Source organism: Rhipicephalus sanguineus, chromosome 8, assembly GCF_013339695.2.
Source record: "Rhipicephalus sanguineus isolate Rsan-2018 chromosome 8, BIME_Rsan_1.4, whole genome shotgun sequence".
Classification (NCBI taxonomy): domain Eukaryota; kingdom Metazoa; phylum Arthropoda; class Arachnida; order Ixodida; family Ixodidae; genus Rhipicephalus; species Rhipicephalus sanguineus.
This window is the reverse complement of record NC_051183.1, coordinates 67547917-67620005: the sequence shown is the minus strand read 5'-3', so window position 1 is coordinate 67620005 and position 72089 is coordinate 67547917. Positions and strand designations below refer to the sequence as shown.

The 72089-nt window shown below is 45.2% G+C and overlaps 2 long non-coding RNA genes and 1 other non-coding gene across 3 annotated transcripts; 1 reads left to right on the top strand and 2 right to left on the bottom strand.

The window, feature by feature from the left end:
* The first annotated feature begins 3779 nt into the window (after nucleotides 1-3779).
* Trnas-gcu (transfer RNA serine (anticodon GCU)) lies at nucleotides 3780-3852 on the top strand. Its single transcript has one exon. It is a non-coding gene; the product is annotated as a tRNA-Ser (tRNA).
* Nucleotides 3853-14386: 10534 nt separating this feature from the next.
* On the bottom strand, nucleotides 14387-25189 carry LOC119402795 (uncharacterized). The gene is made up of 4 exons (XR_005185932.1): nucleotides 25079-25189; nucleotides 19478-19695; nucleotides 16122-16181; nucleotides 14387-14599 (listed from the first exon to the last, which is right to left on the bottom strand). It is a non-coding gene; the product is annotated as an uncharacterized LOC119402795 (long non-coding RNA).
* A 16775-nt stretch (nucleotides 25190-41964) lies between these two features.
* Nucleotides 41965-66995, bottom strand: LOC119402793 (uncharacterized). The gene is made up of 6 exons (XR_005185931.2): nucleotides 66782-66995; nucleotides 65330-65383; nucleotides 63206-63295; nucleotides 55908-56131; nucleotides 48577-48630; nucleotides 41965-42166 (listed from the first exon to the last, which is right to left on the bottom strand). It is a non-coding gene; the product is annotated as an uncharacterized LOC119402793 (long non-coding RNA).
* Between the last annotated feature and the right edge of the window lie 5094 nt (nucleotides 66996-72089).

The following is a 72089-nucleotide window of genomic DNA, read 5'->3' as shown; positions in this document are numbered from 1 at the left end:
TTGCTCTGCGCTTCCCTCACTTCAAAGCCTGTCCATCCCATATCACCCTTTACCGCCTCATTTGTCGTCTTCCCGTGAGCGCCCAACGCGAGGCGGCCCACCGTCCTTTGATTTACATCCATTCCTGATTGCACCTCTGACTTCATGCACACCACTGAGTTCCCAAATGTAAGCCCCGGAACCATCACACCCTTCCACAGCCCTCGAAGCACCTCGTACCTATTGTATCCCCATAAAGCTCTGTGCTTCATAATTGCAGCATTCCTCTTTCCCTTTGCTACCGATGCTTTCTCTTGTACCTCCATATATCTATCCCCCTCATTTACCCATACTCCGAGGTACTTGTACTCGCTTACCCTCGGTATTTTTTGGCCCTGTATTAATACCGTATGGTCTCCGTGATCATTGAATACCATCAATCCACATTTTGTTGCACTAAATCCTAGTCCTAGAGCCTCACACTCCCTTCCGCATATATCTGCCAGTCGCTGTATATCATCTTGACTGTCCGCAAATAAGACAATATCATCAGCATAAAATAGACCTGGAAGCTTCTGCTCAACCATCGCTCCGACCTGTTTGTGTGACAAATTAAATCCAATGTTGCTACTTTCTAGCGCTTTTTCCATCCTCGCCATGTACAGCATGAATAACAGCGGGGACAAAGGGCATCCCTGTCTCAGCCCCTTGCTAATTTCAACGCTGTCCTTGCTACTTATTCCTTCCCATTCTATACAAACTGTATTTCCTCGGTATATTTCCCTCAAAAGCTGTACACAGTCGTCACCTATGCCCACTTCCTTCAATATATCCCACAAAATTTCCTGATTAACGTTGTCATACGCCCCGGTGATATCTAGATAAGCTACGTATAAGGGCCTGTTTTCTATTTTAGATATTTCTATACACTGGGTAAGAACAAACAGATTATCGTCTAACCGCCTGTCGATTCGAAATCCATTCTGAAGTTCTCAGTAAAGTAAGTAAAGCCAATACGCCACCTAGCGGAGAGAGCGCGAAACAGGTTATTGAGGTCTATGTAGCAGACGACATTCGCTTTTGCACGTGCGGTAGCGGTTCTGGCAGATGGATTCGTGGTGAGGAAAGCAAAATAAACACATTCCAAAGCATTTTTTCAGCGTTTCGCTGTGCAAGTGGCGAGGATAACGATGCAGTATCTCTTCAGGAGTTTCCGTTTTCTGAGTGAATGGCGTAGAACGGCGTAAATAACCAACCTTCGCATCGGCCAAGTTATTCCGACGATGGTTGTTTGTTCTCGGCGCTTCAGGAACAGGTAATATGCGGCTGTACTAAGCCGTTTGTAGCACTCTTCGAATGACTGCGATGAATCCTAAGGATGACGCAGCTGGAATGAATCGGAATCGGTTTATGGGAACGTCACGAAGCGACACAAGCTAGAGACGCTGCAGTGGACGGCTCAGAAATATTTCGACAAGCTGGGGTTCTGAAATTGCACGGTACGCGTGCATCTAGCATTACACCCCCATCGAAATGCGATCGCCGCAACTGGAATCGACCCCTCGCTTTTCGGATTCGCATCCAAGCACCGTAACCACTGTTCCACAGAGGCGGGTAAACTGTAAATCTTCATAGTGTTGATGTCAGAATGCTTGCTGCGTGGCGTCAAGGCAGGCCTGAGATGCCTGCTATATAATGACGTACAGCAGCTTCGAGCCTTGCTCTTTAGACGTTGCGCGCTTGAATTCCTTGATTTGTGGGCACGCATAAGTGGTATAGCTCAACCTAATCTAGTAACCTTAGGATAGCTTGCCTGACATCTCATCCTAGGGTTCAGGGAGCTAGTAAACGGCCAATTTACACCTACCTACAACTATACACTGCTGAAGCAGCAGGTAAGCAGAATAATTTGCGGGCACCGCAATGCCGCTCATGTATGCGGATCAGCTGACACACCCAGGCGCAGGGAGACAGATCAATTAGGCCATGCGCATTGCAAAAAATGGTGAAGTTTCCTGCGATCATTTCATCAACAGTTAGTAGTCATCGTTTTTCTCCGCCTGTTCTTGTACATGAAACCTTATTTCTCTAGGTGTCCGCCTCATTCTTTGGATTTGATCACACTTATACTAGGACGCGGCGAACTAACCGGCTGACAAAGTCGCTACTGATGTGTCGCCGCGATGCTCAAGGCAATCAGCATCTGATAAAAGATACCCACCAGCAACTACCAAGTGCGTCAACCACCTACCCTCAAAACACTGCCGAACGGTTTGTCGACCTTGCTGATTGACATGACCAGTGCGCGGCACTTACCTAGCAGTATATCACAAGGGCCGATATGCGTTTGTATTTCGCTAAAAAGCCAGCAGTGCAGGAGTATTGGCCATCAGAAATCACAGGCTCAACAAAAACGCTTCGCAGCCGCACTGTGATTTGATGTGCGTCCGAATTCACGCCAGACGTCTACACGAACAGTGCAACATCATTTATTTTATCGTCGATCTTGCCCTTCGCGACAACCAAAATGAGGTACTGGGCAGCAAGTGCACTCTCACCTTTGTCAAGACACCGCGTTTTCACATTGCAATCTAGGAAAGAGAGTATTTAAAACAGCAACGATCCGTACGTGGACCTCCTTACCACCGCCATATTGAGTAGTGTTGCCTGATTCACAGCGCCCCCTGGATTTCGTTTAACGTGGGAATATCGGTGTGTCGCGGCCGTGTTTTCATGCAGGTTAATATATATATATATATATATATATATATATATATATATATATATATATATATATATATATATATATATATATATATATATATATATATGTATATATATATATATGTATATAATGGTAGAACGGCTGCGAGGTCGACCTCAATATTCTGACCTGAAACCAGCGTGGTGTCGTAGACTGGGTATTATTAAGAGAGAGAGAAGGAATGTATGCAAGGCAGGGAGGTTACAGAACAGAGATAGTATTTATTATGAGGATTAAGCTGGCGTTGGAACAAAAACTTGAATGTCCGAATAAACTTCGGAGCCTGTATTCTAGTTCACATGCACGCAAAATTTGCACGCAGACTTTCACCCATTCGACATTCAACCATCATTCGCCAATTACCCGCAAAACTTTCACCTTTGTGAAGGGTAATACCGCAACACTGACAGCATCTAAATCACCTCATTCAGTGCCGCGGAAGAGCACAGTACTCACCGCCCATATGCAGTATTGAAGCTATTTCTAACACTCGCGTCATCGACGCACATCCCATTGTGTGACTGTCATTGATGGAGCGATCTCTTGTTGAAGCCAGCTTTACTAAATGTCGCAGGGTGCCTTGGTAGGCTGCTTCTTTGTTAAACGAAGGATGGACATATAGGCTGCAACTCTAATAAATTTAGAAATACTGAGAAGTATTTTCTGCATTGTGTCAATACTCGATTTTCGGCCATTGTACACACCGTTTAGTTACAAGTATCGCCGATGTAACACATTAATAGAAAAAAAATGCCCAACGAGGCACTACGCTCACACCTAATGTATAGAACTTGTGCTAACACTTGCTCTACAGTTAAGGCCTGACCATATTAGACTACTATGTTATAAAAGAAGAGTACTTCTAATATAAATACCGAAAATAGTGAGGCCCCTCTACCTTTTGAAGGCAGAGGTATTTTTGCACATAAGGGTTTGCTCATAGAGTTTTATAATAGTGCACAAGAGGAAAAACTGGCGCTAGTGTCTATGGGAGCTGCAATACATGACGTTTTAGCAAGCTTGGAATGATGGCCGCGCCACGGTGGTCTAGTGGTTATGGCGCTGGACTGCTGACCCGAAGGTCGCGGGATCGAATCCCGGCCGTGGCGGCTACATTTTCGATGGAGGCGAGAATGTTTGGGGCCCGTGTACCTAGATTTAGGTGCACGTTAAAGAACCCCAGGTGGTCGAAATTTCCGGAGCCTTCCACTACGGCGTCTCTCATAATCGTATCGTGGTTTTGGGACGCTAAACCCCAGATATCATTATTATTAAGCATGGAATGATCGGTAATTCATGGATTCGTTTGAGCTTTGTTCTTTCGGCTCCGTGTGGCTCCATATGGCTTGCACCCGCTTTGTCGTAAGACGGAGTACACTGATCAACACACATATCTAGAATGCATAGCTCAAAAAAAAAAGAGTGCAACCGCCTGGATACTTTTGTACTCTGAATTTATTCTTGGTTTCTTGTATCATATCATACCGACAGCGGTTCGCTTTGTTTCTTTTTTTTTACTTTTTTTTGCTGTTGCGCTAAACTGTTCAAAACGGTTTCCGTGTGACCGAGTTCCCGGTGGAACTGTGTCCTTCCCACGTCACCGCGGAACAAGAAGACAGTGGCAAAGCATCAAAAAGTGAAGCTGATTGGAAATGTGACTTTGGAGGAACGGGTTCGGAAGACGTTGGAACTAGGACGAAAGTTTTATTTCCATCCACAGTTGAAGGCTGCTCAAGCCCTGGCGATGGGTAGGGCTGTTGCGGATCGTGGGCCGGAAACTGAGAAGCCTCGATGCATAGCAGAGTGCGCTTGTGTTATTTCAGCTGCGTGTAGGAAGGTACGTGTGCAAAAACATGGTATATTACCCACTCGCCCAGCAAGACGTCCTTCGGAAAAACGCTTTCGATGGCCAAAGCGATTGTTGCATCCGCGGTTAAAAATAAGGATCAAACATGCAAGGCAGGCGCGTCCCTGGCACCGCGCATGCTCAGGGGTGGCTTATTAACGACTGCAGGTGTCGCTTATGCAGTTCCGAGTACGACGCACCGCCGTTCTAGATATGAGAGTTGACCACTGTACAGCAGTCCCACTTCATCACCTTGACCCTTTTAGGCTGATCAATCGAAATATATCCCGAGGTTCCTTTATCCGAAACAAAAGCCTCATTCATTCCTTATCATAAATGGTCGTTGGGCGTTGAAATCGCGAACTGGACGAAATCTCGTCTGGTCGGGATGTAATAGCATTGTTCAAAGAAAAGACAGGGCGCAGAACAAAAAGGTGTCAAAAATACAATAAAATCACGTTTCGTTTTGTGAACAAGGCTTCCGTGTCGAACCCGAAACGTCATTTTATTGTATTTTTGACACATTCTTGGTCGGCGTCCTGTCTTTTCTTTTTTACAATGCTGGGCGTTCCGCCGAGCCACTGGACGTAGTCCGTGAAGGCACTATTCTCTTTCTTTCTTGCATTACGCGCGGGAAAAGCGTGAAAGAACTAGTTTCTCTACAACTGCAAGGAGTTAGCCGCAAAGATATCGCTCCATCGAGCAAGGTTTGCTTCAGCAGGGATTTCTCGAAGTGTGCCGGGCAAGCTCTCGAACCACTGAACAGCTAACCTGTTCGGTTCACTCGGCTAAGTGCTGTGGAAATAATCCTGGTACCTTTCAAGTTCGCTCGGCTCTCTACGCCAGCTGAACGCTGTCGAAAAGATTTTGCACCTATTTTAGGTGAACCTGTGACGCATGAGAGAAAAGTGTAAGGTCTGTTGAATTATTCAGTGTTTGCAAAGAGACCTTAACGGTAGCTGAGACTGACAATGGGAGCAAATGAAACGCGGCTTCTAACTTGCGCATAATGTAATTATGAGAGACATGCGCTTTGCAATCTGAATAGGCGTAGAGACATCCCCAAAACTATACTATTACTTTGCAGAGTGCGGAGTGCAACTTTATAATACTGTGGTCCCTGAGAAACGGTCTCTGGATAAGCGGTGTCATGCCTGTTTGCCTGTCATTTGCTGTCGTTTTCGGCTAGTCGGCAAGGTAAAAAGTGAGATTAAATAAAACGATGAATTTCAAGGAAAGATCGTTTTAAGTGTGGTGCACTTAAAGGGGCCAGGTCCATGCTATGCTCTCTTATGCCATCGTATGCTCTCATCTCACATCGTCGCGTGGCATTACTTAGTAAAAATGAAGTATAGCGTCGCCATATATTGCATTGCCACGTGTAGTGTAACATGGCAAGGGGGTGGGAAAGAGAAGCGAAGATGAGGAGGAGTGATGTGAGGAGGAGGGAAAGGCGGAATGGAGCGGGTAGCAGAGCATAGTCATGTGTAGCATCACGCTGGCAAAACAATGTATAGCATAGCCATGTGTTGTATGGTATAATAAGGATGCGGAAAAGGCAAGTGAGGGTAAGGAGGAGAAAGAAATGAGGGGAGATGATAAAGCATAGCATAGCCCGCATAGTATAGCATATTCCTGCGTAGGGATATGCTATACTATACTATACTATACCATACTATACTATACTATACCAACCGATACTATACTATACTAAACTATACTATACTATACTATACTATAATATACTATACTATAGCAAGGGATGCAAAAGGGAGCTGTGGGTGAAGAGGACGGAAAGGATGAGGGGGTGCAGGGCATAGCGTAGCCGTGTATAGTAACGTATAGCAAGAGGGAAGGAAAGGGAAGTGAGGGTTAGAATAAAAGGTGTGAGTGGGAGGAGGATGGAAAGGAGGAGGGTAGGGTAAATGATAGCACAGTCATTTGCAATACAACGCACCATGGGGAAAGAGAAATGACGGTTAGGAGTGATCTGATGGTGAGGAGGATGGGAAGGAGGAGGGGGAGTGTCGAGCATAACACAGCCGTGTGTAGTACAGTATCCCAAGCGTAGGGAGAGGGAACTGAGAAGTAGGGAAAGGCGGAGGGGAGAGGGCGCCGCTCCATCAGAAATCAATGTTGCATTTCCCGCCGTGGACGCCGAGCAGGCTGTACATTTGGAACGCCAGGGCTTGCGTACCCGTGAACGCGAGCGCCTCCGGAGGGCAGGCGAATCACCACTCCGCCCCTCCTACAGTTTCACGATGAGTGCAACTGCATAATTGTTTGTTGTTGTTTTTTTTTTACTTTTCGTTCGAACGTAGTAGCTTTCACCCGTTCATGATCTCATTAGATGTGCACAAAGAGAAAATACAGACGGCTTCTGTGTACGCATTTTAACTGATTGCCAGCGTACGTTTAAAACAGTATATGTGCATTAAAATTTCCGAATTATGTCATTTGGCATCAAAAGCATAATAAACACTCTGCGGACGCAGCTTTAGTAAGAGTCGTTTTTCAGCACGAACAATAAAAGCAGTTCATTCATTTTGGATTATTTCTCGGGGCCAGGAAATGATGATGACATCAATGTGGAAATCGAAGGCACTGCGGAACTCTTCACGCACTGAAAGCATCAACGAGAAAGCAGCTCTCGCAACACGGTAACATATCTGCAAATGAACTGCAACTTTCGGAATATATAAATTGAGCATAATTGAGGAAATTAGACGACCCCATTATAACAAACACATATTTATGCGTGACCCCTCGCAAGAATACGCCGTATCTCGTGTCAATTAGCCGCTATTCGAATGCCTTATTCGTCGAGGAATGACAAAGCATTCACAGATATTGTACGCTAGTAGCCACCACACACCGATGTGCTGGCATGATCGGCTACCGGCATTCCAACTCGGGACGTGAATGCACGGCGCATGGCTACCAATAACAGCATGTGCTCGTGTTACTCCGAACCCGCAGATCAGCTATGTAAACAAGTAGCAATGTACGCAACCAAGGTGTGCTACGACGATCAGCCGAATGACGTAATCGAGCACTATGACGACAACTTGAGCACCGTCTCGCCGTCTAATATTCAATGCAAGACGGTGCACAAGACTCAAGACTGAAGGATCGCATTCAAGACTGAAGGATCACCTAGCTTTCTAGTAAATTATGTCTCGTAAGAAGTCACTCTGCGCATACAACTATGCTAAAAGCTCCGTACCTTGCGAAGACACGCATGACACGAAACAAGATGGATGGTGCCATGGAGACCGGACCTAGCAAACATACATGGGGCATTCCATGCCAAACGTCCCACTCATTTTGGCGACCATCTCAACTGTATTCTAAAAAAAGTTGAGCTGGTTTAGTACATCGAAAACAGGTAATTCCTAGAATATTCAGGAGAGAAAAAAAGATTGGGTCACGTGGGAGCCTTTCGAATTTTTAAGAATGTCGCCTAGTGTTGGATATAAGAAAATTTATTCGAAAGGTATCGTTTCTTGTTTCGATACCAAATTTGGTTTGTATGTTAAGCAAATGTGTTTCGTTTGAAGGTAAAGCATATTACTGCATTTTTTTGCAATATACGCCTCCCGGAATCTAGCCAAAATGCTCTATGTTCGCATTTTCTGTCCATTGCAAAATTACACCATGTATGAATGTCTGAGTAATCAATACTAACTTTACAAAAGATACATCTTGCGTTGAAAATATTTTCAGACCACTCTTATTCCTAAACTTTACTAGAAAAAAATCGCGCATCTAAAAAAATCGTCTATTTGGTCCACATTGAGACGCAATTTACACCAGGTGGTGCAACAGTTAAAGCCGACTTTATTCCTCAATCTAAAGCAAATAAACAGTTCTTATATAAAACGCTTTATCATTACACTTTTTGTTTTAAGGATGAAAATAATCTTTTAAGTTCCACATTGATGACAATGGGAAGTTCATTGAGGAATTTGCCACATGACAAAAGAAGAAAGCTATCAATAGATTTTGAAAAATTATTTGCTTCCCGAAAACGAAAATTGTAATGATAAAACTCGGCATATAAGAACTGTTTATTTGCATTCAATTTAGGTATAAAGCTGATTTTTAATTCGAGCACCATGTAGTGTAACTTCCGTCTTAATGTGGACCAAATGAGAATTTCCTGAAGTTTGTGATTTGTTCTCGTAAAGTTTAGAAACGTCAGTGGTCTGAAGATATATTTGACACAAAATATACCTGCTGTGCAGTAAGCGTACATTACGTAGATGTTCATACTTGACGCAATATTTCAATTTCTGAAGTGAATGGACTACAGCCATCGTCACTGCCATCAGCCCGCTTCCCTCCGCATACGACGACCACTTCATGCGCATCCGATCGTGTCGGCAGGCTCCCTCTGAACACGTCCGTCACTACGTCTACTATAAGCTCAGACTTTTAGAAAACTGTGGCATTACATGGATCTCTCCAGCTGCCCGCCAGTACGTCGTTGATGGATTGTTTCACTCTACCCATGCTGCCATCTTATCTTCCCAGTCACCTGAAGCGGCACCCCAAGTATTCGCTCACAAGGCAGCCGAATTGCAGCAGAATACTCGTCGTCGCTTCGACACATTAATGACCGAACGTTCACCGCTCCCGTCGACACGGCGTGGATGCTTTAAGTGCGGTAGCATAGGCCACAACGCCAAGAAGTGCCGTGAACCTTCACAGACCAGAATGCATTACCAGGCCTGTCGAATTCCTCGGATCCATGCACGTCGAGGGAATAGGTGACGCGTCTGCACTGGTTGATACTGGTGCGTAATGGACAGCACTACGCCATCGTCATGCTCCAGACACTATCCGGCCGTGGACGCAACCCCTACTCTGCGGACTTCTAGGAACTGCTGTGCCAGTGGGCATGCTCGACATTTCAGTCCGGACGTCAGCGGGGACAAATATTGTTCCAGCTGTTCCTGTTGTTGAAGACTTCCCTGCCGACATGATCCTGGGAGCGGATTTCTTGTTGTCTGGCGAGATCCAGCTGACCATAGACCACGGCAACGTCGAACTCCGGCTTTCAACACAGACTCCGGCCACGACACGTCCACGACCGACAGGTGAGCAGTCCATTTCACCTAGCCTATCCTCCATACTGGCTCACCATGAACCAGATTTCGCTAACAATACGGCAGAACTCCCCGGCACTAATTTGCTGCACCATGGTATACCAATCGGCGACCATCCGCCAATATGCGTACCACTGCGAAGGTACGCTGATCGAGAGCGTGCAGTGATCGCAGAAGAAGTAGACGAAATGCTCGCCGCGGGCATTATATGAACATCATCGAGCCGGTGGGCAGCGCCAGTCGTCCTTGTTAGGAAGAAAAGTGGCTCGTTGCGCTTTCGCGTAGATTACAGGCAGTTCAACAAGTGTACAACGCCTGACTCGTACCATTTACCCCACATTGACGTTGTGCCGGCTTCACTGGCAAGAGGACCGATGTGAGGAATGTTACGTGCCGGTCGTTCCTAAATCGTATCATCTTACCATATCAGAAATATTACGAGCCACTCAGGACTGCCCAGAAGGCGGTTGCACCGGCCAACGAGCCACGCTCCGCAAACTACAAGAAAGCTTCTGGTGGCCGAATATGCAAAGTACTGTCCATTCGTACGTCGCCAGTTGTGAAATCTGTCAGCAGTTTGAGCGTCAGCCGGGGCGCCAGCCTGCATTACTACCACCTATCCGGGTACCTGAAGCAATTTTCCACACGGTTTGCATCAATTTTATAGGACCTCCCCCCACCACCACTGAGGGAAACCGCTATATCATTGACTCCCTGTCGAAATACGGGGATGTGCACGCCGTTCCATCTCTTGCGACCACTTATATAATCGATTTCTTGAAGCACCGATATGAATGACAGCATGGCGTGCCAAAAAATATAATATTGGATCGTGCTACAACGTTTCGCAGAGGCGAACTAAAACAAATCCCCACTATATCCACGAAGTGAATCATGTTAGAGGAGCTTGCTCGGAGATAATCGGGTAAACCGTGAACGCTCCGTACAATTCCTCTACTGTCATATAAAGATGTGACACGTTGTCAAAGTAGCGATTGTGGTCAGGTTGTTGTCGAACCACTAGCGGTCGCAGACCATGCAGCTGTGGGCTAACGTGTGGTCAAGGAAGTCGCGCTTGAAGCGCGCGTTGGCGCCGCCAACTTCAGGTAGCGACCGCTTTCGGCGCTTGGTCGCTGCATCCCGCGCCCGCACATCTTCAAGGTTCTCTTGCCACCGCTTCCGCGCAGCTTCTGCTTCGCAGGCTTGTTTTTCGTGGTCCACACGACGCTGATGTCTCTCTGCGGCCTCGCGAGCTCTCACCGCAGGGTCTTGGCGGCGAAGCCCACGCTGCTGCTCCCGTGCGAGCCCTCCGATCTGCCGCCTTGTCTTCTTCGTTCATGTTGTCAGTACCGAAGCGCACTGCCGGAGTGGAGCTTGCGCGGTATGCTACAGTTGGCTATGTTGTATGTGGTTTTGCCTGCATTATTATCATCATCAAGGCTCTCGAAGAAGAAGAGAAAGAAGACTTCTCGTTCGCGCGAACGTGCGCATGCTACAGTTGGCTATGCTCTATGTGGTTTTGCTTGCGTTAATATCATCATCAAGGCGCTCGAAGAACAAGAGAAAGACTTCTTTTTCGCGAGAGCATACGCTGAGCCCAGCTAGCGGGAGCAATGAGAACTAGCGGCTACTACGGCCAAGGACAAGCCCTCAGTATAAGGCGCAAGCTCCTAAAAGTACCTCTGCACGGCAGGTGTACAGCACCACTACGCATGCGCGTTTGCCCCCAGGCAAACAGCCGTGCGGAGCGAACCAACCAGAGCATCAATGCACTATTCGCTCCATAATTGAGAGTGGAGAAAAAGAGGGAGGCCGATTGGAACGTCCACCTTCAGCCAGCCGCTTTCGCGGTTAATACGGCACTGCAAACGTATACCGGAGAAACACCGTATGAAATTGTGTACGCAAAATTGCGCCAGCTGAGTGCGATCCTCAGTCTAGATGCTACCATTGTCGTCACACACTACGATGATCGCAAATCGGCCTGTCAGAAGATCAGAACTGCGACACTCATAAAAGCTACCTAAGCACAAGAAAAATCAAAACTGCTATTATGACAGCCGCCGTAGATTCGCTCCTGCTTACAGCAGTGGCGAGATGTTGGTGCAGAGGGGCGTCATCGGGCAGGGCAAGAAGCTACTCGCTAAGTTCGACGTGTCATTCACAATCACTGAGGGCTTAGGAGAAAATAAACGAGGTGTGAGCACCCCAAATGCTAACTTCACTCTCGATAAGCGAAAAAGAGATAACTTTGCCGTGCACGTGTCGCACCTGAAGAAAACAGTCAGGTAGCTACAGCTGAAATGGCCTGTGTTCTTTTTGTTTCTCAGGTCCGGAGTGTGGCCGAATGTAATGAAGAGCGGCCCGGCAGCTGCGCAGCAGGGTCCGGAGGGTGAGGAAGAAGAGGTGGATAATAGAACAACCGGCCCAGGAATGGGCGCTGTCTCTGTGTCCGATTTCATTACAGTATATATATATATATAATATATAGAAAAGCCTGTAGATATTGAAACCCGGGGATCGCTGCTAAAGCTTATTCTTGAACTTAATTACTTCGAATTTAATGATAACCATTGCGTTCAGGTGAGCGGTACTTCGATGGGAACCCGGATAGGTCCGAATTATGCTAATATCTTTATGGGTATTTTGGAGAATGATTTCTTATCCAGCACTGACATGCAGCCTTTCTTTTATAAGCGATTCATTGATGATATCTTCTTGATTTGGACATATGGGGAGCAAAACCTCTTGAAATTTATAGATGCGTTTAATCATTTCCAGCCGTCAATCAAGCTGTCGCATAGTTACTCGCCACTTTCGGCAGACTTTCTAGACGTCACTGTGTCGCTATGCGAAGGAAAGCTGCTGACTAAATTATATCGTAAACCTACTGATAAAAACCCGCTTCTGCATTTCAAGAGCAGCCATGTACGACATTGCAAGACGGCCATTCCCTATAGTCAGGCCCATCGCTTTAAACGACTGTGCTCCAACCGCGAGGACTTCATAGCTAATTGCGAACAACTTAAAACTTCTCTCACTAAACGGCAATATCTATCGGCTTTTATCGATTACGCAACAGGTCGAGCAGATAAATTAAATAGAGCGGAAATTCTGAGGGGGAACCGTTTGCCCGAAAAACAGAATAGCACCAACCTCGTACTAACACACTCAGCATCAGCACCAAAGGTACACTCTATATTAAAACACCACTACAATATCCTTGCCCAAAGCGAACATCTCAAGAGTATTTTTCCTGAACCACCTCGCGTTGTGTACCGACGGTCGAAAAATCTCCGAGATTTATTAACGTCATCGAAAGTAAATAAGCCCGAAATAACTGGCTGTGCACCCTGCAACAAATCACGTTGCAAGGTGTGCGTACATATGCAAACGACACAGAAAGCCAATAGCACGTTTTCAGACTTCTCCCTTAACATTCGAAGTTCATTTAATTACGATAGTTCTAACGTTATATACGTGCTTGAGTGTGCCGTCTGCAAAAAACAGTACATTGACCAAACGGAAACTTCCTTTAGAATACGCTTTAACAACCATAGATCGCATTCCAGTAAGCTTCCTAGCCTACCATTATCAAAACACATTCGTTTAGCTGGACATTCTTTTGAAAATATTCTGGCCGCTATACTTGAGTCAGGCTTTCGCTCTCATCATGATCGTGAAGCCCGCGAGTCTTACCTAATCTATAAGTTTAACACCGTCTCATCCGGTATCAACGAAAGCACAGGCACACTTACAAGCGTTCCCACTAAGCACTATTAATCATAACCGGGTCTTCAACGGGATAGGCAGCTCTGTTTCTAACATCGCTCGTGTTTCTTCTACGGTTACGTTGGTAATCACCCACTATTTTCCAGCTTTCATACCAGACTACGTGCATACGTTTTGAGTTGTGTGCATCAGGTACGGTGTCTGTGCTGTTTTTTTAGTTTTTCTTAGTTGTTTTAGTTTCTTCTCGTATTGACCTTGATGTGTTTGAAGCGTACTTCAGGAGAAGTTAAAAAGTAAAAATTGATCTTAGGGCTGCGTAGATTTTCTGTTTGCGATCTCAGACTATTTGCAGTTTAATGCTAGTGTGTGACTACGTTCCCGCGAAAAAATAGATGAAGCGCAGATCTGATGTCATCCCCCCCCCCCCGCCTTTTCCTCCATGTGACGTGCAAGCCAATAATTCTGTCATATCACTAGTGTGTAATGCCATATCAACTGCGTGTGCAATCTATCTTACTCTGTGTAACCTGACTTCGCTGCCACGAGTCCCAAATGTGCGCGCATGAATCTATGTCGACTGCGTGTGACCGCTATCTTATGTTGTCATTCTTGCTATCGATAAGTTCTTTGAAACTATCTACTTTAAGCGTGTTTATAAGGAAACCCACCGCGATGTACTTGTTACTTTGACAAAATCTGGTCCACGAGAAGAAACGTTAGTAAAAATATACAGTGCCAAACCAACGAAAGTTGTAGTTTCTTTCTTCATTCCTTAGTCTATCGGGGTCCGCGTGATTCTTTTCCCAGTACTATATATATATATATATATATATATATATATATATATATATATATATATGTATATATATATATATATATATATATATATATATATATATATATATATATATATCATGAGCTATGGTAAAATGAAGGTGCTGTATTCAGCTGTGACATCATTTTATTCGTCAACAGTTTCTGGAGCGATTCTGACCTTGGTCATCAGGATTTGCTGTAAGTTGTGGCGCTGCAGGCTGCGGTGCACCCGCGCTACAAAACAATTTCTGGCTACGCAACTGGTCTGCACCAAAATCTATTCACCACCCTTCTCCTTCCACCTGTGTTGAGTGGGGGTATCGTAAGTAGGGCGATACATTTCTCGATAAGCTGCAAAAAAGGGAACCAATAATATAGCGTTGATACAGGCCTCGTAGCAACATTCTCAACACTGGGTATCGTCAAATAAGCTGCACCAACAATCGCAATGCTCACCCTTGGTAAAAAAAAGTTAGGAAGCAGAAGCAAGATGTACATTCTTGAAAAACAGTATAAGGTGACCTAAGGAGATTTCATTTATTAGGTGATGAAAGATGTATTGGCTATATAAAAAATAAGAGACATTCCATGAAACGTTAAGTACAGGGAAATATGCGCGTGTTGTCGAGGAGAATAAACGTGTCTGTTAAAGAAAAAACGTACAAAAATATCATACGCAAAAAAGAAACACATATAAATATAAGTAGACTAGAAGGCGACTTTAAATCTCGATGACGTTAGTTTGTCTTCAAAAATGCGCTCCGAACGCATGACTTTGTTAGCATGTAAAGAATTACATATCGTCGCGTCAATAAAATCTGTTGGCTGTGTGTTATCTAATCCACGGCTGTTGATACGAGATATGGGGCAGCGTGACTCAATCGAGAAGACCTATTGATAGTTATTTCTTGGGTTTTATATGCGAAATCCACGATATGGCGTGCAGCACACCGCAGTGGAAGGCTCTGGTGTTCCTCAACGTGCACTGGCATCGCAACGTGGTGGCCTCGACGACTAGCTCGGCGAACGCGCCGTTGCTGAGGCCGTTCCATTAGCCCGGGAAGAGCGTAATCAGTGAAAGGGGTGTGACTGACAGGAGAGCATCGCTGATTGGACTCAGAACACGGGCTCAGCCATCTCGTGGCACGTTAAAGCGTTAACAAAGAATCCTGCGCTGATGTGGTTTCTGTGAAGCGGTCGTGATGTGGTTTCTGTGAAGCTCCATTACTATGCCACCCGAGGAAGTGCGCAACACCAGCACCTCATTGATTTCCGTTCGTAGACTTCCCATTGCTCCGTTTACCAAACCGTCGATGACGTCAATGTTTCAGGTAAGCATGCAGGGTTTCCTCGGCACTAGTAGAATATTCTTAGGGAGCTCGCAAACTCGGTGTGCGACATGCACACTACATTTTCCTGCCCTTTATCGATCTCCTGCTTATTACGGCAGTTGAGATACGCGCTGTCTGCACAGAGTTCCGTCAGATTGTTTCCCCTTTGACATGTAGCGAAGAAGGCGCCACGGAAGCGCCGGTGGGAGGAGCAGTCACGTGTTTGGTGAAGCGTTGGCGCCTTCTCTTGCGCAGCTTGGGTGTCAGCCGCATGTGTCTGAAGCGTTTTTAGCGATCTTAGGTTAATTATTTCGATTACGCCTTGGTCAATTGAGCTGATGATGTTATTTTAGACCTTGTTCGTTTATTTTCACCCGGTTTTGAGCACTGCTAGCCTTGTTTTAGTCCTGTGTTCACCACTTCATTTTGAGCGTGATCACGGCACATGAATTCCACTGATGTAGGAGAAACCGGGTCCCTATAGTGCTGCGCACTTAAAAAAATTAATGTCCCCAATTTAAATGCAGAATATTCGTGCATACCGTTTCTCCCTGCTGGACAATGAATCCAATGTTGTATGTTGTTGCTCCAATATGCTGTACCTTGAGAGAAAGACATTAAAACGAATCACTTATCTTTGGCTCGTCAAAATGTCGCGTGAAATCAAAAGACAACAGCTGACTGCTTCCGCTCTAGACAAGCTGATAGCGTAAGTAGTCAACGCATTATTTGCAATAGTGAGAAAACAGCTCTAGACAATGCGTCACGGTGATCTTCTTTCAGTCATAACCGTGCCATATCTAGATTATGTGCAATAATTAATTAAAACTAATTTTTTACCGAAATATACATTCGTAAACTAAATTCAATGTGACCTTCACGCAGACATTTTAGTCCTGAGCGTATATATTTTTTTACGGCAGCTGCACAGCGAGCGTGACCTCTCTTTTAAAGAGTGGTCTTAAAGGAGACATCCTCTATTTCTTATTTCAAGGCCAGTGAAACGGACGCTCGTCAGTGGGAAACCGTGGTCCGTGGTCCCCGCGATGGTCCGTGACCTTGTTTCAAAATGTAACGCGAAATGTGAAGTAAAATGGAAGATATTGACAGTGAGCGCAGTTGTTTGCAGTGCCACTACCCGGTATTCACCAAGAACGTAAAGTACGGCCTCAGAGCGTTTTGCAAATATGAGACTGACTGGAAACGAGATTTCACATATTGCGTTACTTTTTGTAGCAATACGTAGCAACAGACGCTAGTTTTAAGTACTAAAGAAATACCAATACAGCTAGAAAGGTGACGCTAAAAATAAAAACCCACCATCTCTTCTGCGATTCTTACCGACACCTCTTGAGTTGAGAACGGGCATTCGACCCCTGCGCCACTTCGGCGGAGCCACGCGCACGTCTTAAACGACGACACATTGCAGACTACCGATCGCAGTGCCACAAGCGGATTGACCCTGTTTGGGCTTCACTTCCTGTACATTGGTGCTGTGGCCGTTCCGTGCACTCCTCTGTTCTAGTACACTATAGCAATGGCTTAGGAGCTTCACTTTCACGTTATACAGGTTGGTGAAACATTTTCTTTAATGATAAGAAGAGAAGCAACCGTTGTTTACTGCTGCTTCTATGCCCACAAGTGTTGTACGTATTGTCACGCGAGTGCACTGATGCCCTTTGTTCGCCACATTGTGTTGCGGTGACCCTGAAATGGCCAAATAAAAACGCTCCTAGGCCAGTAGAAGATGTTGAGCGTACAACCGCTTCTGATGATGCGCGCCATAAAAAAAATCACGGCAATGTTTTTGTTTTTTTTTTTCACGATTAGAGCACGCTGTCACTGCTCTGCCGCAGTGCAGGCAAGTTCAGCAAAAGGCGATCGACGATTTGAAAGCGAATGAGAATCTTGCGGCTAAAAAATTATCCGTAATTTAAAAGCGACTTGCATCGGTTGAAATTAGGGCTAATGCGGTTTGCGACATCGAGAAGGAATTGCAGATGTGATCGGCAGCATCACTCAAGGAAATGACGCATTGGTTTCCCGGTTGAACTACCTCGATGACAGAGCTCGAAGGTGCAACTTGGTCTTTTTGTATGCCTGATGAAAATGAGACCGGGGAAGCTACCGCAGATGAAGTTACTAACTTGCTCTCTAGTGGCTTAGACGTAGACTTTCACCGAATGCGATGGAAAAAGCGAATCGTTTAGGTGGTCCATATCTACCCGAAAATTGTCGCCCTTTCAGAGTAAATTTTGCTAACCTTAATGTAAAAAAACTTGTACTGCTGTCTATCGAGGCTGAGAACGCACTACGTCTCTGTATCGGAGGACTACTGTCGGGCAGTTGAAACTGCGCGCAAGATGCTGCACAATTTTGCCAGACCGTTGCCTCGCGGACCTGCTTTTCACATTCGTTACTTCAAGCTCGTTGTTAACCGCACAAACTAAATTTATCATGCTTCCACGGGCGTAGTTCGTGAAACAACTACTCATTCTCACAATTAAGGTAGCGAATTCCGCCACAAAAACAGCACGCAGTCGGTTTCCATTCAAAATCGTGACTCTCACGCACGTTCAACGTCTGATACTGCAACTTTGTCACTCGCGCAGACACCTAATGTCAGCTCCTAACAATAAGCAAGAGGAAGTGACAGCGGGAAAGTATCACGTCCTACTTCGGTGCTCTACGCGAACATCCGTAGCATAATGGGAAAGCGTAATACTTTCGAGGCTATTATCTATTCCTGTGAACCCGACGTCATTGCTGTGACCTAGACTTATTTGAATGCTAATGTTTTAAATAGTGAAATGTTTACTATTTCAAAGAGTTTGCAAATTTACGCTGCGATAGGGATGGGAGGCAAGGTGTGTCGCTTTGCTAGCCATTTCAAAGATTCTTCATTCGTTCCCTATAAACGTGACGTCAACATTGAAAACGATATGGTGCGGGGTGGTAGCGAATAACAAGACGCTTTTCTTTGGAGTCTCCTATCGCCCCTTAGATTTGGGCATTAGCTTTGTTCTGGAGTTTCACGATAACATACATGTAATTATAAGTCGGTAACCATCAGCTTCAATAACTGTTCTAGGCGACTTCAACAATCCTACCAGAGTAACAATGTATAAAAACCCTAGAGCGTTCAAAACTCGAATATTCATGCTCCATATGGGACCGTTATCAAATGCTCTTATCTCACTCGCTTGAAATGGTAAAGAATAACTCAGGACGCTTAATATTATCTAAGTACTATAGCACTAGCACAGTTATGTCAATGACACGCACCCTTTCTATGCAGTTACTTGCATCGCGTCTATCTGTAAACCTTTGTGCGAATGAGGGTAAAGTACATGAAATGAAATAACATTTATTCTTACGCTCAGACAGGGGAGCTACCTTTATCAAAGATCCTGCCTATAAAGGCCAGGCCCCGGTCGAAACGTCGTAATTAATGTGCTGTGGTTTTCAATGTGACTTTTTATTCATGTGCCTAACAGAGTTACTGAGTCGCGAGAGACCTGCTCGTAAATCTATCTATCTATCTATCTATCTATCTATCTATCTATCTATCTATCTATCTATCTATCTATCTATCTATCTATCTATCTATCTATCTATCTATCTATCTATCTATCTATCTATCTATCTATCTATCTATCTTCAGTTTCTTAGGTACGTACAACTAAACAAGCAGGTAATGATCGAAAAGTTAGGCATAAAAGTATTGCTTTCTCTCGACGCGTAGCCGCTTTTTGTTTATATATATATATATATATATATATATATATATATATATATATATATATACTCGCACGCGCGTGTGACCGTGCAATCAATAGAAATTGCCTCTAATCAACAGAGGAAAATAGTTTCCAAATTCCAATATTGTAGTACATACCTTCCATCTGGCTTGTGTTACCAGAAACGACAAGTTGTCAGGATTTTGACGATTTTGAGTCCAGTAAGCAAACCTTGCTAATGCAATGTACTGGAAATTGTTCGGATTTCTGATCTCTGTCCATCCTGCGGCTTCGCAGCTCTCTCTACAAAAGCTCACCAGCAACACAATGAGTAGCGCTGGAACATCAGCTGCAGCCATGTCCTCCTTCGTGAAACCTGCATTTATGATAATTTTTTGCACAATCAAGATAAGAGCTTTTCTTTACCTGGAAATCATAACGGTTTGACGTTAGCAGTTCTGAATATTTTTCTCCTAGTGCTGAAAATGGATTACGTTTTTCCCGCTGCGTAGCCATTTCCCTTTGAGAGCAAATCTACAGCAGGCGAATCTTGCGACAGCTGCACAGCTGTGGAAGCATTAATTCGATTCAATGCAGATATCTTGAAAATGCTGCAAATGAACCTTCTATAATAGAAGGGATTATTGTATTTTTAAAACGAGGCCCTTAAAGTGCAGGTGCCGCTGAAAATACGGTGTTGGCATGGGTTTCGGCAGCGTTGGCAGTGAGAGAAAAAAATGTCGCCCGCACCTTCCCACGGGGGGAACTCCAGTAAATGCTTCGCAGAGTGGGGGGGGTATCGCGTGAATGTTGCGTAATTGGGTTTCGCAGAAGCGCCGCGCTTCCCGTGTGATGGATCCGCTGCTCGACGTTCATGAACGGTTGCTGCTTCTCGAGCACGACGTTCAGGATACACAGCCCGTCTTTGCCGTCTCGCAGCTGCTTCTCCTTCCCCGAGTGAAGGACCCGCAGCCCGTCGTTGCCGTCTCGCAGCAGCTTCTCGAGCGAGAAGTTCCGGCTCGCTTCAAACGCTTGCGTTCAGAGTCGTATGCTCGTCTCTTCGCAGCCTTGTCTTCTGCGTTGCTTGCTGTTGTTGACGCCGACGACGGTGAGGGTGGGGTAACGTTGCCTTCAACGAGTGGTAGGACGCTGATTGAAGGTACTGTTGCTTCCATCCCATCTACTCGAGTCAAGCAAAGCGTCAAGTCAAGCGAAAGCCAAGTAAAGACGCCCTTGACTGAATTCCGAACGCACGCTCCGCCGCTTATATACACACCGCCCGCATTCGATCGAGGGGAGGAAGGGACGAAGAGGAGGAAGGTAAGAAGGGAGAGGAGAGACCTGCTGCCGGCACGAGACGAGCCGAGCATGCGCAGTGGGGGTGTGGACGGCTGCCGACGCTGCAGGTGCGACTAAGAAATGCTCCGCATTAAAATTTTTCATGGGGACAAAGAGTAAGACAAAGGGTTATATTCGCAATAAAACCAGGCATTCTCGCGATATTCATTTATGCTACCACGTAATCACGACAGTGTTTAAAATTGCTTTGGGGAAAGACAGAAATAGGTTCCAGATTCAGCAATACAGGCGTGAAAGTCCCAAAAAATTACGTCGCGATCGCTCATGTTGAACCCGAAGCTGCCTAGCGTTCCCAAATCGTAAAGCTAAGCTTTATAGACCGTCTCAGAGCCAGCAGATCAATTTGCACCAACTAACACTGGCTGAGCGGTTGTATATCCCTGCCAGATTATTTCTCTTTTCCGAACACTTCAGGCATACGCATTTTTTCCCTGACCAATATTGCACAGAACAAAATTACAGTGGCTTAGCTCGGCTGTGCCAGGATATACGTAGCGTTAGCAACCGTTCGGCTGATTATTCTGAGCTTTCCAGATTGTCTAGGATTAGCTTGATTGTCATGCTTACTGCTGCTCCAATGCCACACATTCGGCGCATCGTTCAGAACCGGTAGACCTGGCGGCATGGTCGGGTAACGATACCCGTTGGTAACGCTAAATAGCGGAATTTTCTGCTTCACGAGAAAGTTCTTGCACGTTGTACAAACCCGTGCCACGGTTTCACCCCACTCAGGCGCCGCCACTAAACTCAACGTTTCACGCATGGCACTACTTAGCGGCGTCAAGTCTTTCATGTGCCATAGTCTTTCACACACGTCGCACACGTATCCAAACGGATTGTTTACGAAGTCCGTCTCGAAGGTCCCAGTCGCACTGGCGCTTTCGCTAAGTTTCACAGTATAGGCAGTCGATCGGCGAGCCCTGACGTCATCGACGGCGTCTTGTTGTTGCTGCTGCAGAGGTGGTCGGGCACGTCGCTCAGCATCCTGGCGACGTCGCTTTGCTAGACGTTCGTCCCTTTCCTCCAGTGTCTCCGCAGCACGTTTAGCCTTCCTCTGCTCATACTTCGTAAGCTGAACCACTAATTCCCAGGCAACTACTACGGGATCCGATGACAAGCTTCTCGGCTCTTCTGCGCCGTTGAGCAGCATTTGCGCTCTCCTTCTCCATGGCGTTACCCACCTGCAAACGCCAGTCAGAGGCGGTATCAAGCGACACCAGCGCATTGCCAGACGGCGACAGCACAGCGAAGGCGAATAGCTGCGTGCGCCATGGCTACGACGTCAACCCTCCCGAATGCGCAGAAAAGCAGCGGCGAGTCGCGCGCGCCGGCGCCAGTCTGTCTGCCCGGCTTCGACGCCACTCCTCCCGCAGCGGCGAGCCGCGGTGGCGGAGAGCGCCTGAGATGCCGGCTCCGCACTCATCCTCGTGCATGCGCAGCATGGCTCATGATGACCCACGAGAAACGGGCTGCGGCTAGGCAAGTGTAGCTAACGCTACAATATTCGAGGCCGTCCATAAGCGCGCGACTTCGCATGCGCCCGATGACGCCGTGCCTGGTCGCGCACCAACTCTCGCTGGCGCTCCCGACGGGCGCATTCGTCTTCCGAACATTTTCCGAACATTCGTGAAACGACCGCCAACGCACGCGCTCCTCTGTTGAGCGCGCGCTCTCCAAATGGCTGGATCGTTTCCTCCTCTACTTGACCATGACCACCTGCGCTCGGCACATGCTCTGCTACGTTACCTCTTTCCTCCTTGAACTGCTATAGCGCCAGAAGTGCGGAGAGCTGGGCTTGTTGGTTCTACACGATTAGAAAAACATGGCTGATCGCTTCGTCATAAAGATCAGTATAACAGTATAACACGAAAGTGAAACGTGTCTTCACAGAAGTTGTGCTTACTGTGTAGTGATATATGAGAGCTTCTACAATGTCTACTGGTTTTTGGCAGCTATAAGACCGTTTCACGTGGATGCGCCCATGCTGACGGCATCTCTCTATCGTGACGACTAACGCCCATGATCATGATTAAACCGTTGTGGTAGCTGAAGTTGTGAACATATATTTGGAATCAGCGAATCGTGAATCGCGCGTAAAGATGACATCAACAAGCTCATAATCAACACTAGTACCCGATATGTACTTCTTCATAACGTCGTCAATTAAGGAGAGAAGCGGCCCGGTGTGCGCTTACTAGTAATGGGTGACCGACGCCTGTGCTCATACATACACTACGACACTACGTCCCGCTGGCCTCTGTCTCGCTCCACCAAGGAACGACATTCGCCCGTCGAAATCGTGTCCTTTTTGCAACGCGTAATGCAGCAGTTTTGTTAGTCGGTGCTCTCGCAATCGAAGTAGTCGGCGGCGGAGAAATCCCGTTGGTGCATATGGAAGCTTCACTACTCCGGTGAGCTGGCGCACGCTCACACGAAGCGAAAGGCAAAATAACGTAACTGCGTCTAGGTTCCCTCGGTGACGCCAACGCGGCCAGTGTCCCTCGCTGGTATCGAGACGTTTAACCATGGCCTCCGATATCGCGCGCAATCTCGGAGTAAGAGCTGGTTAGTGTCGATCGTGAAGCATTACTTCTTTTCACCTCTCACAGACGGCGGCACCGCCCAGCTCCGCCCCTCCTACCCACACCGCCAACAGAGAGCACGGTGCAAAAGAGGATGTGTGAAAGATATAAGGCGCCTTTATGGAATGTCCGTCATATGCGATGTTGGCTTAGGCGGTTGAGCATTGGGCGCTTACTGTCGCGACCGCAAGGTCGTAGGTTCGATTCCCAGCAGCAGATTTTTTTCTTAGTTTGTTTCTTTCTACCCGTTGGCGTCCATTTTGTCAACATCATAATCGTGACGGAAGTACTTGGTGGACCCCGTCATAAAAGACTCTCGTGTTAAAAAAAGTCGCAGTTTCACAGCAATGAATGCGATAGCAATAAATTGGAATGTAATGCGAAGAATGGAAAGCAGCTCGAAATTTTCAGCGCGTCGCTCGAGCCCAAAGGACGGCACGAAAAGAACGCACACAGGACGAGCGCGAACTATCATGCATCACAGCTCGGCACTTGAAGCGCACTGCTAAAACATAAAGCAGGACGCACGAAACGAACGAACAGGTACACACACGACGAACGCGAAATTATTGTCACAGTTGTTACTTATTTCTGTTTGAACGGCGTGCTCCTTTCGCAAACGCGGCTGCTGCAGCCAGCGAAGTGACCTTCGTACCCCACGCTCCACCCCACCGGTCGCCCCATTCTTTCCTCGAGATAAGCGCACGAAGCCGACCACGCCCTGTAGGGCGAAGAGCTAAGGCGTTCGCAGGAGCGGGGCGACGATCTTTAAAGCGCGCCACGTGCGCACATCGCGCCATCTATGTGGTGACTAAGAAAGCATGCTGAAGTAAATGGTGTATATAAATAGCTTGCCGTTAGCAGGCTGGAAGACGGCACTATTCGTGGACTAAGCGTCTAACGCCGCGCGCTGCGAATCGAGTGGTCACCCGTGCGATTCCGCGCGTCGGAAAGTTTGTATGAATTATATTTCTTTTTAGATTATAGATACACACACACACACACTCACACACACACACACACACACACACACACACACACACACACACACCACACACACACACACACACACACACACTGACGGCGTCTACAGACGCAGACGGCAAAACCAGCCTAGAGATAGGCTCCTTTGTTTAACTTCGGTTTGCTCGTTCTTTCCTTTTTTCTTTCTAGTTTTCATTCTGTTTATCCTTCTCTTTATTTATTTCTATTGTTTCTATTTTTCTCACTATTCTTTCTTTTTATTTCACTCTATTTCTATTTGTTGCTTTTTTCCCTTTTTATATATTTATGCGCGCTTTGCCTGCGTTACCTCAAGCTGCGGCAGCATGCGACAGCTCAGGCCCCTAAAGTGTTGCGCGCCTAATATTGGAACATTTTGATAAAGCAGTTATGATGCACTAGGCAAAGACATAGTCTGAAGGTCCTAAATATTTCGGCAGGATGCAAATAAAATTTCGAGCATGTTCTGCATGAACAAAAATGCTGAAAGATGAGCTAAAGACGCAAAAACTTGTTTAGAAATAAAAAAAACTTCATCCTGCCGTTGTTATCCGCCGATGGTTACCTTTTCACCAACGGCGAATCTCTCTTAGCGCCACGCTGTTTTGCGTAGAGAAGCCCGTATCGTAGAGGAGCGCGTGTTGCGGAAAACATATTGTTTCACTCAGCGATAACGCTATCACTGCCCACTCTAAAAGGTTAAGAAAAAGCTTTCCCTTTGGCGGCTTACAAATATTGGATAAGTTCGTAGTCTGCCGTTCAATAATTACCCGTAAAAAGATAATGTTAGTTTAAGGATATTATTGCAACACTTACAGCATCTGAATCATTTCTTTCACTGTCGCAAAACAGCACAGCGCCTTCTGCACATCCGTGGCCTTAAAGTGATTCTGAGTAGTGCGTGATACAAACACATCTCATTCTGTCGATGTAATTGATTGAGCGAGCTCTGGTTACAGTCAGCTTCACTGAATGTCGCAGGGTGCGCTGGTAGGTGACTTGTCTTTCGAACAAACCAATGACAGATACGCTCCAACATTATTAAAACTGAAATACTGCGCAGTTTTCTTTCGCCCTCCATTGCGTCATAACATGTTTTTCCGCCGTTGCACACATACCTCTGATGTTTTAGGTTTTGTAGACGTAATATTTCAATGAATAAAAGCTTGTCCCACAAGCCAATGTAGCGACTCTTCAAGCCTTATGCCGCCGACACGGGCTGCATAATTAAGGCCTAGCCCTAATGGAGTACCATGACAGAAAATGAACAATACAGAATTTAACCTTCATCACAATTACCGGCAGTAGTGAGGCCCTTGTGAAAATGGAGTGCCTTTACTGCACGTAGGTTTTTCCATGAAGCGTGGACTAAAAAGAGAACCACACCACACGAGGCACCATAATCATTAAAGGGGAACCAAATATTCACGATCAATTTGTTATGGAACTATAGATTGAACAACACTGCAGCCATCATCTTTCTTCGCGACGCCTCATGTATCGGGTACTACGTCAAACGAGTCTGTCAGATCGTGAAGGCTGATCAATTAAATCCGGTACAGCATGACGCATTCTTTCAAATGTGAGATTTCTGAGTATCGCATCTGTAACGCAACCGCATCTGCCGGCGGTGTGATTGGCTCACTTCCGCCACGTGACACCTCTCCATCATATCCGTTTCATATCCATCATATTCATTAAGGGGGGGGGGGTGAAGAGGACGACGAAGTGTCCCTCCTGCAATCTTTATCTTTGCAATCTTTTTCTACTTTAGTGATAGAGAGGTAAACATTAATGTAATTAAAATCCTTAGGCTACAATACGTCTTCTTGGGCAATCCCCCAGAATGGCTATGTGCCAAACTTGGTAGGCTACAAACATACAAGCAGAACGCTGCTTATTTCGCATGCTAATATTTCTGAGAATTTCCACGTTTTCCGGGAATCACAGCCCTCCTGCGGGCGGCCATGTATCGAGACCCTACAATACGCAGTCCGGTCTTGAGGTCGCCTTCGATGTCAAACTCAGTGAAGCGCAACAGCCCAGGTGACGACACCGTCACTGACAGCACTGAACTGTGTACGGCGAATAGTAAGATAGCGATGACAATTTCATCCCTGAGGTTATGCGCAAGGCTGAAAGAAGATTGGTAGGTGCGTCTTCGCCAGCGAGCACACCTACTGTACAGATCGCCTGCAGTCCTCCACACCACACCATGCTGTTCATTCCCATTGACTCTTCGGTCATCCTGAAGAACATAAACAGGCAAATGAATTCGCCATTTACGATATAAACGATATTCGACATAAATGATATTAGACTCAATCCGCGAAGTAATATCTTGGCCATAGACGCTGAGCACCCGGCTGCGCTACATACCTTACGAAATGTTACGCAGCTTCACGATATTACACTCAGCACTTACATCCCGCATGAGAGAGACGCGACGATGGCCGTCATCGATGATGTCGACATTTTTACTCCTAAAGCAGACTTTCCTGCGCTGATCAAGCCAGTTGCTGACACCACGGACATAGTGTAATGCCGACTCGGTAACTCCCGTTGCATCAAGGTGACCTTCAGAGGCGACAGTATCCCAACAGATGTGAAGGTTCGTCACTTTCTTCATGTTGTCCGACCCTACATACAAAAACCCATGCAGTGCCAGAAGTGCCTGAGACTGGACCATTTAATTGGTGTGTATAACAACAAGTCATCATGCACAGGTTGCACCAAACCCCACAAAGCCGTATCTTACGATGCAACTTTTCAAAAATGCATAAACTGCAGTGGAAGATATGATGCCTCATCCCAACACTGTCCAGTGATCAAGAAGGAGAGCAGCATCGTGAGGCAAATGGTGAAGGAAGGCTCCTCACAAAAGGAAGCGGTGACGGCTGTTCAGACTGCGTTCCCGTCGACAGCCTTGAGAAGAAAATTCAGCGTGAAATGAGCAAACTTCAAGAACAACAATAGGAACGTTTATGCGACTCCTGGACCCCCTCAAGCCTTTGTCCACCGTATGAAGAACTCTTCAAGGGATTCGCTCACATCCACAATACCGTCATCCCTTTGCTGCGCTGGCATTACATCAACGTCGCGCACAGACTGAGGTTGCTGGTGAATTTCGTGCCAATATTTTTGGTGGCATCACTGCACTGACCGACCTTTTGCCACACGACGTTCCTGTTGCGCGAGATGATCACATTGAAGTTTGTTTCTCAATGAAATAACTTCAAACGGAACTGAAAATGTGCAAGCGCTCGTCGTCCCGGGTCCAGATATGGTACTATGCTGCTTTACGTCACCTGGATCGAACGCACAACAGAGTCTCCTCCATATATTCAATCAATCTTGGCATGATGTCGTAGGCCCCGACGAGTGGATGTACAGGCGCCTGGTGCCTCGGCTGAAGCCTGGAAAGTATCCGTTTGACCTGACATCATACCAGCCCATCGCACTAGCAAGTGTTCTCGGCCTGGTCATGGAGAGGATCCTGCTGACACACATGGAGTGCTGCCTAGAATATTACAAAATCTAGCCTGATGCTATGGCTGGCTTTCTACGAGGTCGGTCTTTAAGTGATAGCGTCATTGAAATAGTGACCCCGTTTAGCAACAGAAAACTATGAAGCGGCATTCGGTAGCAATGTTCTTGGACATAAAATGCGCCTATGACAACGTGGCCCGTGAGGCCATTCTTGATGCTCTCGGGTCAGAAGAACTTTGAGGTCACTTCTTTCGATGGGTTACAAGCTACCTCACGAATAGATCAATGTCCGTCCTAATAGAAGAAGCACCTACGACTAAGGATTTTACCAGTCGTGATGCCCCACAAGATGGTGTGTCGAGACCGTCTCTCTTAAAGCTAGTTCTGGTGGGACTTACCGAAACGTCACTACGGACTGCCCATGTAGCTCTCTAAGCCGATGATACCTGCATTTGGTAGTCCGATCTGACACAGCCTTAAGTGTGCGCAAGAATGCAGAAGGTGGCAACCTTCACATTTGCATACCTTCATCATCAAGGCTTGACTATCTCTACAGAAAAATGCTCAGCAGTGGCATTTACACGCAAGCCTATGTCCTTCTACCCAGTGTGCACTGAAGGCCAATGAGTTGCCTATGAGAGTAACCATAGGTTTCCAGAGGTGATCGTGGACCGTGATCTCACCCGGGGCTCCCACGTCTTTTATCTAAACAAAAAAACTGATTTGTATTCCGAATGTATTTAAGTTCGTTGCCGGAAAATCATGGGGCTCATCCGTGCGCTCAGTGCTGTAGACATATGCAGCCCTCCTTCTCGGTTTTCTTCTATACAGGCTTCCGGCCCTGTCCAACACGTGCAAGACTGATACCCTTGCACTACAAAGTGCGCAAGCCCAAACATGTAGGACATGTCTTGGTATCCCCAGATGCCCACCGACAGTACGCCTATCATTAGTGCGCAAAAACAGCCGGTCGCAACTCATATTCTTGCTGACACGCTGATAGCGCACTTTCGGCATATCTCACGGCTATCATCACATCATTTAGCGTGTTTGCCAGAGCGCAGTCCACGTGCTTCGTTCTGCGCTATTGTGACGAATCACCATGACATATTACGATCTGGCTTCAAGCCTGCGATGCGCCCCACATCCGCGTCGTGGTGTCTACGTCAACCTCATGTGTGCTTATTGGTTCTTGGAATCATTAGGAAGGCACGCCTGTGACAAGTAGCTCTGAATCAGTTGCCATTGCGCCTGCTAAACGAAACCTACTTAGACCCCATACACGTTTACACCGATGGGTCCACTAATTCCAGTAGCTCTACCGGAGCAGTGGTTGTTCCATCTGGCGACATATCAATAAACTTTTCCCACATCACAACGTCGACAGCAGCGGAACTCGCAGATCTTCAAGGTGCGGTCAAGTAACCTAATTAATGGGCCATCTTTTGTGACTCGAGGTCACCCTAACAAACACTACAGTTCGCCTTACGGCATGTATGAAATAAGGCGACTACCGCCACGAGCTCGAGAAAGGACACGATATTGCATTTTAGTGGCTGCGGAGCTATTGCCGAATTGCCAGCAATGACCGCGCCGATGAAGCAGCACGATCGACTTACGAAAAAGGCCTGTGGATGCCCATACCTCTCTCTAGAATGGACGTGGCGCGACAACTGCAAGCAATCGCGTGCTCGTCGTGCCACACGTTTACAATGCAATACACAGGGTTTCTCCAACTGGCGTTTATAGTCTATTGACCCTATATAATTTACGACTCCGTTTGCCATCAGGACTCTCTCTTCGAGATGCAACTGTTGTGTCGCGTTTAGTTGGGTGTGACATTTTCGAGTACATACTCTCATCTTACTGGAAGGGCCAACAGGCGGAATCCAACTTACGCGGCATTGATGAGACTATTCAGCACATTCTGTGTCACTTCCCATCCTACCAGACTCGAAGACGTGTTCTAGGCGCCAAACACGATCGTCTGGATGCACGACCGCTATCAGGAAAGAAAGTCTTGGTACCTTGGCCCACGGTATCGTGCATGGACAAGGTCACGAAAGCCCTATTGTACTATTGAAGCCGACCGGACTTCAAGAGCGCCTGTGAACTACCAGCGAGGAGTTCGTGTTGTGTTAACAGTTCACACTAACAATTCATTTTTATTTTTGTAACTCTTGTTCTTCCTTCTCTATCCTATCAATTATTTCATCTTTCCCCCTCCCCACGCGTAGGGCAGCCAACCCAGCTAAAACTTGGTTAACCTCCCCGCCTTTTTCCATCGTTTCTCTCTCTCTCTCTAATAAGGGGTGGGGAGAGTAGGGAGGGCGAAACGGGTGAAGACTCACAGCAGCGCCACGTTCCTCTCACCAACCTCAATGAGGCCATTACGATCAGGACGCAGTGGAAAGGCAAGGTATTACAGGGGCAGCACCTTCCCCTAACCCCCCCCCTCCGTCGACCCGCCACCCCCTGCGTACAGATGTGCTTCAAACCACCGCATCCCTTCCCGAACGCTTAAAGTGCTCCCTCTTTGTGCGCACGACGTGGACGGACATTTGGTATCATTTCGTCGCTTTTCTATGTCACTGCATCCCAGAGACACGAATGGCAGAAAATACATCAGTGTCATCCTGATGGCTGCGCGTTCGGATAGAGCAATCGAACGTAATCTGCGTCAACACTTTTCTGTTTCTTTTATTTGTTCCACCTAGGAAAAAGCTCAAAAAATGATGTTTTTTTGCGGCTGCAAACAATTAGCCAAAAAGACATTGCGCCCTGGAACAGCACCTGACAGTGCAGTAATTGCTCAATATTTGTTGGGTTTTGACGTCCCTAAACGGCAATATGGTTATAACGGCCACTGTAGTGCAGGGCTCCAAGAATTTCGACCACTTAGGTTTTTTTTTTTACGTGCACCTAAATCTAAGTACACAGACTTCAAGCATTTTCAGCTCCATTGAAAATGCGGCGGATTTGATCCCGCGACCTTTGAGTCAGCACTGTAGCACCATATGCACCGTGGCGGGTCTGCAGTAATTACTGGAACTTTTCGGAACAAGCTTTCATACAACTAAGTACTTAAGCTGTTCGGTTCACTTGGGTTATCGCTTTTGAAAACAGGCTACACACCTCTGAATTTCCTTCGCCGCTTTCAACCAGCTTAACGCCGTTGAGCAGATTATACATGCGTATTGTGTATGCGTGTCACTGAGCAAAGCAATGTGTAAAACTTGTTTAAATAATTAGCTCTTGAAAGTTGACCTTGACGGCAGCTGAGGCTTCCGATGTGCCCAAATTAAACGCGATTTATACTTCACGCATGACAGACTTGTGACAACGCTTGTGACAGACTTGATAATGTGCAATCCTATTTGGAGTTTAGAATTCCAGCGAATGATAAAGTGGAACTTTAGAATGACGGGCATAATCTTATAGCACTGCTTAGTTATTGTGAAACGATCCCTGGGAAAGGAACCTCTTCTAGAAGGATAGCTACGCCCCTGGTTTGCATTGAATCCTAGTGACGGTTCTTTTCTTTCCAAGTCTGTGAATTGTGGGCAAAATAATTAGCGGTATACATTCCAGAAGACAGTTCAACAAGAGAAAGAAATATTTTGACATTGAGAACAGTATCAGAAGTGTTCCACAGTAATCACGGAAAATTGCACACGCACATGCCACTCGAAAACTCTTGATACCTGACTGATTCGCCGTTTGTGATGTCAAACGCGGAACTGTTAGGTCCGCTGAAAGAGTGACTTTTCTCTCCTCCTCTCTAACTTTCTTTCCTCCTACCCCCTTCCCCACTGCAGGGTAGCCTACCGGGCGCAGCTCTGGCTAACCTCCCCGCCTTTATTTTATTCTTATTCTCTCTCTCTTGGCACTGGGAAACATTGGGCATGCTGCACCAATTTGTGCAATACTCGACCCGGGCGAAAAAAAAGTAAACAAGTCAGCTGTTGTATGGACCTACTTAAAATTATGGCAGCCTCCCACTAGTGGTGCCAAGCCTGTACGAAGAGCGCAACTGCGTGGTCTTCCTTATCCCTCTCTATTTTTCTTTCGTTTTACTCTTCCTTTTAGGAGCCTGCTCGCCAAGCTTTTTATGCTCGCGATTTGTCCATCGCGCCGTATACATTAGTTCTCATTGCTCCCGCTAGAGGCGCAGCTGTGCTCTCTCCGGTGATTCAAGTGCGCTCACCACCAGATGGCGAGCCACCACGCCTCAGTATATATATATATATATATATATATATATATATATATATATATATATATATATGTTTGTGTGTGTGTGTGTGTGTGTGTGTGTGTGTGTGTGTGTGTGTGTGTGTGTGTGTGTGTGACAACGTACTCAAGTCTTTATATGAGGACAGCGGAATTTGTACGGCGGATTCACGGGTTACCCGATCATCTCCGAGCAAGTTACTCTAAAGATCATTCACTGCGTGGATATGGCGTGGCTTTTTTTTCTTTGTCTCTGTTTCTTGGAAGTCTTTTTCTACCTGTTTCTTCCTACTTCTGTCTTTGTAATTTTTTCTTCCTCTTTCTCTTTCTTTCTCTTGCTCGCTCTTTCTATCGTTATTTCAATTAGTTCCCTTTCTTTCTCTGACATTCTACTTCTGTTTCTCTGTTTATTTCTCTTTCTTTTTCTTTCTGTCTGGCTGTCTGTTTTTCTATGAATTTTTCGTTTTTTAGGGGCGAAGCTCCTAAAGCCGTGACCGCCTATGAAGTGCACTTGCGAGGAACCCACTAGGCTATAAATCATCATAATTTTAGGGGCGAAGTGTACTTGCGAGGAACCCACTAGGCTATAAATCATCATAATTTTAAGCGCGCTTGCGAGGAACCCACTACGCTATACTTCCTAAAGCCGTGGGTCTGTACATGCATGTCTTTCGTGGTACGTGACTGCTTAGTTCTATGAAGTGCACTTGCGAGTCTTACGTCTTTCTTAATGATGTAATGGGCGAACTTTCACGGGAGAGTTACGGTTTTACCGATGATCTCCGCTGTCGAGCTTCGCCCCACTCATCATCATTCATTCCGTGAATATGGCGTGATTTTTTTGTATATCTTCATCTGTATTTCTGTGTCTTTCTATCTTCCTAGCTATCTCTTTCTCTCGCCGCAACTTTCTCTCTCTTTCTTTGCTTCTCCTTATTTCCCTCTTTCGTTCTCTTTCTGTCTTGCTCTGAGTTTTTTCTATCTCTTTTTCATGTCTGTTTCTTTCTATGCCCTCATGAATATTTCTATCTTTTCCTGTCATTATTCCCGTTATTTATCTCTATTTTTTCTTTCTTCTTCTTTCTATCGCTTTCTTTCTGTCTCTTTCTTTACTGTTCTCTCTCTTTTACACGTGTTTCACGTGCTCCACTTCTACGAGCAGACAGAGAGACACTAAGAAGAGAACAAAGGCAGGGAGGTTAACCAGGGCTGAGCCCGGTAGGCTACCCTGCACTGGGGAAGGGGGCAAGGGGCAGGAAAGTTATGGAGTAGGAGAGAAAATCACCGTTTCAGCCGACGTAAGAGTTCTATGTATGATATGACAAAGGGCGAATCAGTCCGAGTTTTTGCTTAACGCTGGTACCTGCTTACTCGATAATGGAGCTAGCCCAATTCCTGTGACGCATACTCACCCATGGAGTTTTTGACGGCATAGCACAAGGTACCGATAGCTAAAATATCGTCACTGTTTAAAGTCCTGCCAAGAACCGCAGTAACGATGTTCTGTTGCTGACCCGAAATGCATCTGTTCGGCAGTGGCATTTCGATGGAGTCGAATAGGTGGACGCTCGTGTACTATGCACGGTGCGCGGGTGCTTCCCAGATAGTCGCGGGTTCGGTTCCGGCCGCGGCTATCTCATTTCGATGGAGGCCGAGCACCAGAGGTCCGTCGTCTGTGCGATTTCAGCGTGCGTTAGACACCAAGTGGTCAAAATTTCTGGAGCCCTCCAATACGGCGGGCCTCATAATAATACCGTGCTTTTCGTACGTAAAGCGCCAAATGATTATTATTATTATTATTATTATTATTATTATTATTATTATTATTATTATTATTATTATTATTATTGTTATTATTATTATTATTATTATTATTGTTGTTCTTGTCGTTGTTGTTGTTGTTGTTGTTTTAACAGCTCATTCAGCTGCCATTCCTATGCAAATCGTGCGCAGAAACTATAATCATCAGAAACGGGGGCCGGTGCGCGCACTCCCGCTGCGCCAGTTTGTCCGGCGTTGGATGTAATAACACGGATGGGCGAGAAAACGAGCACCGATAAAGCAACATCGAAATAGAAAGAGAGAGAGAGAGCAGTAATTATGCAACCCCCTTGAGCGATAACTCTGCTCGGCGATGTGGAGAGGAGGAAGGAAAGGAGTAGGAGAGGAGATGAGGATTGGAGATCACGAGATGAAACGAATCAAAGAAATTTTCTTGCGAAGGCGATCTTTCAACCCGATCCGCCGCGGCCCGAAGGTGAGCGTCGTATCTACTCGGCTATCCAGGCACGGTCGCACAACAAGCATTTATGGGAACCATATGTATGCGTCGCTATGGGCGAGAGAACCGAAATAGGAGTTATAGAGAAAGAGAAAAAAAAATATATTGAAAGAATGAAAGACAGAAAGCAAGAAAAACACAAAGAGAAAAATAGAAAGGAACAACGAGGAAGAGTGAAAAATAGAAAGTTAGACATAGAGAGAAAGATGAAGATAAAGATGGAAAGCGTAGCATTGCCATGCGTAGTATGGAAGAGCAAGCGGGTGGAAAATGGATGTGATGGCGAGGAGGAGGTAAAAGAGAAGGAGAAAGGGTAAAGCATAGCATACCCATGTGTACCACTGTATATAAAAGGGCTTGGAAAGGAAAGTGAGGGTGAGTAGGGGATGAAAGAGAACGGCTACGCCTGCAGCTGGGCTGTTTCCACAGCCTTCAGACCACTATTGCGTAGCTGCCCCACATTTCATTATTACTATTATTGTTATGATTATAAGCATTAATATCATCATTATCGTGTGTTTTCGAGGTCAGTGAACGTTAAAGAATCCCATGTAGCCGAAATAACCCAGAGCTCACCCCTACGACATGCCTCATACCATTATTTTTTTATTTTGGCTCGTACAACGCAGAAAGCTAAAAAGCGTTGTAAACTCAATTGAATATTTCAACCACAGCATGAGGTGTCGCAACGAAGAATTTGTTTGGTAGATAATTAAATATCGAGCGGCAGCATAGAAAAAAGGATCCTAAGACAAGGCTAATAGAAGAGGGAGTGCGACGTTCGCACATTGAACGGCATTTAAAACAAAACATAAAAATCAATGAAAAAAAAAGGTGAAGCTTGCACTAAGTCGCACAAGGCTTGAAACCGCAAAACTGAACCATCGTGAAGATTTATCGGGTACCATCCAGGTTGTTTCTAGGCCTTAGCTAGGTGATGCAGGTTCTAGGTTGCGTCTAGGTTGTTGCTAGGCTTTAGCTAGGTGATGCTAGGTTGTGTCTACGTTGATTCTCAGTGCAGGGGAGTGCGACTTAAACCACAGACAGCCACAGACTCGACACAGTTGTCTAAACTCCAGAGACAGAAACTCGCGCTTAAACCAAATGTTCGCACCTCTCATAGATCTACGGGCACTTCGTCGTTGGCGTAGGCCTTCCATCTCTTCGGGGTCTTCTCGCAGCCTCCGCTGCATTTCCCTTTTCTTAGTATTCTCTTGTTGTACGTACTTGAAGTCGTCTTCGGCTCGCCGCCCTGACTTCGCACCATTTGTTGGGCTAACTGTTGCCTTCTTCATTTTTGGATGACCAGTAGTGAGTAGTGGGATTTACCCAATTTCCGTGGCACATACCCGTTTCTTCGCAGCGCTTTGTTAGGCTAAGTGCTGCCTCCTTCTTCTTGAATGGAGGAGTGGTGATTAGTTGGATTTACCCACTTTCTCGGGCACATACCTGTTTATGATGATCGTAGTTTTCTGGATCAATTGACGAGGAACGATTTGCTAAGCAGCTTCGACATTAAAGCAGAGCACGGGTTGACATGGGTACAATGTAGCGTGAATTGAGGTATTTGTAACGTGTGTGTTTAGTTTAGCACGAGAAGTGCAGTGCGCACACTTGGTTGTTTTATCAATACCAAATTCCATTTTGTTATCCCGTGAATAACGAAAGAGCTTGTAATTGCTGATCTAGTGTGAAGCTGTTGATTTGAGATATGCGAACACTGTGACTCGCTTGAGCAAATTTTCTTGCGGGTATCTCTGCAGAATGTAATCAGATTGTGAAGAGTATTACAGGGAATTTAGCATACAGAAGCGAGTGATATGGCGCCATCGGGCAAGCCCCTCAAGGAAAAAAATTGCCGAAATGCTGCGAGGAGATTTCAGAAGATGCAAATTTCTGGCTTAGGTGTAAATTTATCACGCGTGCCTGATGCGTCACAGCAAATACACTCGAGTTGCGTGGTCCAACTTAGTCGCGACGTCATGTTAACTCCAATGTGCCTCAAGAAATAAATAGACGAACTGGACAAGGGTTTAGGGCCATAGAGTTTCCTAAATTTAACTAGAGGGGACTCTGGCGCTGCGAGCGTTTTGCCACCATCGGAATGATGGGTAGTACACGGATTTGCCTAATCTTCGTGCTTACGAATTCGAACGCACTTGTGGCTTTGTTTACTGCTGTGTTTTGGCATTCGTTTCAGATAAAAGAACATATCGTTGTGAACGTCGTGACCAGATTTCAATTGGTGAGCCTAAAAATGTTAATGTGGTAAGGGGGAACTGCTAACTTTTGCTGACCATGTTACGACAAAGCGGATGCAGGCGACGCGGAGCCAAACAGAGCCGAAAGAACGAAGTTTAGACAAATCAGTGTACTACCCATCACCCCCATGCTGGCTGAAGCGCCATGCGTTGCAGCTCCCATAGAAACTAGCGCTAAAGTTCCCTCTAGTAAGTATTATAGAAAACTCTTTGTTTAAGAGGGTTTGGACTAGGTTTCAAATCTTGCTCACGTGTCCAGGTATGTAGGTTATGTAGCCGGACCATTAAGTCTTTCGTGACCGTGCATATAGAACGTAGGTGACTGGTGACCCGAATGCGCCGAGTGACAATTTAAAAATTCGGGTGCCCCAAGCAACTAATTTCACTATCGAGCTCATTCTGTAAGCACGTTTGGTAAGCACTTTAGAAGATGTCCACAGCTTCCACATCATATACCCCGGCAATCCGGCGCACGATATCTGAAAAGTGGTTGTTGCTGCGTAGCTACATTAGAGAAAGCACTTGCCCCCCTGCATTTGGCCTGAAAGGCCCTCAGGAGGCATTTGTGCTCACACCATATCGCACTTGTTTTATCATGACGACCACTTGCCATTCATTTTCTATGCACATATTTCACGTCACTCTCATAATTTTATTACTTACATGTTTTACCCGCCTTTAATGCGATCAATTTTAGGTCCCTAATATAGCCACTTAACATAACCGTTGTTCACATTCGCTATCATCTCCTGGCGCTCTTTGGCCGCCAAATGGCCCTTGCGCCGATAAACATGTTATATCATCATCCTAATTTATCTCCCCATCACCCTAGGTTGCCTTTCCCATCCCCTTGATAAATTATAGTACACGAACTATGCCATTCTTTACAATCTACCATACTCCTTTCCTTCCTCATCACTCATCCTCACCCTTACTTCTCTTTCCCACCCCCTTGCTATGCTATAGTATAGATGACTATGATATGCTAGGAGTTGCTTGGCACACACCCAATGTAGAGAGCAGAAAGAGAAGCAAAGGCAGGGAGGTTAACCAGTATAGGACAACCGGTTTGCTACCCTACACATGGGGACAGGGTGGGGGAGCTTTAAAGATGGAGAGGATAGAGAGAGAGACAGAAAGATAGAAAGATAGCACATGACACAGCACACATAGAATCAGTCGGTCACTCTTGCGTGGCAGTTGGTCACTTTTGCTTGGTACGCGACATTTCTGTCACAGTCGCTTGGCAGAGTTCGTCGCTCTCAAAAACCTCAGCAGTGCCTTCGTCGCCTTCAGTTGTGATGTCTTCTGTTGACAACATGCAAGTATTGTTTGAACAGACATTTGTCTACTGTCAAGGCGCGCTAGAACGGACGCCAATGACTGTCTCTGAGCATTATATACCGGACAGTCGCACAGGGCGTGGTGTAGCGTCTCCTCGCTACGACAGGCATCGCAGAGAGCGTTGTCGGCCATTCCAATTCGAAAGGAATAGGATTTCGTAAATGCCACCCCTAGCCACAAGCGATAAAGCAGTGTGGCCTCTCTTCGGCGGAGTCCATTTGGCATACAGATATGCATCAAAGAGGACAGGTGGCGTAGACGATTAGTCCGGTTCCCACTTTCAAGGTCTGACGCTGCCAGCAGTCTTCCAGGCTTTGCACAGGAGATCACGCTCGCTCTATGGTGCCCACCAAGCAGCCAAACCCAATGTATGTGGCGCATAAAATATACTCTACAACGCTCCTCCTTTGGTAGCTCGTCACTCTCACATATCTCCTCTTCACCCTCACTTTCTATTCCAACCTCCTTTCCATACTATGCTACGCATGGCTGTGCAATACTAGGAGCACTTGGCACGTGCCCGCTTACTGTGGCGCATAGCCTCTGAGTGAGTGAGTGAGTGAGTGAGTGAGTGAGTGAGTGAGTGAGTGAGTGAGTGAGTGAGTGAGTGAGTGAGTGAGTGAGTGAGTGAGTGAGAACTTTATTGCGTTCCAAAAGTGGCAGAAGCTGAACGCGACTAGAGGTCCCGCTAGCTGAGCCAGGTGGCGCCACCCAGGAAGGTGCCGGAAGCTGGAGCCTCGCGGCGACTTTTCGGTCTACGACACTAGCTTTACTCCGATGCTAAACAGCTCCGCTTGTAAAACTGACTACAGAAACTGGGAGGAACGGGTGGTTTGCTGCAGTCTTCTATGGTCTTCGAGCACCCGATTTTCACCACCGTTCACCGTATACGGCACCACACAGCTCAACGTAGCAGTGCGGGAGGCAGAAGCCAATTTTTCTCTAAACCTAGTTAAAGATGTGGCGCTAACGCGCCAGCTCCGGTCCAGCGCCCGTGTCCACTCTGAAGAAACGACAAGACCTGCGCCAGCCATCGCTTCAAACGAATCTTCCAGCGCTCACCGCAGCACCCACGTTAGCGCCGTTCAACCCGTGACGCCACCCGTGCGCAACGCTGCTGCTTCGCATCCCATCAGGGTTCCCTTTGGGAAGATGGAGTTCATTTCTGCGCGTGAACCGACGAGTCGGTGGCGTAGCGAGCAGCGGTCGCGGTAGCGGAGCGAGCGGCAAGTGTTGCGGGCGAACGGACGATGCGGCAGCTGCAGGCGCTGCGGCGAGCGCGCGGCAGGCGAGGGAGAGAGTGACGTCAGCGTGCACTGTGAGGGGAGCGTGACGTCAACGCGCAGCTGCGGCGTGACCTATTTCGCACCGCTCCAACACCTGCGGCGAGGGGAGCGCGTTGCAGCGCGTTCGTACGGACGCACGGAGGGACAGCGTTACACAGGCTAGTCAGAGAACTGCTTCGCATCTAATAGATAGACAGAATCGGTTAATCTGCCTGTTGCTTCGCAACAAGTGCTTCATACGGCAACACTCACTACGCAGCATTTGGGTAATGGCGATTTCGTTATAATTCTTGAGACCATTGGGTTTCTCATTGTTAAAGCCACATCAAGTCATTTATAAATATTAACACCGACGACGAGATCCGAAGACTTGCAGAAAAAATGTCACAGTGTCGCCGCAAGGGAGAATGAATGAATGCGATAGCAAGAAATTAGAATGTCACTCGTAGAGCGTCAAGCAGCTCGATACTTGCAGCGCTCCACTGAAGCAGAAAGAAGGACGCTCGAAAAGAATGCACAGGTATACACAGGACAAGGGTGCACTAACAACTGTCGTAGATGTTACGTCTTTGTGCTTGAGCGACGCGCTGCAAGTGTCGACAATGGAGAATCAGACGCTCTTTGATATTTCGTTTTCTTTGAAACTTCGGCGCGTGGAGTGACCACTGTGCGTCGCATGCCACACGGGTGCGTCTGACTCAAAATGTTCCCGGTGGTCTCTTTTTTTTGTTCCACATCACGAGTGGGCGCAGATATGAGCCACATTGTCGTGCTCGTTTCAAGGGCAGTTTTCAAATTAAAAAAAAAAATTAGGAGCGTTTCGTGATAGAAAACACGCTCAAGCTCCTCCTAGATCTGTGTACCACCAGCGGTAAATGGCGCATGTAAATAGCTCGCCGTTATACCACCGTACATATATGGCGGGTGGCTGATTGGTCTAACGCAGGACACTGGGGCACGAGGGGTCGCTCGTGCGAATCCCCAGTCGGGTGCTTCCGAATTTTTTGCTTTTACTTTATTTTGATTGTGCCTTATATATGTATGTATATGTATATATATATATATATATATATATATATATATATATATATATATATATATATATATATATATATATATATATATATATATATATATATATATATATATATATATATGTGTGGGGGACATGACGGTGATGGCAAAAATCCGCCGGAAGTGTCAGATACCTCCTTATTGTAAAGAATACAGGTTCATCTACACATTCTATATGCACTCATCCCATTTAGCAGTGAGAAGTAGACTACTACGACGGATTCTGTAAAATGTGGAACCACAGGCGCTTGTCTTCGTATGCACATTGTGACATCTTTAGCAATTTCCATGCTGCAACATGCGCGTGCAGGCGCGTGAAGCAATTTCCAAGCAGCTGATGGTTAAAAATATTTTTTTTTAATCGATCACGTAGGCATGCCCGTTTCGAAGTTGGAACATTGATGGCATGTCGTTTAGTCTCCGCTCAGTGGAATGCGAGTGCGGAGAACTGATTCATCAACAATAACTACTTTATCAACAATACGTCACAAAATTTGCACAAGCATTAAGGAATAGGAAACTGTTCTTAAACGATCAGTGTGACCCAAAGGCACAATTGGTGAAATACCCTACATCTATTGCATGTAAAGAAAGCCAACAAAAGCCATCGAGCGGCTCGACTTCTTTGTCACTTACGATAACAGCACACTGCGAAATATAAGAAGCGCAGGGTCAATTGAAAAGCAAGTCAGTGAAAGGACACGTGTGAGGTGCCGTTAAGGATCACATAAGTTTCCAATTGTGCAGGACAGATAACGAAGAGGCAAAGATTGATTAGCTGATACGCGAAAATACCTCCCCAAAAGCTTTTGCATTGCGAAAGACAAAAATATGTACGCCACGTCATTGCTATGCAGCATGAAATGTGCCTCTCTATAAGCACATAGCGGAACGATTCAGTGAAACAACAGGTTTAAGTTATCGAGCTAGCTGCCTTTAAAATGGCTATTACAATAACGGGACACACAGCCATTCACTTTCGCTGCTTTAGTGTACGTCTAGCGCAACATCCTCGCAGTTCGTTAATCTTGACAAAATCATTTATATTCAAAATGACAATAAAAGAGACAATGAGCACATCAAATTTGTTGTTTCTCACTCAGGTTCATGTTAATAACATCTATGCTCCCGGATTTCTTTTCACGTCCCTATAATTTCCTTTGTCTAAACGGTCTCAGACACGCGGGCCGCGGACCTCTTGCCAGCGGACGGCCCGCACATGACTGTCTTCGTTCCATAATTTTTTTCTTAATATTTGTCTTCATGACCTACGCCAGCTTGAGTGGTCTCAAGCATTTTTTTCTTTCATGAGGCATCCCATGCGGTTACCATGTGTTAAGTCATAACCACGGAGCAGAAGGTGTACATTAGAATAGGCATCAAGATTTCAGTCATTCTGGAAATCAGCATCCATATGTTCATCAAAACCTGACGTCAAAACTACTTATGAAAAGACCTGACATATACTATAAATGGGAAACACCTTCCGTGAAATGCTCATGACACTAGATGACATTTTGTTCAAACTCATCCCCACCACCCTCGCTTCTACCGCCGACACTGGCGCGGCCTCTGCCGGTGACTAAATTTCGTGACTGCGGCCCGCTAGCTGAACTGAATTTGAGACCCCTGGTCCTAAATGTAAAGTAACCATGTTGTGTTGCACATGAAATGTCAATTTGCGTTATGTGATGCACAAGTAATTTGTAGTCCATTCATATAGGTGTAATGGTCATTTAATCCGCTACTTTCAGTTGGGCACAGAGCACCTGAACCTAAATCACGTTGGCTTGCTGACAACCAAGCTGTCCTCACACGTTCCTCCGTAAAGCGAGTCTGAAATACCTCATCTGCACCAAAACTTAATGACGACCCCTCTCCTTCGAGGTCTATCAGGTGGGGGCACGGCAACCATGGCGATGCATTTCTCGATCAGCTGCAAAAACAATAATAAGAAACGGTTAAGCTTGAAAACAAGACAAAAATTGCAAGATCCCATGCCTTGTGGGAATGAGTTTCATGGAAAGCAGTCCGCGAGTAGTTCTGTGCAGCATGGTCTGTTTTTGAGCCAAGCGTTACTAGGTCGACCGGCGTGTTATTGTAAGGGCAATAGTTGTGTGCATATCGTGGGCTTACCAGGCACGTCAACAACACTGGCAATTAACGGGCAACTTATGCTCTGACGTAAAAACAGCCCTCACATTAGAGTACGGACTTCAGTTTTGTGGAAACGAAGTGCACGCTACGGTGCGATGATGTGAATATCATACGTAACTTTCGTTACCGCATTCGTCCGGGGTCGAACAACGCTCGAATATAGCCTCCTGAATTATAGGAATAAAAATGTAATGCTTATGAAACAGCTGCAAAAGCGTAGCCAACACGAGAACCACAAAAATCGTTAACACGATATGGCCCCTGTATCACAGCAGTACATATGCAGTGTTTATTGCTTTTGCTATAAAAAAGATAGGGAGCATTACAACCACAACTCACGTCGCACTGACGTTACGCCTGCATATGGTCTTTTTCTTAAGCAGTTCCTGTACATTGCGGGGCTCTGTGGTATAATACCTAAATGCCACGCGGAATGGTTGGGTGCGATTCGTTCTGTGACCCTAATTTTTATCCTTTGCGTTCGTCGGGTCAACGCAGCTTATGTAGGATTTAACGAAGAAGCTGTCCAGAACATCGTTCCTTGGGGGTCGATCGCAGAAACGGGTATCGTCTTAATGACTATGTCCAATAGTCTTAACGTCCAATCGTCTTAACGGGTATGTGCCACTGTGCGGCTACCTGAGAACGAGTACAGAGAGAGAGACAAAGAAACAAACACAGAGACAGAAAGAAATATGTGAGGAAAGAAAAGGAGAAAAATTCTTGCCAAGAAAAAAAACATGTCTCCTAAAAAAAAACACGTCTGTTTAAAAGCGATGCATATTAAGCAGACGGGTGAATGTGCTGTGCGCTCAGGTCGTTCAAAGAAAGTTGTAGATTACGTAAACCGTTTTCTTTTTCGTTTTTTTCCTGAGAACTACCCGTGAGTGGAATAGTCTAACAGCCGATGTTGCAGAATGTACAACAGTTGATATATGTATTTGTATATGCACTAAACGACCGTTAACAAAATGTGCTATTATTGAATGTAAACCATGCATTTTTCAGAGATCCGCAACGTTTCGCTTTGTGTTCAATACGTTTCAGTGGGTAAAATCATGCTATTTGTTGCAATGTTCATGTTTTGTTTTTCCTAAATCGTTACAAGAGTGATCTAATATATGATTTTTGCATTGTATGTCGTGTTTTCTGTATAGATTTTTTTTGTAATTATTGCCCACGTCACTATGTCTGTGTGATGGTATTTCTGTTGCTTTTGCAGCGAGGGGTTCTGTATGCCCATTCCTGCTTATGACCTTGTAAACAGGTCAGCAGTACGTAATAAATTAATAAATTCTTAAACAAGGTGCTGCGGGAAGGAAACACGGACAAGGAAGTGAACGAGGACGGTCGCAGACTCGCGACTGAATTTTATTGAAAACAAAACGCATATTTATACAACACAAACCAGCCCAATCTCAAACTTTGCTTGCTAGCGAAGATGATAAGACTGCCACATTGTTCTGCGGCGCATTGTTGTATGTAGGATGCGATTGCGCGGGGACGTTCCCGTTCGCCCGTATAGCGTAGAGGACTACTAGGTCGCGCTCGATGTGGCTTGTATGCTCGTAAGCGTCAATGAGACTCGCTGACAGCAGATCAGCCATACGTGGGCAGTGACGATCCGTACTCCCAATGCTGCTGAAAGGATGGCAGCACTGCAGGAACAGCAGAGCAGCTGACGTCACTGCGTGTTCATCGACCCTCCAGACCAAGGTCAATCTAAATAGGTCGCGAAAGCGGAACGAAAAGTGGTCGGAAACCTATTGCGGCAAACATCAACACCTGCGTGACGACTAAAGCGCTACTAGGTGAGGGGGGGGGACAAATAATGAAAACAAAAAATTATTTAAACGTTTATTTTCATTAGTTCTAATTTTATTTGTCACGAATTAAATTAGTAGATTACTTTAATCAAACTTTAGTCTTGGGTATGAGGTTGAGTGGCCAATTTTTTTCGTTTATTCTCAGAAACAGCGGGCACATGCAGGCAGTCTGGTAACATGGGCCAACGGTTTTGCGCATTTTCAGATGCAAATGGCGTCGCTCGTTTTTGCGCAGTAGGTTTGTGCCGGTCGTCCGTAGGTCATTTCCTCGCATAAGCGTTGTTTTCTAGTCGTGGTACTTGGCAGAAGGTAATATAGCTCATCGCAGCCATCGGGAACCGTTTCAGTGACTGTGTTTTGCCAGCGCACGGCCGGCGTGCTGTCGCCCTTCAGGACGATGAGTCCGCCACGCTACGCGAAGAAACGCTGCGCTGTCTACGGATGCGAGAGCAACACGTGTGCCAGGTTTGTGTGCACGTTGAATTGTTATGCTACTTCTGATTTCTGTGTTATATATTTTGGGGTAATATCCTGTTCAACTGCAATATTTCGTCAATAAAATACACCTTATTTATCAAATCTGTCTTTTTCGTCGCCCCGTTATCTTGCAGGCTTCCATTATGGAGCCGTCACAGTGATAAGAAAAAGAACGTGCAGCTATAAAAAAAAGTAAGAAGCGGCGCCCTGTCAAAAAATTTCATAATTTCGCACCCATCGCGTTAAAACGTGACGTCATTTCTGCTTCCGGTTGTGACGTCATCTTTTTCTTTTTTTTTTAATTCTGTTTGTCCCCTCCTCACATAGATGGCGACTGTTGCAACAACTAGCCACCGGCTTGACACGTGGGCTTCTACGGAAGTTACGCTACCAGTTTACATATACCTTGCTCCAGACCATCAGGTAAAGCTTCGTCTGCAGTGGATTCAGTACAGCCAAGGTGATGACGACATTCTTTTGCTTTGAAGGAGCTGAGCTTGGCAGTAGCAGGTCGATCCTTTCCGGGAGCAAGTTTTCCGTTAACCTGGGCGCATAAGGTGTAGTTCCAACCTTGCTACATGCCCAAATTATTTGAACAAAGAGCGACCACGCTCTGCTCCGACTATCGCCAGGCTCGTGGTTTTGGGACGTTAAACCCCAGATATTATTATTATTATCTGTCTGAGTCGTAAAGAATACGGTATAGAAAATTGTTCCGGTGCACTTTCGGTGGACACTTTCTCTTTGCAAAGCAAGTTGCGTGCTTTGTTTCATAGGCCTCGTTCGTCGCGTTGTTGTTATTTTAGGACTCTTGTGCTGTCTGAATGGTCGTGAGATGTTCGCATATTGAAATCGAAGGCTCGACGGCAACCCGTCTGGCCAGGCAAGGACATATGAAAGAATCGCCAAAATGTAGACCGACCAAAGAACACGTCTAATTTTAATGATGTTTTGGCTCCCCATAATGGACCCTTCACAATAAAAACCCATAAAATGCATATTGTTGAAAAGTACGCTTCAAGACGTGACGCAAGCAACGTGTATGCATGGTCATATGTGTGTGCTGTGTACCGATTCTGCAAAGATTTTATCCGCATTAAGAACTCAAGCTTCTTTTTCTTGGGTAAAACATGGGCGCTAGTGTGGCCTGCACAATATTGTACCTTGAACATACCACATGTTCAGCGCCTGCTTACTGTTGCAGTTGTCTACCTAAGGTGTCTTGAGCAGTATTTATATCTCTAAATTTCAGACAGAATTGCTTTGTAGCTTTGCACTAAATGTGTTATTTATGTTACGTTTCAGCATTCGGGAATTAGAAATGAGACGGCTTCAGCTCGACGTTACCTTAGAGAAGAGGTATCTCCGACAGCGTGAGAAGTGTGATCACTTCACAGCGAACTTGAATTGCGCGGAATCGCTTCCAAGTCGTAGAGTCACGACATCACGAAAAGAAGTTGGTGCTACGGTACTGTCTTAAAAATAGTCGATGTAACTAACCTGGAATGTCAGGAGGTAAAAACTCACACGGTTCCTTATGCAGTCGCATAAGGCGGCTCGAAGGAGAAAGCCATCCTATAAATCTTTTTCTCATTAGTTTTATTGATGCCTTAGAAGTCAATGTATTGATCGACCGCCCCCCTCCGAAAATTTGCTGCACCTGACGTGGTTTTGCGTTACCTCCAGGATCACAGGCATTCCAAGCTTTCTGCACTTCGCCTGGTTTTGCACGGACTCCGTGATCGGCCCACTTTTGACTAAGCAACCACGTCATGTCACGACGTCATCATTTCGACGTCATCGTATGTGACTTGGCATGGTGATGTCATTAGGTGATCATTTTTTGTTTACTCGTATTGACGCCGGCGCCGCGGAACCCTGACGGTCAATTTTCGCGTGGCTTATAAGGCTCTCACTTTAATAAGTTTGCTTGCTTTTACGTGCGAAAGCAAGGTATGGTTATGGGGCATGGGGTAATGGTAGGACTGGAAGTTGTGTTTGCGACATTTTGGGGTTCCTTAGGTGGAACCAAGTCGAAATAAGCTCACGGTGTTCTTGAATTTTGCCCGCCTAAAATGAAGCTGCCGTGGTGAATGCCAAGAGAGCCATGAACATTGTGTTTGCTGTGATATTGTTGTCCGAGTAATTTGCATATCGCGGAAAGCTGCGTAATGTTCTATTGTGACGCCGGACGTCACGGATGACAGTCGTGGTTAGGCGAAAGGCGGAAACCATCTTCCAAACGGTTTCTCAGGGTCTATAGAGAAATAACAGCCTGTTCAGGTAGCCAGGCGTTTTGGTATTGCAGCGGAATTACTTAAGTCACATATCGTTGGAGGGCAAGAAGTCACTGAAGGACTGCAGATCCGAAGCGCTACAGTCAAGATAGCTGCAAACATGACATTGACTGCAGTGCGATAGCTAGGAGAGTTGGAGACTGACGACGAGCATTTACGTGCATAAGGCTGCTTGCTGTTTTGTGCAAGGCGTTGATGTATAGTACCCGTGAACCTACAACGTCTTCTACAAATTTGACTGCGTTTTTGAATGGCGCGAATTTTAAATTGCCCAGAACCCATTTTTAAGAACGCGATGAACTAATTGCGTAAAAAAAATGTACCTTGAGACTCAGAGAATTTTTGGTCTACCGCGAGAGACACTGGGCTATCCACTTACTTTCGAATTCTATTTACAAGCAGTAATAAAGATATAAAAAAGCTAGGGATATACTTTATAGGTTCAATATCACCTCTAATATCATATCCCAATATCATACCATATAGAAGATATAACTTCATATCCTGAACACCACATAAAAATGGCGAATATAATGAGTGTTGAACCGCTTCTAATCATACATTTCTTCATTAGCAATGGTGGCGTAGTGCTTAATTTACACTTGCATTTGTTTTTAACTGATCGTGTATGTACCAGCAGCTTTCGGGTGCACAGAAATTTTTGTCTTGCACTGTCGGTAATTATTAGCTATGTCGAGTTTTACTCACTCCGACGTACAATTTAGTTACGCTCGTTCAATACTTGGTTTATTCTCAGAAGCAATTGTCAAGTACCCTCACTAGCACCAAATGATAGTGCAGCGTAAAATCTGACGAACAATCGGAAGAATGTCATAATCGCCTGGTTGGTTCAGAGGAAATAAATTCTGCATAGCGAACAAACCCATGAAAAGGCACAAGATAACAAGCCGACCGCCGAGTTGTTTTAATGTTTAATCAAAAAATGTTTAACCACGAAAACTGGCGCATATCTATAAGTGAGCATCTATAAATTGGGCGAAACATGCCAAGAAATCAACGTCTTTTTTTCAATAGTAATAGTGAGAGTGTGCTGACAAGATTTACGTCTTGGCTAATAAAATATTCCTCCATGATATCGCGTTCAAGCTTTTCATGCTACCGTTTCAAAATGTGGTGTTATGGAAAGTCGGAGTGCATTTGCGCTATATGCAATGAAAAGAAAGGCGACCACCACATTGGTTTCTAATTTGCACATTGTGTCCTTAAGCATCGTCTAGCCTGCCATATGCCGAACTTGCCGGAAGTTAGCGGAATCTTGTATAAAACTTGTTTAATGCACTTAGTGAACTTCAAAAAATATATTTTGTTCATAATAAGCGGTTCATTGTAGTGTAAACGTAATGTGTTGTACTAGGAAACTTGAAAAGGCTCCGAGAAAAAATGATTTATATGTGATTAATATTCAGAAAAGCAAATCTAACAAGTAATTAAGAACTCAGAAGACTCCTATTTCGACGCAGTATAATATTTTCGCTTTTATAGTATGTGAAAGTGTCTATGCTATAGAGACTATGTGGGAGGGAAAAAAATGAAAAAGAATCCACTTTATGCAGCATATTAGAACATACCCTATTTCCGCGGAAGACAATGAATCCAAGGTTGTAGATTATTCCCTGAAAAACCTGCACAGGGGAAGATAGTGGTTAAAATTATCCACTTAAACATGTATCTTCAAAATGTTGTATCATGTCTACAAGCAAGGCCGCTAAAAAAACAATAAAACAAAATAAGGAATAAAATAAGGAATAAAAAATCAAAATAAGGAACAATATCCAGCACGGAACGGGGTTCGAACCTGGCCCTCTGCGTCGGAGCCTAGTATTCTACCTCAGAGCCATGTTGGTGCTTGAAACTGCTTCGCAAAAAGGTCCTATTCAGGCTTTATGTCGGGAAGGAACCACATTAACATATGTAATGTAGCGTGGTAGAAGAGTAAAATAAGCACCAAACGTCGCACAACGCGAATTCTGTAACCAGGCGTCACACAATGCGAATTGCGCAACGAGTAGGTTGTTGAATGCCTCTAACCCATTACAAAGGGCTCTGCCATAATTCTTCTTCGTCATCAGCCACAGCATCAACCACGATGTAAGAATATACTCAGGTGATGACACTCTTCCCCCAACGCATGGGAAACCGCAATCCACGCGCGTCCAGATAATGTTCGGGTTCTTATCAGATGATATGCAGTTTCATCGGCGCCCTCTTGGAGGGCGCTACGAAAAGCGGGGCAGTCGTCTCCATAGCAACGCGCACGCTGCTGATAACGTGCATTTTTTTGTGCCATTTTGTTGGATTATGTGCATCCGCCAAGCGGCGTCGAGGGGCGAAATCGAGAGAGCAAGAGGAGAGGGCACGGCGAGCGCGGCGCACTCCGCCTCAAGCCACTAGATGGCGCACCGTTCAACGGACCGACGACCGAACATTTTCTGGCCGCTTAGGCGCGCGCAGTGTCAACACCTGAATATTCTTACACCATGGCATCAACGAAGTGCACATAATGCCTTAAAAGTGTTTAGCGGGTACCACGGTTCTCCGCAGAATGACGAAAGATGGCATAGTCGCTGCTTCCCAACTTCACAAAAAAATATGATTTGTGGTGTAGTAGGTACGTTGCTAGTGCACGTGTATTAGTAGCCCCAATGGAATTTAAAAAGGGCTGTACAAATGCCACTGTTGCAGCTTTTGCTGTGTGTGTGCTGCGTTTTCCGCGCAGGCCTGGCGTTTTTTTTTGTCTTCGTTGTAGTCTACACGGCTTGGTTCTTATTGTACTGATGCACCATCTTCCGTAAGTCATCACATTCTTCTTGCAGCCTACTTGCATTCTGATGGCCAGAATGAAACTTGCACCACCTGCAGATAGCAGTTACAGAAACTGCACACAGCAGTTTCTGTTACTGCCTGTGTTGAATCCCTATAAATCTAAAGTGTATTTGGCGTTCTTGCGTTTAACATGGTCTTCCAACGTACGAGCGTGCAGGCCATCATCCGGTCCACAGATCATGTCCGCATACAACGGCGTTGCGCTGACCTCGCTTTCCTTGTCATTAATGCCCGCACATGAGGGGTGGTCAGCTTCGTTTTCTGAGAATGGTGTTTTGTCACGAAATATTTCGTAACCAGCATTCGGGAGCTGCTACCTCAAGAGGCGCTCTCAAAATGAACGTCCAAGCTCGTCGAACTCTTTGATCTCCATCACGACCCACAACAGCTTATGACATTTAGGTTACCACGAATTATCTGACCGCATGAAGCAAGTAAACGCACAGTCGATACAATAACAAGAAATCATACGTTTTGTAGCGTAATGTAGCGTGGTAGTAAGGAGTAAAATAAAAACCAGTCGTCAAACAACGTGAACTCTGTAACCAGGGATCACGCAATGCGAACTGCGCAACGAGAGGTTGTTGAATGCTGCGAACCCATTACAAAGGGCTCTGCCATAATTCTTCTTCGTCATCAGCCACAGCATCAACAAAGTGCACATAATGTCTTAAAAGTGTTTAGCGGGTACCACGGTTCTCCGCAGAATGACGAAAGATGGCATAGTCGCTGCTTCCCAACTTCACAAAAAATATGATTTGTGGTGTAGTAGGTACGTTGCTAGTGCATGTGTATTAGTAGCCCCAAAGGAATTGTGCGATCCACAACAGCTTATGGCATTTAGGTTACCACGAATTATCTGACCGCATGAAGCAAGTAATCGCGCAGTCGATACAATAACAAGAAACCATACGTTTTTTTTACATGCATGGCCCAGCGCATGTCTAATTCTTCTAACCAAGAGTGCTGGCTTGCGTTGGCCCTAGCGTTCACTAAGGAGGCGTCTGTGGCTTACTGATGTGCCGCGCCACCTGAAAACATCGCTAGTCTCGCGTTCCCCTATTGAAAACCCACCCATTCCGCACGCCGCACCTCTTTTTCATTGAGCGGCCGTGGTATTGGCAACGTAAACTGCTGTAGATATAACAACAGCTGTGAAAAAAAAAAGCAACACAGACACCCAAAGCGTCAGGCTTCGCTAACTTCAGTAACATCCTTTCAATTTCTAGTTTACTTGTGTGGGTTATTTAATTCGAACAAGAAATTTTCAAAACAGCGCATTGTTTATCTCGTGTTTACGAACATGAATTTCCAATAGCCATTGGAGTTTGAAGCTTTCTGTTTCTGACTACTGCACAACGACGTCGGCATCGTACTGAAACCTTCTTTATCATCCATTGCCATAATCCACCGCTACGATGAAATATTTTCTGGCATAATGGTGGGTTTTTGGTGGTCATTGTGGAGACAAGATATGTCTTGTGTGCCTAACTGGATGCATATTTAATCGGGGTTATCCTCCCCCCCCCCTCCCCGGCCCCGCGGCTTAGAGCAAATGTGAAACCCATGCGCGTGCATGCAGTTCACTACCCTGAACGGGGATCGAAAAACATCAGCAGTTCGCACCAACAGCTACACACAGTGTCGTCTGTGGGTCGGGCATGACGCCTACCGCGTATATCGCCTGATCTGGTTAAGTGAGCACTTTCGGTCCCTGTTCATAGTAGTCAAGTGAACACAGAGACAAAGGCTTCGCAGTTGCTCGCAGGGGGACCCTTCACTGACCACACCTCAACCATTTATTCTGCCATATCCACCGTTATGGTGGATTATGGTAATGCATAGTGAAAAAAAAGTTTCAACAGAGGAATCTGTTAATAAGTGGTCATTGCGCTATAATTCAGGTGGCATCTCTCTCTTCCTCGCAAAATTTCACTGCGCAGGCGCCGAGGTCACCGTTAGGACTCTTCTGTTAACTCCTTTCGATGCTATCGCTCACGCCGCTTCAGAACAAATCACTAACGCACAAAAAACACTCGTTTTGCCATCTTGTTTCTTTCATTAGAATAATTTCACAAATTATTAATACGCTAATCTACAGAAAATTACGCAATATCGTAGGCTCCACTTGCGTAGACGCTGAAGATTTGATACACATTCATGGGCAGTTGTTTGTCCCCTTGAGGCACAAATTAGGTTAGGCTTTGAGCAAGTGTGTCAAATTTACGCGAGATCAATCCAAAGCAGTCGTTAATATATTCCATGAACAAAAATCTGGTAGCAATTTGTTTTGTGTGAGTTTTATGTAATAATAATGAGCGTGTAAATATTTATTTAATTATTTTCCCCTCAGCCATGTTCCATTTTTGCATAAAGGAATCAAATATTAGGCTCAGGACACATGCACAATCTGGTATGTAATCGTTTTCGAGCGAAAAAGATTATTTTTGACATTTTTCCGCGAACGACCCTTTGAACATTGCAACGCCTTCACCAAAGTTGAGGTTAAGTGAATACTCATTGACTATGCAGACGGTTCAATTCATTGTATGCGCACTGCATCTACCCCTTTCGTGGCCACTGGTTGAAAAGGACTAGCCAGAACAACTTGCGTCCGAAGGCTTGGACACTTCGCCGGAAGCAGTTATAGAAGCGATTTGTCGGTTTCACAAGCTTCAGGGCAGCTGCAGATTTCAATATATTAAACTGGCTCCAGGTGCCATTTTTAATGGTCTCGATGTTTCTTAACCATCTGACCACGAGCAATGGACCTGTAATCATGAGCAATAGGAGAAGCGGCGAAAGGCGGGCTAGTTGGTACATAACTTAAAACTTAGGAAACAGCGCAAAGACAGGACGACAGCGCCCGTCCTTGTGCCAATTTCCTTCGTCCTGTCTTTGCGCTGTTTCTTAAGTTTTAAGTTGTGAGCAATAGCCCCGGGACCGTGGGCAATAGGGCCGCTTGGTCTATTGTTTATGCGTTGATTGCATCGCTTGCGGAAGCGGTGTCGTATTTCCAGATGCGAAGCAGCTTTTGCACGGGGCTGTATAGGCACCGTACACTGACCAGAGGGAGCTGCGTTGCTCGCACTGGCCGGTCCCGAGTTCGCTGGCATTGGCCGTTAGGGGCACGCAGAAAACAGACGCGCGAACGCGTCCCCCATGTATCCCGGCCGCAGTCCGCCCACTCATTCAGAGAGGGAGACGCGCACATCGCGTTCCATTTTGAGCAACCCCGTCTCATTATTGCGTTTTTTGTCCGCTAGGTTTTGCGTTCTGGCGCTGCAGTCGCACTGGAAAACTCGACTGTACGGTGCCTATAGGCACCCGTCACTGACCAGAGGGCGCGATTGAGCTCTTATCGAACGCCTAAGTGTTGAGGGCACCAGCCGCCAGGGATACCAAGAAAATGAAACGCTCGCTGGACACATCGACACGCTCAAGTGTCTCCCTTTTGGGCGCCTCTTTCAACGAACGCTTCCTACGTGCGTTCGTAATCATCTCATGGATGTTGCCACCGCCTTCAATGCAGCACAAACGCGTTTAGAACGCGCTCTTTACAGGCTGTGCCAAGGCAGCACAAACGTTACAAACGCGTTTCAAGCGCACTGCATTGAGGCGGTGGCAAGTCACGTTCAATTCAAGGAGCGTTTCTGAACATGGAGAGTGCGGAGGATAGACACTCGATTTTGCTGCGTCTACTCGCTAGGCTGTGTTTTCTGGCGCTACCATCGTATCTCGGAAACTGCATTGCCGGGTGCCTATACGTAGTTCCATTGGCGACCGCCCGCTTTCTACCACCTAGCATAGACCTCTGTAACATATTGAGCGCGGCCTCGCGCCAAGGAGAAGTCTCCTTCCTCTTGTTCTTCGACCGCCTTGATGATGATACGTGCAGAGCCATATAGGAACGCGGGCTACCGTATGCTCTCCTTGCTCGGCGTAACGCATACAAAGCCATGTGCACTGGCACGCGCTAGCGCGTTCGGGCCTGTGGAAGGCGCTCGGTAAGACGCTGTAGCCGGTCCCCCTTACACGCAGCAGTCAAGTGATTGCGCCGGGGAACGAGATTCTGCGGACGCGCATTGAACCCGCGAGGCGTGCTCCAACAAGAGTTCGGGACGAGTAACAGCAATAGCAGCAACAGTGAATTCATGGTGTGCTCCTCTTGCAAGGACGCGTTTAACATCGGACAAGGTGCCCGTGATGAACGTAACTTTAAGTTGACCCATGCGCTGCTTCGCATCCCCAAATGGTTCCCTTAAGTGGGAGATGGTGTAATTTCTTTTCTCCCACGTCGACTCCTTCTTACTGTTTCAGCCTCTAGCGCACAACACAAGGACCGAATGACCAGGAACGAAGACAGGCGCTAACTTCCAACATATTTCCTTTATTAGTTATCGCCTGTATTCATTGGTCGTCACTCGGTCATTATCTTGTGTTGTGCTCTAGATGTTGACATGGAATACCAACATGCCTAAACTCATGTGACGCCTTCCTGTCGCATCGCCAAGGCCCTGCACGCATACAAGGAGAATCGTTTCCAACAGGCGGTTAAAGTTGCTCGATGTGTTCTGAAAGTCTACGACTCGAGCAGAAGTTTTCTGTTTGGGGTCGTTTCAGCAACTATTACAAAAACGCCTCCACAGAAGCGCCTACTCAAAGGGGCCTATCAGAGGAGTGTGATCTTGGTCTTGTTTTTGGTAGGGCTCGGCTTGAGCGCTGCGCTGCAATTTCATTCCGAACACGTCATTCTTGCAATCTTGCACCTGGGCACTCAGATCACGATACTTTTTATGAAGCCCCCTGGTATTTATCTTTGGACGCTAAATATTTCTGCCCTGGTAGGAAGTGAGCAAGCGTTGAGATTGGCTTGTGAGCTACTGAGACACACTCTCCCGAGAACCATAGAAATGTGTGTGCTAAATTTCGGTTACATCCGAGATAAAGACGCGGGGGACTGACGTGTTTTCATACTGCTGACGCAGGGAGAATTGTGCCAGAGGAAACGGGGTTTCACGGAGTGTTGCAGCAAGGCCGACAACTGGGCTAGTTGTATCCTTCTTCGTTCGTGTTGTTAACGCTGTTTTAAACATAATGAACGAACTGTTGCTTTCAAAGAAGTCTTTGCGGTGAGATGGTTGCTTTCTCACGACACGTGGTGACACAAGACGGATCAAGGCTTCTGTACATCCGCTTTTCTTTACCTCGGTAGCTACGCTCCCTTCTTCTCTTCCCCTTATCTCCTGACCTACAGCTTTTTCTCGCAAGGGATAAAATGGCCGACGCCATAGAACCTTTGTGCGTAGCCCGATGCTTGGAATTCAGTTGTAAGTACCTTCCTGTATTGGTTGGCTGTACACAGGAAAGATAAAGTACCAGCCGTGTAGACGGACTAAAACAGCCACAAAGGGGAGCGTCCCTTCTTACTAACGTTCCACCTTGAACTATATTGCCTCCTCTACGGAGTTCGAGCAAACCGTTTACTGCCGAATCCTTCATGATACATAAGCAATTGTCTCCATACTTCACAAGTGCTATCGGCCCTTCAATAAATCAACTGAGTGCCTTATATTTGCTTTGTTCCATTTCCAGATTCGCAGCTGTAACAGAAATTACCACACGCATCACAGCCCTGCTGGCAGTCCCCATCGATACTGAAGTATGTTCTTTTAAAGTTCACCAAGAAGGACAGTTCATTGATGGTCAGGGTGACCATCTCGCCCACAACTTCGTCTCATTCAAGGCGTCTCATGCGCTCTAGACAGAAATAATGATATTTACACTTGATAGCGGGAACACGACGTCGAACCAGACGGAGCCAGGTTCCTGTGAAGATAGTTGGTAAAAGCACGGAGCGCAACTAGATGGAGCAGTTAGTTATGGTTGGGGATCTTGGGAAGCCCACAAAAATTTGGCGAAGAGCCATTCCGGCTGTCGTTCTGAAGCTGACGTCTTCGCACGACACGTTTACATATGTTCCTTCTGCCTGAGAGTCCTGTTCGCAATTTCAAAGGTATGCTGCGCACTTAAGAGAAGAGAAATTATGACAACTTCCGGCACTGGTGGGACATACCTTCCATCTGGCTTGTGTTACGTGGTATCTCAGGCCTTGAAAGTCACTGGAACGGGGCTTCTTACTCACGTAGGCGTAGTGTGCGATTGCTTGAAATGCTGGTGTGTTCGGTTGCGGGCCTTCTGTCCATCCACCAGCTTCAAAGCTTTCGTTACAAAAGCTCACGAGTAATCCGATGAGGAGCGTTGAAGTGCCAACTGCAGCCATGTCCTATTTCGTGAAACCTGCACTTGCCGTAATAATCATTACTAGACATCGTGATCACCGATTTTGCGTATCCCCGAATATTAGCGTAGTAATATTAACACTTCTAAATCCGTTTCTCTCGTCTCCGGAATACGTTTCTCCATTCGTGCTGCGGAAACGTTCCTTTGGAGTATTTTACAATATTCATAGTTACGGCGCGTAAGTATGCAAAGAAAATATGCGTAAAATTTACTGTGAAAGTTGTATTGCTACTGAAACCGAAACAGCTGGAGTTCTATATTGAAACAAAAATGACTCAAGAAGGTGTGCCCTGTTTTTGCAGGTCTTATTATATTAATTGCTTCGAAAACTTCACAACCTTGGCAGTCTCTTTTAATGTATAGTGTTCCCCTCTATTGCCTTTTCCCATAGTCTATTTTGCAGCACATCTAATAATATTAAAGTTTCGGGTTTTACCTCCCAAAACCACGATATGATTATGAGGCGCGCCGTATTGGAGGACTCCGGAAATTTCGACCACCTGGGGGGCGTTAACGTTTATTTAAATTTAAGCATACGGGCCTCTAGTATTTCGCCTCCATGGAAACGCGGCTGCTACGGCCAGTACTTCTGAAGGACCAGACAAGAGCTGTGCCTAGGTAATCGTTTTTATCGTAAAGAAAAACTTTCTCTAACCCTTCGTGCCACAGCGGGGCACATGCGTCCCCACTTTTCTGTCTGCAGAAAAAAATTTTCTCCCACGTCACCCGTTACAATTAGCGCATGGATAAGTCGCTCGTATCTTACCCGGGTCTTTGTAATCTCGACGGAAATTTTTTACCACGCTTTCGAAGGGCAGAATCAGTGTTACAGTGTCATTGAATTTCGATCAATGTTGTTTGATGGCCTCTGAATTTTCCTCTTCTTCAGATGGAAGAATGCTACCAATAGAACTGCCAGATAATTCCCTCTTTTTCTGGTTTTTCAGAGAGGCCACTTGAGCTTTGCGTCATAACGTCTTTTTGTAAACTTGCGAAATAAAATGGCCGATAAATGCATGAAAACGCAATCCCCTGCGAAATTTCCACGCTCATCACTCAGCGTGATTGCGGATATTGCTCTGTGAAAATATTTTTCTTGATATTATATACCTCCTGAAAAGTAGGCACATATTCAGAGAAAACGGCCGTGCTCGACAATTTCGACAGCCGAAGCCAGGACAAGCAAGTGGAGAAAAAAAAATGGTTTGTGAATGCGGTGAAATAAGCTTTACAGAAACAGGCCACAGCGCGATGAAGGCTCACGAGAGGCGCAGGTGCAGGTGGTGTTCTACTGCTGAAAATGAGGAGCGGACAAGGTTTCTCTGCACAAGTTGAGAATTGTTGCTGTGTGGCCCTTATTTTTCGGTGAAACAAAAGCGAATGGCAGAATTTGTTCTCCCACATTGACTATTTTTTTATAGCACTCAGTTCTGAAGACAAGCTTTGATCAACTTAGTGCTATCTCTGGTCGCTGGTCTAGTCACTGATATCTGGTGCTCGCTAACTCTAAGCGCATATTCGTTTTAGTACGCGTTACCAAACAGGCATATAATGTAGTATAATGTAAACTGTAATATAATGTAAGAGTGTGCAACGAAGGCTAAGTCCTGAAACATTATATTAAATATATGTCTGTGTAAGGTGTATGTGGACTTTCCCCTTCACGCCTACGACACATTGGGCATGTGAGTAGTATACCGTTCGCCATTTCTCTGCCAATACTGTATAGTTAGCTTGAATGCAATATGAGTGCACATACAATATTTGAGGCATTTATTTCACCGCCACAAGACAGCAGATACGCTCAGCACGTCTCTGGCTTTGAGGCTGTTCTAGTTCATGCGTCATTCAGTCACATTTTATTGTGCGACTGTCATTGATCGAGCGATCTCTGTTTGCTGCCAGCATTACTAATTATAGCAGTATGTGGCGGTAGGTAGTTGTTCTTCCGAACATGCCTTGGAAGTATATCTTCCAACTTTAAGCAAATATGAAATATTGCTACTTGTTTCTACATTGGGCTGATACTAGATTTTTGGCCATCGCACACACACTTCTACTGTTACAAGTATCGATGCCGTAATATCTTCAAAGATGCTTTCCGACAAAGGAATGGGGTGACACTTAATGCGTAAGCCACATGCTGACAACATCTGCGTAATTAACGCCTAGATACACTAAAGTACTATGTTCGACGAGTAAATACAGAGCTTGACAAGGAAATTTGGTGCAATCTAAAGCAAGGTTAAAGTCAAAAACGAATAATACAGAAACAATGCACATTTTTATCATAATTTTACGTCGCAATACCTGAATGCACTAAAGCCCCTCTAGGTTTCTGCGGTAGAGTGGCTTCAAAATTTCCACTTTCGACAGAGATGCGCGCGCAAAGAAAAGAGCATGTCAGAAGCTACTATGTTAAATTAAATGGGGAGACCCGCCACGGTGGTCTAGTGATTACGGCACTGGACTGTTGACCCGAAGGTCATGAGATCAAATTCCGGTCGCGGCGGCAGAATTCCGATGGAAGCGAAATGTTAAAAATCCGTCTACTTAGGTTTAGCTGCTCGCAAAAGAAAACCAGAGGGTAAAAAAATTTCGAGAGCGCCCCATTACGCTGTTCCTCTTAACCACATTGTCGTTTTGGGACGTGAAACCGCGAGAACTCTTATAAAACTAAAGGAGGTCCAAATACTTGCGACCAGTTTTTATGTAGTTACAGAAGGAATACTCCCTTCAACTACCTCCCTTCAAACGTGCCTGTCAGGTCACAAAGAGTGATAAAGGAAGCTAAGTATAGACCGCCCTATTTGAACGCACGGCGCGAGCAGATACTTAGCGACACTTCGTCGCTTTTCGGAGGCACATGCCAAAACACCGATGCCAGATAATACGTCCACATGATGCCTGATTGCTGCGCCTTCGGGTTGAGCCACCGAACGTTTCTGGGAAGGTACTTCGCGTTTTATATTTTGAATTCCGTACACCAAAAGTACGCAATAAATATCATTTATACGGCTGCGATGTAATACGAACTCGCGCCCTCGAACAACAGTTGTTTCTGCAGTCATTACTTTAAGCTTTTTTTTTTTCTGAACAAGCTGTCATGTGACTGAATACTTCCCCTGTTCGGTTCGCTCAACTTAGCGCGTTGAAACCAGCATGCTACATACCTTTCAATTTCACTCGGCTCTCTCCACCAGCTTAGCACTGTTGTGTAAGAGATTGTGCATGAATTTTTAGTTAGCGTGTCAGGCGGGAATGAGAAGTGCAAGCTTAGTCCGATTGATCGGTGTTAGATAATAGACTTTCACGACATCTGGGGCTGGCACGATGCTCAACTGAGAGATGGATGATCGATGATGAATTGCTGCTGCGAAGCGCCATGGCGGCAGCGCGGTCACCAGCGAGGTCACTGCCGCTCGCCATGCTCTCACGACTCCGCGCTCGCGCCAGGGTTGCCCGCTGAAGCAATTTCGCCGACAGGCACCGCCGACGTCATTCCACCCGCCTATCAGCCAGCTGCAAGCGTCGAGGAAGACAGATGTTTAGCGCATCACACGTTATATTCGCATCGTGGTGATGTTGAGGAAGGCAGCAGTCGGCGTGTTTAAGACGAAACTCTTTATTTGGGCGAACTTGTGCCCGGAAAACGAAAAGTCAATGTACAAGAAATACGCGCTTTACACTGTGATCGGCGAACACAGCGTCGCCGTCGGTAATATGATCTACGTAAAGGTACGCCGCTATTTACACACGCAGAATCGGACATTTGAGCCTTATTGCCGGTGCCAGCATCAGTTCTCGAATGAACCCAACTGTTCGCGTTTCCGCACTCAAGCCTATCAACATAGTCTGAAATAGTCTGGATAGTTTCCAGACATTCGGGCGCCCTTCGTGCAAGGTAGTGCTGTATCCATAACGCATTGGAAAGTCACAAGTGCCGAGCAAAGACGAAAGGACATGACCTTGAACTCGAACAGGCCGTCTGATGTTATAAAGGGAGTCTTTTCTCGGTCTCTCTCGTCGACTTCGATTTGCCAGTAGCTGGTCTTGAGGTCCATCGAGGGATAAAGCACTAGCGACAATTCAGATAAAACACTAACTTCCAGCTAATCTTATATCCTGCATACCCCACAAATGTAGATGCTTTCCAGAGAGTCTCAAATGAATAATAATAATGATAATTGTTAGGGTTTAGCTTTCTAAAACCAACATATTATTAGGAGAGACGCCTGGTCGGAAATTTCGACCACCTGGGGATCTTTAACGTGCACCTAGATCTATGTACACGGGCCTCAGTCATCGCCGCTTTCACCGAAAATGCAGCCGCCGCGGCCGGGATTCGATCCTGCGACCTTCGGGTGAGCAGTCGAGCACCTTAACCACTAGATCACCATGGCGGTTTTCCTTATGACGAGAGCTCGCAATAATGTCTGCGCTTTTACGTGCTAGTAGAATGACATCAGGAGGAAGGGGATTCGCTGATTGAGGCGCGCTGTAGTGGACATCCTGTCTGGCAAGCTACACACTAAGAGAGAAAAAAAGTCTTCTTACTCCTTATGGTGAGTCCTGACTTCGCAAGTGAGGACTCACCGAGAAGAGTAATATGTCATGGCATGGCAAGAACTTTATTTTGTTAATAGAAACTACGGCCCGAGGGCCGTGTAAGTCCGTGGCTCCGCCCTCGTAGGCACCGATGGGCCAAAGGCTTCCGCCATGGCGCGAGCTCTCCGCGTCGCTAGGAGTTGATCTTGGAAGACTTCGCTGGATTTGCGCCGACTCCAGACCTCCTTACTGTGGAGTCCGAAAGAGTAACACACACCTTTTTCTTGGAGTGTACTATGGCGGCAATATTTCGATGGCTCAGCTCACAAGGTTGGTCGACTCAACATTCTCGCAGTAGATTACAAAAGAACGAGTAGAGTTGCAAAAAGGTCTCTGCGCGCTTACTGTCATCATAGCAGCTGTATCCCCTGGCTATTTCGTTCCACACTGACCTTAATTAACACGCACGTTTCGGAACCACGAGCACACAAGGCGAGTTTTTATTAATTTTCGGACAGCAAATAGATAGAAACGAATCGAAAATCCACAGGTCACGCCTCTAGACTGGCGTGCGCTGATACCTGGTCGAGTGTAGACAGTGCCAAATCTCCGTCTCCATGCTTGAACAAAAAAGTACCATCGATCCTTAAAGAACAAGCAGATAAGGACAGTCGCGGCGGCTGCCTATTTCGAATGACAGTGCTACAGGAAACAAGCGAATAAAGCAATTTGCATTCAGCTTCATGAAACATAGCATTCGCGCGATTTGCCACCCACTGGAACAGCGTGTACCGCTCTGTGCAAATGGCGTATGCCAACAAAAGCGCCTCAATTATCGTTCACTCAGCGTCAGGGTCGCTTTGGGTCAACTCTTGAACCTTTTGCCAAGCTGTGATCTTTTCCTGCATATTCATTATTTGGCCCATGCTAAATCCCATAGCCTCGATCGCATCTCGACGGCTGCTATTAATCTGTCAATATACGCGAAGCGCGCAGCTTGGGTGGTGCCCATCAAATTTTGGCGTAACGGTGGAAAGTCGGACGAAGCTGAGAACCGACTGGCCCGCCCATTCCGCCAGTGTCGCCGCTTCCGATACGAAACCTTGTTGGATAGGTAGCGAACAGCCTAGCTTAGAGTACCACTAGCCGCAGGGAGGGTCCCGTGCCGCGAGCCGCCGGTTTTGCGCGAAGAAATCGCGCCATCCTGTTGAACCCTCACAGACATGTTCAATGTATGTTTCATTTGGCCAACGTGACTGGGATATCGTGCTACCTAACGTGACGTTCGCTTAAACTGCATCGCGTCATGGCAGCCCCACTTATTCACAGTTTTATATGGTCTTCGGCGATGACCCGGCGTTACCACTAGAAAACCTACTGCCTGCCACTACACTGCCGCCTAGCGGATATGCGCCTCATGCTCGGAACCTCGTGTCTACCACGCGCGTCAGATCACCCCCTTTGTGCTGTTGGTTTTGCGAGCAACCCGGATGTGTCTTTATGACAGGATCACGTATTCGCTTCTCGCCCAGATCCTTGGTTCTCCTATGGTGTCTATTTCGTCTTGTGTGCGTGTAAGAGAAGTTGTTGTTCGGTACACAGCTCTTTATCGCGTGATCGCCCATGTAACGGCCATCAACTACGAGACCGTTCCATTCTCTCAGACTACCTCTCCTGCAATAGTCCCCAGCGATATAGTCAACGTCATCAGACTGAAATGATATCGTCCTTCTTCTAACAACCACGTTTAAAGTGCACCGAGAAGCAGCTGCTATCACATGGGACAATTCTACGAAGTTCGCACAATCTGAGAGTGAGACATTCTAAATAAAGAAAACAACAAAGGGGACAAGCCAGAGCGGTGTTCGGGTTTTCCATCATCTTGGTGGACGCTGTGCACCTCAGAGTGTATGCATTTGCAAGTAGTCGTGTCTCGTCTCATTTTACCTAATAACGTGAAAGGAAAGGGACTAGGAAGACAGCGCCAATTTCAACGTCGCAGTGTTTCTCTAGGGGGAGGGGGTGCCTTACTTTAAGATGAATTATTATACTGTGTGGATGGAAGTGATAATTATGAAGTGTTTATCAATGCTTGCCAGTTAAGCAAGCAGCGTTTACGGTGTGCGTAAAAAAACTATTCTGTAGCTGTGAGGTGCAAAGATATATATTTTATTGAAGCAAGAAAGTAACAAAGGGCCACAGACGCCTGTCGCAGTCCTTGAGTAAGTCGTCGAGCTACGCTGTGAGCCACCTCGTCTCCGAAAAGAGATGAGTACGCAGGCGCCCAAACATATAGTATTGTACCTCCATAGTGGCAGCTATAGAGGAACAATACAATTGAGAGTTCCGAGTGCCTTCGACGAGATGCGCCATTTCGCGCCATTATAAACTTCTACCGCTCAGTCGCTCATTACAGCAATAGCTTTGATGAAGTCTCCCGCTAATAGCTAATATTATGTCGGGGTAAACGTTGACAGACCACCCTCTCCGCACACCCCAAGGAGCAAATTTCTAGTTACGCACTGGTCTGCACCAAAACTTATTGACGGCCTTTCTTCTTCCATATGTAGAAATTGGGGTCACCAAAACTATGGCGATACATTTCTCGACAAGCTGAAATGAAAGAAAGATATAATTAAGCGTTGAGAACAAAAACGGCAGTAGTCTTTTCGTCAAGGACGACAGAAAAAGAGACACGCACTGCAATGGAAAAATTTTGATCTGAGAAATATTGAGTATGCTGCACCACTTACACCAATGTTCAGCCTTGGTGAAAAAAAAAGGAAAGAAGCCTTGTGATGCAGCAACTTTAAAATTATCATGGTGTTGTAAGAAGTACTTCACTTTGTACACAATGAAATGTCAAAAAGCAATACAGAAAAAAGTACTCAAGCAAAGCCAAGTGCGTGACGAGAGAGCTTGATGTGTTGCGCAAAACGAACAGGTCATTTAACAAAATTACATAAAATTATAATGCCCAAAAAGGAGGCACACGTGAGCTTAAGTACATAAGGGTGCGAATTTAGGTCTCGATCACGTGTTTCTTTGGTTTATCATAAAAGTGCGGCCTAATACATCTTTTTATTATGAGTTAAAAACGTTGTATCCTTTGAAACCCTTTTATTAATTATAGAATGCCATTTTGACCGGATAAGGAGTGCACACGAACACACGCGCATGTTCGTGTGCACGCCTTATCCTGTCGAAATGAACAAGTACCAACTAGCCCAATTGGTCGTACTATTATTATAGAATGTCACATTATATATGCCATATAAATAGAGAGCCAGTTATTCGCAAAGTAATATTGGCTGTGCAGCTTTTCTTGCTTGGTATGAGACAACTCTTATTCAGTCGGGAAGATGTTCTTGCGGGGGCTTCAAACGTAGGTTCTATGATTTTGGAGGGTACATAATACTAAGTAGGCAGACGTGAGGTCTTAATCTGTGTCAGGCAATCGACTGGAGGCAGACGACTGATTTTAAGCGAGATTCATTTCTTTTCTGAGACAGTACTGTACTGTCATAAGATGCAGCGACCGGTTCGAGAGGGGATAGCTTTAATAGCATCAGTGAGGCGAGCATAAGATATAAACGAAACAGAGGATGGACATTGAATATTTCTTCTATGTTGACTTGAATAAATCAACCTTTTCAGTTCGGGGGGGGGGGGCAGATTGTGGGTTGCGTTGTAAATAAACGTGTGTGCGTAGGCTTCACAATTAATAGATGGGATGTGCGTGGTCCAACTTGGTGACAACGTCATATTACCTTCCAGGTGCTTCAAGAAAGGAGCTAGGTGAATTGAGTCAGGATTTAGGTGAGTTGGGCAGAGGTGTACGAGCCTGTTCAGGTGGCCAGGTTTCTCGGCCATGCAGCCGCTGCAGTTCAAGTTCCACAACGAAGGAAGAGCGTCGAATGAAGAAAGGCTCACCATTCTATATGTGAACGTTAGGAGATCCGCGAACATTGTGGTGAAAGCGGTGTCTTGACACCGAGAATACACTCATACAAAAGGTGTTTTACACAAACGATACTCTTCACTAGTTTTTGTGCATTCCTTGTTTCGCCTAACCAATTAACCGTCAACATATGGCTAAACTTTTCGTGATTTATTTAATCTCAAAAATCTTAATGTGCAGAAACACCACATGATAATGAACTTACAGTCACATCTCATAAAGATATTATACTTTGAGTTAGACGGAGTTCTTTTTGTCAGATGTGCCACGTAGGTCTATATTCGTACCCGCATTTTCATTTCCCACTATCATTAATATATTGAACAATGAGGAGAAAGTTTAGCACCGGGAATAAGACTGTATTAAATCTACAGTAAGTTATTATCCTGCAACTCCTGACTACCATTGCTACACATTCTACACTTCAGACTAGCATTTCAAGTAATTTATTCTGCCTCTATTTTCAGGTCCGGGGTGTAGCCCTATTTTTATGACTTCTTTGGTTAGTTAAACAATAGCTAAGAGGAGTTTCATTTCTCAACATGAGCAGTCCATGCTAGTGAGCTGCACACTTCACAGAGCCTATTATCATTCATAGCTACTCATAAATCACAAGAATGTTATGTCAGCAACTCGCCCAGCATGACACCCTTCTGAAGCATTTTATGCTGGTTCTTACCACATACCGTATTCCCTGCAAGGACAATGAAACCAATGTTGTGCGCTGTTCCTCTTCCAGCCTGCGCAGTGAGGGAAAGATGTAAAATATCGGGTCTAGCTGTGGTCATCAGAATTTTGAAGGATGTAATCAGGCAACACCTGCTGCTGTAGATAAACTGATATTTATCTATGTTCAGAGCAACACAGTGGCAAATAATGCGCACGCTAAATTTCCTTAAGTCTTTTTCCTGCCACTTTTAGAATGTGCGATATTTATTTCACATCTGTAATATATATATGAAAAATCACAGTATCGCTTAAGGACGAAGCAATGGGTGCGATTGCAATACATTATAATTGATATGTGAAGTAATGCTAGCAGCTAACTTTTTTGTGTTTCATCTCTGGTAATTCAACATAACTCTGGCTTTAAAAAATATGGCCGACCCAGTGACCGAAGCGTTTGTCGTGCGGCCAGTTCTCTAAACGCGAAGTAAACGTTGCGAGCACAGCAAGCTTACAAGCCCTCTCCTGGTGCCTGTCATGATATGACTTTATACGGAAAATGACGGGGACGGCAGAGAGCCGTCGAGAAAGTACATCTGATTGCTACCACAATAATACAAATATTTGTTCAGTTTGATGAAGTCTTAAGTTGTTCATGACAGAGGAAATCTTTAATCTTTTTTTTTTGTTACGGCATCGCGCAACCACGTGGCAGATGTGCTGAAGGAGATCGTCTTTATAACAAGGCTAAGCTTTACCTCATCAGCTTTACCACATTGGTACCGACAGGCGCCCTTATCGTCAGGCCTTATCTGTCTATTTTCAAAGTTCATGCTCATATCGCTTCAGAATAAATCGCAGTTGCAGAGACCACCAACCTTCTTTGCCGGTAGGAATTTTCTCAAACATTTTAAATTACCAGCATTCCAGCCTTCTTAAAAATTTGCTGTTCATAGGCTTCTATTGGAGACTCATAGGCTTTCTTGCTCATATGGTTCTATTGCTCTCACTTCTCGAAGCGAGGATATTATCTTCCTGGAAGCATGTGCAGACTCACTTCCTAAATGTTTTTGACCTTACAGACCCAGAAACTATCCAAACCTGCTGATCTCCCACCTCATTTACCCAGACATATGCAAGAGAGATTTATGCAAGAAATGTAGTTCTACAGCCACTCTGGAACAGATACCGTGGGAATGTCGAGAGATAACAAAGAATGTGCTGCACCGCTCTGCTCTTGAAAACCAACTTTCTGCGGTTCAACGGGCCGAGGAAGCCACCAGGGCTCAAGAACTTCTGAGCTTCACTTAAGCGGGACGTTTTGCCCGTCCCACAAGCTCGCATGCCCTTTCAATATAGTTATTTGACTGTTTAGACAGGCATCTTCGCAAAATAATTGTATGGCATAATAATTCACATTTCACACTTTTCTTAGTGAATCGGTGTGTATACAATATTATTTCAGAACATACCTTCCATCTGGCTTGCGTAATGAGGAACGTTAGACCTTCAGCGCTTCGAAGAACCTTTCGATCAATGTAGGCGAACTGTGCTAGTTCGCGGTACTGGAGTGTGTTCGGAGGTATGACTTCAGTCCATCCACCGGCTCCGAAGCTTCCTCCACAAAAGCTCATTAACAATCCAGTGAACAGCATTGGAGCATAAACTGCAGCCATAGCCTTCTCTGTGAAACCTGCAGTAGCCACAAAAATATACTAGTCACTGATATGGGCGGATCTCTATGAATGCAAACATTACAGGAGCAGCATTAGCGTTTACCAAATATATGTTCATAGTTTTAGTTTGTTCAATATATTCAATACAACGCAGTGCAAGTAGAAAATTGATATAATACAGAAGGAGGTCCCAAAGTAAAAACTGTCAGGGGGACCTCCTGTGAATACATGTATAAAAATGTAGAACAAAAATTGGCAACTGTGGAAAAAACAGCAAGCGAATAGAACATAATGAACATAATGAAAATTATATTTAAACTTATAGTGGTTCAAAATATTTACATGCAAGGGATAAAACAGGAGATAACTAATTGGTTTAGATGACTATAACATAACACATACTTATCACTAACTAACACAGTTTGTCACGTCACAACTTATATGTGTGTGTATATGTATACACATACACACATTCAAACATATACATACACATGCACATAAATGCATGTATTTATATTTAAACAGGTACACATATATATACACACACGTATTCAGGTGTCGCACGTTGTAAGAACTCTTTTGGATGCCGCCGGGATGAATGTAATGAAGGGCTTGATTTAATAATTTATGGTAATGAGTTCAAGGAAGAAATTGCAGAAAACAAGGCTGCCATTTTGCCCTAGTTAGTGCTTACTTTTGGAAGCAGAAGGTTACGTTTTCAGAAAACCTTGTGTTAATAGTATTGTGGAGATGTGTTAGGGGAAGTATGTCAGTGGGAATGACACCTATTCCTACTTCTGAATAATAAAATTCCAAGTTTGAGTTGAAAGGTTGAAATGAACAGTAAAATTTCGATAGTGCTAAAGACGGGTGCAGCTGATGCTGTGTACGAACTGTGTGATAATTCGGACTGCTCTTTCCCGAAGGTGAATGAGGGATGTGAGGGTGGTGGTGTAGGTATTGTTCCAGGATTAAATGCAGTAAGTAAGGTGACTGTTAATGAAAGCATAGTAAAGTGATTTTAGAATGTGTTGCTGAAAGTATTGCCTTGTGTGAATGAGTACGCGGATGCCAAAAGCAGTCTTCTTGATGACAGAATTTACGTGAATGTTTTATTTGAGTTCAGGGTCTAATGGAACACCTAGAAAAGTAATGAACTTTGATGGGGTAATCACGCAGTTATCCATGTATATTTCGGGTGATATTGTAACGTCTTTTGGGGACGAGTGAAATAACATAAAAATTGTTTTAACGCGGTTGATTTTCAATAAGGTATTTTTGCACCAAGATACAAGATTCGCGACATTAGTGTTTCATTTTGCTGGTAGATTGTTAAGATCTTTGTCACTAGGAAATATCGTCGTATCATCAGCATAGAGGATGCCGTCAGAAGAGTTAAATGATGATGGTAAGTCGTTAATGTACATAAAAAAAGAAGACAGGTCATACATATAAAAGAAGCCCGCAACTTCAGGTCTGCTGTCAGAAAATACTTTTTTGAAAAATACTGTCGATGAGAGTACACTTCTTTATATTTACATTCTTGCATAAGTTGTGCGTGTCAATGCTTAAGTTGTGCATGTCATACTCATTGTTATGTATTTGCTTTGTTCGCTCGCGTGCGAGAACGATAATAGAACACTGATGTTATATTTATATTTGTGTATGAGTTATGTATGGTAATATTACTATTATGTATCACGTCTTCTGTTTCTGTTTGCCCGCGTGCTGCATTTCATACCCTAAGTTGTCTGTGGACCCGGAACTAGCCAATGGCTATGGGTCCAGTAATGCTTTTGTATATTGTAAAGTATTTTGTAAATAAAGAATGAAAAAAAAAAGAATTGAGCCCTGTGGAACTCCGTGGTTAGTTGCTATTGGGGAGGATAAAACACCGGCATAGTTTACAACCTGGGTTCTGTTAGTGAGGTAGCTTTGTAAAAGGGCTAAAGTGGGCCCACCAATTCCCAAAGATTCAAGTTTAGCATACAAAATAGAGTGCGTAATAGTGTCAAAAGCTTTAGTTAAGTCAATAAATACCGCCCCTGCCCATAACCCATTATTGATGAACTGTTTTATGCTATCTGTTTGTTCAATCAGTGCTAATTCGGTGGATAACTTAGCACGAAAACCAAACTGCGTATGTGACAAAACGTTAAACCTTGTTGGGTAGTCCATTAGGCGACTGACAATGAGCTTCTCAATTACCTAACTAAAAATGGGAGGATTGTTAAAGGGCGATAATTAGAAAACACTTTTCGGTGTCCCTTTTTGAATACAGGTGTTACTTTTCCTTGTTTGAGGATTGTAGGAAAATGCCTGAACGAAATTCGGTGTTAATAAGCTCTAAAAGCACAGAAGATAAGTCATGAGCAACAAGTTTCATTTTATCTGGATAAATTGAATCGAGGCCACAGCCTGTCGTCTTTAAACTCAGCAGGTGACGTGTGTTTTAAGGAAATAGAGTGAGCCAAGCGAGACAACGAAGGCAAGTTAGTGACAGTCGATGCTGGGTTGTTGAAAAATGATCCATTAAATGAATTGACGATAGCAGTAGGGCAAATTAGAACGCTGGTGCCATCCGAAAATTCTGTCTCATGTGTATCTGGCTGATCGAGATGCACGAATTCCTTAATTACGTTCCAATCTTTCCTTCTGTCATTCCCATTTTCGAGCACTTTATTTTGATAGTCGGTTCGTTTGGCTTTTTTAAGTAGGACAGTAAGAGTTTCTGAATACAGTATAAAGCGGTTGAACGGCTGAAGTTTTACTTTTTTGTAAAGGTTATCTTTTTTATTTATGGTGCGCAGCAGTCCTCTAGTAATCCACGGGCTTCTAGGGGTTGAGCACCAACGCGATGTGATGGATGCAGATGTACACGAGTTTGTGATACCTCTTAGTTTGTCAGACAAGCTATTGAACGCTTTCTTAACACAAGGTGCTTCGATAGTTTCCCCGAGTCAGAGCGGGATACCAAATCAACGAATTTCGCAGAATCAAAACAACTCCTATTGACCATTTTATTTTTACACTTAGTTTGTGTTTTTTATAAAAGAAAAAAAAATGGATAATTGTCTGTTGAATTGAATACTGTCCAGTTGTGGGCAGTATTCAATTTTCCTAATGAATAGGCAATATTTTTTTACTTTTTACATTACTTATAGATGCAGTAGATAAAGGTGCAGAGAAAATCTATGAAATTTGCTGTAACGGTATATCTGTATTTTTAACCTAAACAGCTACAATTCCGCGCTGAAACAACATAAGGAGGAACATGTGTTTTGCACGTTCAGTAAATTAAGTTCTATCACAAACTTCAAAATCTTCATAAGCTTATCAGGGGTTCTGCGTCACATCATGGCAAATTGTCACTTTTCTTTGTTGATAATGTTATTCTAAAGGCAAGCTTTTATTATCTAATGCTGTGTTAGCTCTCTTGATTAGTTATTTGCGTGTTTGAATTGTATCGTGGCACACAATATGTTCGTTACCGGCACACAGACAGACAATAAACTTTATTAAGATAGTCCTGAGGAGCACCGCAGCAGAGGCGAAATATTTGCTTCTATCGTGTTGTGTTAGTGCAGATGAATATGGGCTCTGACCTGATCCAGCTGCGCAGTATATGTGCTCACGATATTTCACAACGTTATAAACAGGTTCCAAGGAGGCATAATTCATCGACGAAGAGCCTACACAAACCTTTATCCTTCGGATATGTAAGCCTGCTTCTCAGCAAGAAGGCGTGGTGCATGTTCTTCACGATTAGCAGGCCCCGTCAATTATTATCGTCTCGTCAATTTATGTCTTATTTACAGTGGGTATACTTTTATACTAACGAGTACCCAAAGAATCCGGCAGATCCCACGCCTTGCGGAAGTCGGTTTCATGCGAACCAAAGAGCGACCAGTTCTCTATTCCTCCGGGGTTGAGCAACGCTTGAATATAGCTTGCCGTATCATAAGAATGGAAATGTAATGTTTATTAGACTTCTCTAAAAGTGGAGCCAACACTGGAACTACAATTGACGTTAACACGGCATGACGCCTGTATCATAGAAGAACATATGTAATGCTTATAGATAGATAGATAGATAGATAGATAGATAGATAGATAGATAGATAGATAGATAGATAGATAGATAGATAGATAGATAGATAGATAGATAGATAGATAGATAGATAGATAGATAGATAGATAGATAGATAGATAGATAGATAGATAGATATAAGCGTTGACAGTAACGCTCAATGTACCTTGGAATCGCTAAGAAATGCTCCGCATTTATATATAATCAAGCCATTCGCGATGAAGGCTAAGTCGACAGCCTATTCTAAAAATTATTTGTGTACTATTGGGCGGATGGAGACTTTTCCTATAATACTCTGTAAATAGTGATAAGTTAGAAGTGCACCATTTTCCAGACATCCGCGAAGAAGTAATCTAAGCTTTAATGTAATACGATCACACTCACAGCATCTGGATGATTTCATTCACCACACTTTACCGCGGCTTTGAGGTTCTTCGAATTCATACTACATATCGTGGCATCTTATTGTAGGGCACTCATTGATCAAGCTGTCTTTTACTGCTGCCAGATTTGCTAATTTTCGTGGTTTGTGCCGCTGCATTGCTTCTCTTATTAACTAGCCGTGGGTATTCATGGTACTTTCTTGCAAGTATTGGAAATACAGCTAACTGTTTCTACATTCTATCGTTACTGAATTTTAGGTAATTTGCATACAGACTTCTATTGTTACAAGTGTCGACGACGCAACGCCTGAGGAGTAGTCAGACTGCTTGCCCAACAAAATCATATGCTGTTAATGTGCAGGCCGCAAGTGTGCACTGGAAGTGTTATTAAAGCCTGACAGTAGCAGGGGACTACGTTGGGCATGTACATGACAGGCTTAACAAGGTAATGCTGCATCATGTAAAAATAAATGTAGAAAATAATATATTTTAATTATTGCGGCTTTACGGCCCAAAACCACGACCTCGGGGACGCCCTAGTGAAGCGCTGCGGGAATTTCGACCACGTGGTGTATTGTAACTTGCACCTAAATGTAAGTGCACGGGCCTCTGGCATTTCGCCTGTATCAAA